The 72,089-nt window shown below is 45.8% G+C and overlaps 5 non-coding genes across 5 annotated transcripts; 2 read left to right on the top strand and 3 right to left on the bottom strand.

Annotated features, from left to right (window-relative positions):
* Positions 1–19,537: 19,537 nt before the first annotated feature.
* Positions 19,538–19,610, bottom strand: trnaf-gaa (transfer RNA phenylalanine (anticodon GAA)). The gene has a single exon. It is a non-coding gene; the product is annotated as a tRNA-Phe (tRNA).
* Positions 19,611–24,146: 4,536 nt separating this feature from the next.
* trnas-gga (transfer RNA serine (anticodon GGA)) lies at positions 24,147–24,219 on the bottom strand. Its single transcript has one exon. It is a non-coding gene; the product is annotated as a tRNA-Ser (tRNA).
* A 4,535-nt stretch (positions 24,220–28,754) lies between these two features.
* Positions 28,755–28,827, bottom strand: trnas-gga (transfer RNA serine (anticodon GGA)). Its single transcript has one exon. It is a non-coding gene; the product is annotated as a tRNA-Ser (tRNA).
* A 29,839-nt stretch (positions 28,828–58,666) lies between these two features.
* On the top strand, positions 58,667–58,749 carry trnal-uaa (transfer RNA leucine (anticodon UAA)). Its single transcript has one exon. It is a non-coding gene; the product is annotated as a tRNA-Leu (tRNA).
* Positions 58,750–62,608: 3,859 nt separating this feature from the next.
* On the top strand, positions 62,609–62,691 carry trnal-uag (transfer RNA leucine (anticodon UAG)). Its single transcript has one exon. It is a non-coding gene; the product is annotated as a tRNA-Leu (tRNA).
* The last annotated feature ends 9,398 nt before the right edge of the window (positions 62,692–72,089 follow it).

A 72,089-nucleotide genomic window follows, 5' to 3' on the forward strand; every position in this document is an offset into this window, starting at 1 on the left:
GATGCGTTTGGTGGTGGCATCACGCTGGCGGTGGTGGAAATGGTGGAGGATGATCCTTTGGATGTGGAGGCAGGTGGGGTGGTAAGTGAGGACTAGGGGAACCCTGTCGCAGTTCTGGGAGGGAGGGGAAGGGGGAAGGGGGAAGGCAGAGGTTGAGAGTCCTGTCAACCACACTGGGAGTGGGTGGGGGCGGAGTAGTCAATTATATCTGAGGGAAGAAATGAACAGAACTGGCAGCTCAAAACTGGACATCCATGAGGCACTGTGGGCCATCAGCCGCAGCAGAATTGTATTTAAACACAATATGTTACCTCATGGCCTGACATATCCCTGACTCTGCCATTACCATCAAGCCAAGGGAGCAATGGTGCTTCAATGAAGTGTGCAGGAGGGCATGTCAGGAGCAGCACCAAGCAGACCTAAAAATGAGTGAAGCTACAACACAGGATTACTTGCATGTCATATAGCGGAAGCAGCATGCAATAGACAGAGCTGAGTGATCTCACAACCAACAGATCAGATCAAAGCTCTGCAGTCCTGCCACATCCAGTCCTGAATGGTGATGGATAATTAAACAATTAACAGGAGGACGAGGCTCCACAAATATCCCCATCCTTAATGACAGGGGAGACCAGTATATCAGTGCAAAATACAAGGTTGAATCATTTGCAAACATCTTCAGCCAGAAGTGCCAAGTAGATGATCCATCTCGGCCTCCTCCTGAGATCCCCAGCATCACAGGTGCCAACCTTCAGCTAAATCCACTTCACTCCACATGATATCAAGAAATGGCTGAAGGCTCTGGATACTGAAAACATCCTGGCTGCAGTGCTGAAGACTTGTGCTCCAGAACTAGCCATGCCGCCTGCCAAGCTACACCACTGGCATCTACCCGGCAATGTGGAAAATTGCCCAGGTATGTCCTGTACACAAAAAGCAGGACAAATCCAACCCGGTCAATTACTGCCCCGTCAGCCTCCTCTTGATCATCAGTAAAGTGATGGAAGGTGTCGTTGACAGTGCTATCAAGCAGCACTTACACAGCAATAACCTGCTCACCGATGCTCATTTTGGTTTCCGCCAAGGCCACTCGGTTCCTGACCTCATTATGGCCTTGGTTCAAATATGGACAGAAGAGCTGAATTCAGGAGGTGAGGTGAGGTGACAGTGACTGCTCTTGCCAAGGGCATCAAGGAGCCCTTTCAAAATTGAAGTAAATGGCAATCAAGGAGAAAAACCTCCACTGGTTGGAGGCATACCTCTCGCAAAGGAATATGGTGCTGGTTGTTGGTGGCCAATCATCTCAGTACCAGTCATCGCTCAGGAGTTCCTCAGGGTAGTGTCCTAGGCCCCAACCGTCTTCAGTTGCTTCATCAATAAACTTCCTTCCATCATAAGGTCAGAAGTGGAAATGTTCACTGATGATTGCAAAATGTTCAGTTGCATTAGTAACTCCTCAGATACTGAAGCAGTCCGTGTCCAAATGTAGAGAGACCTGGGCAAGATTGGGCTTGGACTGATAAGTGGCAAGTAACATGCACGCCACAAAAATGCCAGGCAATGACCATTTCCAACAAGAGTGAATCTAACCATCTCCCCTTGACAGTCAATGACATTACCATTGCTGAATCCTTCACAATCAACATCCGGGGGGTTACCAATGAGCAGAAACTGAATTGGATCAGTCATATAAATACCGTAGCTACAAGAGCAGGTCAGAGGCTGGGAATTCCGCTGCAAGGAACTCACCTCCTGTCCACCATCTACAAGGCACAAGTCAGGAGTGTGATGTAATACTCCCCACTTGCCTGGATGAGTGGAGCTCCAACAACACCAAAGAAACTCAACACCATCCAGGACAAAGCAGATCACTTGATCAGCACTCCATCCACTACTTTAAATATTCACTTCCTGCACCACCAGTGAACAGTGGCGGCAGTGTGTACCATCTACAAGATGCACTGCAGCAACTCACCAAGCCTCCTTCGACAGCACCTTCCAAACCCCCAACCTCGACCACCTAGAAGGATATTGGATGAATGGGAACACCACCATCTGCAAGCTCCCCTCCAAGTTACACACTGTCCTGACTGGGAACTATATCACCATTCCTTCACTGTCACTGGATCAAAATCTTGGAACTCCCTTCCTAACAGCACTGTGGGTTTACATACAACACATGGACTGCAGCAACTCCAAAAAGGCAGCTCACCACCACCTTCTCAAGGGCAATTAAGGATGGACAATAAAGGCTGCGTTTGCTGACAACGCAACCACTAGGTGGCACAACACGCTTTCTCCCCCTGCTTTGCACCGGCCGCTTCCACCCTCCACTGTCGCTCGCTCCAGACCTCACTGCTCACCCCCCCGCTACTTCCCTGGCCGATTGTCTCCCGATCATGTCACCCCATTCTCCAGTCGTTCGCTCACTCCCCACCCCCCTCCCCTCCAGCCGCTAGCTCTAGGCTGCGCTGCTTCCCTTCTCTCGGCCACTTGCTCCCACGTTTGTCCAGTCTCCACGCGCCGCCCGAAGAAGCAAGGTGGGCTGCAAAGTGTGACGTAGGAGTGAGTAGTGAGTGGCCTAGAGGAGGGAGGTGCACGGCCTAGAGCTAGCGGCTGGAGCGGGGGTTGGGAGGCAGAGAGCAAGTGGCCAGAGAGCTGGATGACGCGAGTGGGGAACAATTGTCAAGGGGAGCATCGAGGTGTCGAGCGAGTAGCTGAGGGGAGGAAGCGTCGAGGCCTGGAGCGAGTTGCCGAGGGGGGAGAGCTCCAGCCTCAAAGTCTCCTATTCAGCCGCTTCCTCCAGCTGAGTGAGGGGCTGGATACCCGATGATGCTTTCGCGCCCGTGTGTGAAGATGGACCAGGCGCGGATATGCGATGATGTTGGCGCTGTGCAATGACATCATGCTACGCATGTGCCACTTAATCCTGGCAAGATGTAGCTGTGCCGATGCACAGCTTGGCACAGTCCGATGATGTCAGCGGGCCGCTGCGTTGACAGGAATCACATTGTATCAGCAGTGCCCACATCCCATGAAAGAATAAAAAAGAGATTTGCCACAATGGTAGCAGGGTGAGGGATTTCAGTGAGAGATTGGAGAAGCTGGGGTTGTTCTCCTTGCAGCAGAGAAAATTCAGAAGAGATTTGACACATTTGTTCAAAATCATGAAGTTCTTCAATAGTTTAAATAAGGAGAAACTGTTTCCAGTGGCAAAAGGGTCAGTAAGCAGAGGACACGGATATCAGGTGATTGGCAGAAGAACCATTTTTTACACAGCAATGTGTTGTGATAAAGAAAGAAAAGACTTGCATTTATATAGCACCTTTCAAGACCACTGGACATATCAAAGCACTTTGTAGACAATGAAATACTTTTGAAGTGTAATCACTGTTGTAATGTCAGAAATGCAGCAGCTAATACCCACAAACAGCAATGTGATAATGACCAACTGATCTGAATGAGAGGCAAATATTGATCACAACACCAGGGAGAATTGCTCTTCACTTGTTTGAAATTGCAGCATGGGATCTTTTACATTCACCCAAACATGCAGACCAGGTCTTGGTTTAACATCACACCTGAAAGGCAGCACCTTCAACACCCTCAGTGCTGTACTGGAGTGTCAGCTGTGAAATCTGAACCCAGAAGCTTGTGATTTCGAGGTGAGTGTGACCAACTGAGCCACAGATTTTACCTGAGTCTCAATCCTTCTACCAACAGTTTCTATCGGGTCTGTCACGACCCCTCATGATTGTGAACACCTCTATCAAATCTCCTCTCCAAGGAGAACAACCCCAGCTTCTCCAATCTATCCACATAACTGAAATGCTAACCACACGTTGCAGAAAGGAATTTTTCCTCAAGTTCCTTCTGGTTTTGTGAGTCACCTTAAATCTATAACCTTCGGTTATTGACCCTTCAGCAGTTAGAAACAGTTCCTCAGTATTTACTCTACCTCAAACCTTCAAGGAAGCTCTGCAAAGTAACTGAAAATCAAGTTGTCAGAAGTGGGATTTTAGCACATGCCTCCAGTGAAAGCTGCAACCTGAACAGAGAAGCTGAAACCGCTCAGTCACCTTAACTGTTCAGACCTTTTTGACCTCGTCATCACTTCTGTACTTTGAAAGGTTCACTCAGTTCAGGAACTTGTTCAATGTGACTGGAATGCTCAGTGACTGGGATATTAACTCCCCCGGGTTTTCCTGAGCTTGTTCTAGGTGTATGGGGATGTTTGATGTTTGTCCTGGGCTGTGGAATCTTGCATCACTGTAATGGACATTAACCCACTGATTGAATCTGTGTTCACTGCTTTCCACTGGTGCTGGGTAATTGCAGAGTGTGGGGCCGGAATGTTGCTGCTTGTCCCGGCCTCACTCACTCTGGGAAAGAGTGAATAATTGATGCGTCTGTTTCTGTATCTGAAATGTGACTTCGATCTGCTGTTATTAACCGAGGCAGCGCTGCAGAAGGATACGTTAATAATCTCTCACTAATCAACTGCAAACAGTCAGAATGTGTAACTTTGAGCAGCGCTTTCTGCACCGTCAGGGCTGTAAAGTTGAGGGAGGGAGAGACAGTGTCAGTATCTGAGTGTGTACAGCACTGTACAGAGAAAGAGCCAATATACCGGGGCTGAGAAACAGTGCATCTTTTCACATTTAATCACAAAAATATCCACAGTCAGGAGCTGAAAATGATGAAAAACCAAATAGCAAGAGCAAAAATAAGAAAAGTAAGTAATTATAAATTAGCTGATCAGCTTTCACTGTGTTACCTGGTAGTCTACAGTTTTATATTCAATGCTCTCTCCACTGTGGCCAGGGAATGATTTCTTCTCAAAGGCTGAATATTAACAAAACTGCTTGTAATTTAAAATCTTTTAAAAGTAATTCCATGGAGCGAATGGGGCAAAGTCAAATAACTGCACCAATTATAGGAGAGCTGGTTGGTGATGACGTGGATGTGTCTGCAGTGTGCAGGACCAGACTGTTTCTGTAGATTCACAATGAATCTTCCACCCTTTATTTATGACAGTAAAACTGATCGTGGACAATGGCTATTCTGGTTGCAGCAACCTGAAGCTTTAACTCATTAACACTCTCCTTTAGGGTAATTTAGAAAGCACAACATGCAGCTCTGTCAGTTAGTGTGTTTGTTTGTTAACCCACAATTTGATGGTTCAAGCACATAAATGGATGAGGCTTTATTAACTAAAACTCTTCTACATCTGCTATATTACTCTTGCTGTTGATTTTTCAATGATAAGGTTAATCAAGTCTTTCTTTGTGAAATCCATGCTGACTGTGTTTTATTATTTTTCATTTCCATCTGTATTTTCTACTTTGGAGGATTACAGGATATTATCATTTTTTTTATTCATTCATGGGAGGTGGGTGTCGCTGGCTCGGCCAGCATTTATTATCCATCCCTAATTGCCTTGAGAAGGTGGTGCTGTGCTGCCTTCTTGAACCACTGCAGTCCATGTGCTGCTGTAATGAAGAGAGTTCCAGGATTTTGACCCAGCAACAGTGAAGGAACGGTGATACAGTTACAATTCAGGATGGTGTGTGGCTTGGAGGGGAACTTGCAGGTTGTGGTGTTCCCATGCATCTGCTGCCCTTGTCCTTCTCGGTGATAAAGGTCGCGGGTTTGGAAGGTGCTGTCTCAGGAGCCTTGGCGCATTGCTGCAGTGCATCTTGTGGATGGTACACACTGCTGCCACTGTGTGCCAGTGATGGAGGGCATGAATGTTGTAAATGGGGTGCCAATCAAGCGGGCTGCTTTGTCCTGTTGAGTTTCTTGAGTATTGTTGGAGTTGCACCCAGCCAGACAAGTGGAGAGTATTCCATCACACTCCTAACTTGTGGACAGGCTTTGGGGAGTCAGGAGGTGAGTTACGTGCCGCAGGATTCCTAGTCTCTGACCTGCTCTTGTAGCCATAATATTTATATGGCTACTGCAGTTCAGTTTCTGCTCAGTGGTAACCCCCAGGTTGTTGAGAGTGGGGGATTCAGCGATGGTAATGCCATTGAATGTCAAAGGGAGATGGTTAGATTCTCTCTTGTTTGGGATGGTCATAATCTGGCAGTTGTGTGGTGAGAATCTTATACATCTTTATTGTAGGGTACTCGATTGTACTGTTGAGTGACTACACTTGAAAAGTCCTTCCTTCATTGGCTGGAAAAGGCTTTGCAATGTCCTGTGGTCGTGAAATGCAAGTCTTGCTTTTTCCATTGCTTGCAGTGTCATTGTGATCAAAAGATAGGATTCATGAGCACAAAGTTTAAATCAATTTTGATTAAAATAATGTCAAAGCATCTATATTTTAGCACTATACTTAATAATCTCCATCTTCCTATCCTTACCAAGTACAATGTCTTTGACCCTGAAATTGATTCCACAATCGCAGTCCCTCAGACAATTTCAGCTCAGTTCTGATGAAAGGTCACAGATCTGAAACGTTAACTTTGTTTCTCTCTCCACAGATGCTGCCAGACCTGCTGAGTATTTCCAGCATTTTCTGTTTTTATTTCAGATTTCCAGTATCAGCATTATTTTGCTTCTGTGTTACTTTGAAAGTTAAAACTGACCCACCTGTCTACAATTCACACTGGGGTCTCCCATGAAATGATTCTGTATCATGTTGATGTAATGAATACAGACTCCGAGCACAGAGCTTCCTGTGGGGAATTGGCGATATGAAAACCAGCAGACTCTGCAGGAATTTCCACTGGGAGCACAAATTCACAAAATCTACCTTTTATATATCGATTCATTTTGATTGTCCTTCTGGAAAATTATTTTGAAACAATTTAAACATCAACCCACAGCTCCATGACTGGGTCAATTATGAGGTCATCCTCTGACAGGTCATGTGACAGCTGGAGCCACAAGACGTCAGAACCAGATTTGTGACTGGATTAAAACCCGGAATCCTGTCCCAATGGCTTTTCAAATAAAGCTGTTGCTGTTTGAAAACACAGCAGTTAAACTTTCTGCCTGACCATGAGGGGAGCTAGGGAGAAATTTACAAAACTAAATCCTTTTACAAAATAGTTCAAAAACCATTCACTGAGAAATCATGTGAGGACTCATGTGCAGTAGAGAAACAAGCAGAATACAGAAAGTGCAGAGGAGAGCTGAAAAAGGAAAAGAGATCAGCAAGCTGTATGAGAAAAGATTGGCAGGTCACATAACTGGGAACACTGAAGTCTTTTCCCAACATATGGACAGTCAATGAAAGGGTGGGTCAATTAGGAGATCCTGTGGAGGCAGAGGGTGTGGCTGAGGCACTAATTAAGTACATTTCATCTGTCACAAAACAAACGGGTGCTGCAAATGTCACAGTAAAGGAGGAGGAAGTGGAGAATTTGGAGGGGATGAAAATAGATAAAGAGGAGACAATTACAAGGTGAGCAATGCTCACAGTAGAAAGGTCACCCGGTCTGGATGGGCTGCATCCTGGGTTGCTGAGGGAAGTCAGGGTGGAAATAGCAGAGACTCGAACCACAATCTTTCAATCCTCCTTGAATATGGGAATGACGCCAGAGGACTGGAGGATGGAGGTAAGCTTGGGTAGTTCGATCTCAGTTTAACTTGACCATTTTTATCATGTATCCATTGTCATAACTAACAACGTTAAGAAAGCCATTTTATAATGAACACATGACCAAAGGAACCATTTTGTGTTCAGTACTAACGTTTATATCCTGTATAATTAATGAGTAGCTACCCATCCTGAAACAGATGATTGTAAAAGTAATGAACCTTGATTGAGTTATAATTAATGAATCAATAAACATTTTAGAGAGAATGGGTTTTCATTTCAAGGTAGTTCAATCTAATTACTGTGAGTTTCTGTGTCTGTGTGGGAAAGGACAGTTTCAGCTAAATGTATTCAAACAATGGATCTTTCTCGGACCCCTGATAAAACCCATGGTATGGTACATCGTGACCTTCAAGAGTCTTGATTTAATGAACAGGAAACTTGTTTCAGATCAGATTGGGAGACAGTGTGAAACCACTCCATTGTACTCATGTCTGAGATTCTGAGGACAGGTGACTGTTAGTGGAAGACATTATTAAGAACTAATTAAATGTACCTAGCAACAGCTAGGACCAATTATTATTTTACATGGTGGTGTGATGGCCATCCAGGGGTTAAAAGTAGGGAGCTTGTAAGGTTTCAGTGTGCAGGAACACTAGAAGATCTCAGGGGTAAAGGCTCAGATCATCAACCAAGTTCTCCACCTATGAGGGATCTCGACTGGACAAAGAGGACCGTGACACTCTGAGACCAAGCTCGACCAGTCCCCAGAGCTGTAAAGTTATATTCCCCAAGTTTGTTAAGTATAATTTTACTTTCAATTATTAAGTACTATTTTACTCTCAATAAAAGTTCTGGACTTATTAATCAAGTATCCTGTTGCTTTAATTGGTTAAAGTCATTCCCAAAGTGATTGTCTACAATAGACTTTCCAGAATTAAAAGATAAGCCTGCAAGGATTGTGAATATTACAGCCCTGTTTAAAAAGAGAGATAAACCCAGGAACTACAGACCAATTAGTCTAATGTCGGTGGTGGGGAAACTTTTAGAGACAATTATCCAAGAGGAAATTAACTGTCACTTGGTAGAACATGGGCTGATAAATGACAGCCAGTACAGATTGGTTAACAGAAGATTGTGTCTGAAATAATTAATGAATTAATTTATTTGATGAAGTTTCAGAGAGAGTTGACCAGGGTGGTGAGGTTAATGGTGCTTGTCTGGACATCAAAATTGTGTTTGAAAAGGTACCATAAACTAGACTTGGGGCAGCACAATGGCACAGTGGTTGGCACTGCAACCTCACAGCTCTCGCAACCCAGGTTCTGTTCTGGGTACTGCCTGTGCAGAGTTTGCAAGTTCTCCCTGTGACTGTGTGTGTTTCTGCTGGGTGCTCCGGTTTCCTCCCACAAGCAAAGACTGCAGGTTAATAGGTAAATTGGCTGTTGTAAATTGTCCCTAGTGTAGGTAAGAGAATGGTGGGGATGTGGTAGGGAATATGGGATTATGGTGTAGGATTACTATAAATGGGTGGTGGTTGGTCAGCACAGACTCAGTGGGCCGGATGGCCTGTTTCAGTTTTGCATCTCTCTATGACTTGTTAACAAAATACAAGCAGATGGGATTAAAGGGGAAGTGGCAGTGTGGATCCAAAATTGGCTGCAGGGTAAAAAGTAGGGTGAATGCTTGTTTTTCAGAATGGATGGAGTTATACAGTAATGTCCTTGTTGTTGCAATATGTTCAATGTCAGACCCCGAGCTGTCCGAGGGATGGGGCAATTTGTGATGTTCCTGTGGTTGCAATATTTGCAGTGTCTGAACTTGATCTGTCACAGGGACGTGGCATTTATGAGGTCCCTGTGGGGTGCTGTTTGTTTGGTGTGTCACACTGACCTGTCCCAGAGAGCGGGAAGGTTGTGATGTCCTTGTGGGTTGCAATCTGTTCAGTGTCTGACTCTGATCTGCACCAGGGATGGGGCAGTGTGTGATATCCTTGTGCATGTCATACAGGCCCACTGGTGTGTGGTTCCATCCTGATGCCAAGAAACAGAGCCCCATCTCTGGGCAAAAAGTCTCACTTCTCGATGGGTGTCTCGAGAAGACACAGTGGCGCAGTGGTTAGCACCGCAGCCTCACACCTCCAGTGATCCGCGTTCGATTCTGGGTACTGCCTGTGCAGAGTTTACAAGTTCTCCCTGTGACCACTTGGGTTTCTGCCGGGTGCTCCGGTTTCCACCCACAGCCAAAGACTTGCAGGTTGATAGGTAAATTGGCCATTGTAAATTGCCCCTAGTGTAGGTAGGTGGTAGGGGAATTGAGGGGATGTGGTAGGAATACGGGATTAATGCAGGATTAGTATAAATGGGTGGTTGATGGTCGGCACAGACTCGGTGGGCTGGAAGGGCCTGTTTCAGTACTGTATCTCGAAATAAATGAATAAGAAGGCTGAGGGAGTAAACCTGGAGAGTAAATCCGGAGTGGAGTCCTGGAGGCAGTTACCTGTTACTTATCAGGCAGTTTTCCAGCAACTCCAACAGCAGAGCTGTTAACAAACAGTACTGGCATTTCCTTTCCTTTGGACAATACTACCAATGCTGAGAGGGGGTCCTGATTCTCAGGGTCACCATACTATTTGCCCAGGCCTGTGCCCTGGAGAGGACACTCCAGCTTCTTGGTTAAACATTAGCACAACCCGGGAATAAACAGTTACTGATTATAAGCTCTCATTGAATTGGTGCAGAGTATGAGCGCCAGGGGTTACTTCGGACAGTGGGAGAGCTCTTAGTGTCTCATTGGATAGCTACCATTCACTCCAAGCTGGGCAGCCCCCAGTCAGTTAGGTGCTGTCCTGCCACGACCTGCTTGCTTCAATGAGTGCTTGGAGCTTGGAGAGTCATCTCTCAACAGGCGGATCGATAATCTATGCACCAAGAAAAACAAACTCAACAAAGAAGACACCAGTCCTTCGCATCACAAGCTGGAATGTGAGGACCATGTGTCCTGGCCTTACCGACAACCTTCTGCAGGTTGATGACACACACAAGACAGCTGTGATCGACAAGAAACTCACAAGGCTCAATGTGGACATTGCTGAGCTGCAAGAAACTAGACTCGTTCAAAGTGGATCCCTCAAAGAGAAACACTACACCTTCTTCTGGCAGGGGAAAGCCCAAGAGGCAACTCGTGAGCATGGAGTGGGTTTCACAGTAAAAAACACGCTACTTGAGATGAGTGAACCACCCACAGTAGGCTCAGAGAGACTTCTTACTCTTCACTTGTCAACAAGCGTGGGCCCAGTTAATCTCATGTGCATCTATGTCCCGACACTCACCTCCACCCCAGATGTCAAGGATCAATTCTATGTGACACTTGACACTGCCATCAGTAGAATTCCCAGCACTGAGGGACTGTACCTTCTAGGAGACTTCAACACAAGCTTGGATACTGACTACACAGCTTTGCCAATGTGCATAGAGCACCAGGGGATTTGCAAGATGAACGAAAATGTACAGAGGTTGCTGGAGCTATGCTGTCAAGATGGATTCTGTGTGATGAACAGCTACTTCCAGGTCAAGCTGTGCCACAAGGTGTCCTGGAGACATCCGAGATCACGCCACTGGCACCAGCTAGACCTTATCATCACCAGACATACCACCCTCAGCAGTGTCCTCATCACTCACAGCTATCACAGCGCTGACTGTGACACTGACCACTCCCTGGTGTGTAACAAGGTCAGGCTTCAGCCAAGGAAGCTTCATCCATCCATGAAGAAAGGTCGTCCTCTGATCAACACTTGCCGAACCAATGACCCAGGAGTTCCTCAACATCCTCGATCAGGCTCTTTAAGACAACAATGCTCAAGGCCTCAGTGCAGTGTCAAAGTGGAATCATCCGCACGCCACCATCAATAACTCTGCACTCACTGTGTATAGGAAAAGAGATGGGAGGAATGCTGACTGGTTTGAGGCTTATTGGACTGAAATGGAGTCAGTTACTGCAACTAAGAGGAGAGCCCACATGAACTACAAACAAGTCCCCAGCAAACAACATCGAGATGCTCTCAGAGCTGCCAGAAACAAGTCTCTGCAGACTGCTCAGCACTGCACCAATCAATACTGGTTAAAACTCTGCTGCTGAATCCGGGGATGCTCGAGGGATGTATGAAGGAATTAAGAAAGCAATGGGCCCAGTAGTAACTAAATCAGCACCTTTTGAAGACAAAGACAGGGGTGATCATCACTGAACCTAACAAGCAGATGGAAAGGTGAGTGGAGCATTACCTTGAACTCTACATAACGGAGAACATTGTCATTCAAGTAGCTCTCAGTGCCATTCCAGACTTCCCTGTCATGGAGGAACTGGACAGTGAGCCCACCATAGTCCAGCTCAACAAGGGCTCAAAACATGCGTGATACAAACATTGTCACCTTGTACAAAATTAAGGGGGATCGAAGTGACTGCAGCAATTATCGGAGCCAGCTACTCAGTTCCACTCACCTGCTCGATCCCTTTCCTCCTGCAAGTTCCTTTGCTTCAAGTATCCATCCAATTTCCATTTCAAATCATTGATTGTCTCTACTTCCACCACACTCGTGGGTCAGGTCATTACCACTCACGGCATAAAAAAATTCCACCTCACCCAAGGATGGGAAATATTTATATCTTCTATATTTAGCTTATTCTCTATCTCTACGAGAATAGAATGGCAGTCAACATGAAAGGGAACCCAAAAATCTTTGAGCAGTCTTTAAATAATAAGCAGGTAGTAAGCGGTGAAGTGGGCCCCATTAGGGACAGAGGGTAATATATACTTAGAGCTGCAGGGCAATGTTAATCTAGTTAATGAGTACCTTGTATCAATGATCACTAAGGAAGTGGAATTTCACAAAATATCAGTAGAAGTGGAGAGTGTAGAGGCAATGGAGAGGGTACAAATTGAGAGAGGGAGGTACTGAAAAGGCTGGTTATGCTTCAGGAAGATAAATTACCTGGTCCGTATGGCTTTCATCCCAGATTGCGAAAGGAAATGTGGATGCAGATAACAGAAAGGCTTTCTATAATCTTCCAATCTTCCCTGGATACGGGGAAGGTGTCAGAGGATTAAACAGTGGCAAATGTGACACCCTTATTCAAGAAAGGGTGTAATCACAGTCCGGCTAACTACAGGCCAGTTAGATTAACAGCAGTGGTGGGTAAGGTTTTAGAAAGAACAATCAGGGAAAAAATCAACAGTCACTTGGAGAGGTTCGAGTTAATTAAGGAGAGTGAGCATGGATTTATAAATGGGAGTTCATGCTTGACTAATCTAACTGCATTTTTTGATGAACGAACAGAGAAGGTTTATGAAGGGCATGCAGTGGATGTTGTTTATGTGGATTTTAAGAAGCGACACATAAAAGGGTGATTAACAACATTGAGGTTCATGGAATAGGAGGGTCAGTGTCCAATTGGATAGAAAATTGGCTTAAGGACAGAAAACAGCAAGTCGCAATAAATGGTTCATTCTCAGACTGGAAGGTTGTCGACAGTGCTGTTCCCCAAGGGTCACTGCTGGAACCACTGCTTTTTACTTGCGACAGATAAATGACTTGGATCTTGGAATATAGAGTAGAATCTCAAAATATGCCGATAACACCAAACTTGGAGAAGTGGCAAACAGTGAGGATGAAATGAACCACCTGCAACAAGACAGTGATAGGCTAGCAGAATGGGCAGACAGGTGCAGATGGATTTTAATAGTGACTAGTGTGAGGTGATGCATTTTAGCAGAAGGAATAGGGAGAGGCAATATATACTTAATGGCACAGTTCGAAAGAGTGTGCAGGAATAGAGGGACCTGTTCACTGTCACGTGAACAATTACTTCTTGTGTGCTCTCAGATTTGTAACCTTCACTGTACTGGAGTGAGGTGACATCTACTGGCAGGAAGCAAGAACTGCAATCAAGCAGCAGAAATTCCATCGTCTGTCAGGGTGAAAGAAACATTGCAATGTGAGGAAATAGTGAATGGGTTTGATTGGGTTGATGGAGACATGATTCCACTTGTGGTGGAGTCCAAAGCAAAGGCCAGAAATATAAAATTGTCATTATTAAAAGATATGAGGAATTCATGATAAATGTATTTAGGTAGTGAGTGGGTGGAACCTAGACAGAATAGAAAGTGAGATTGGGTGGACAGAAGCAGTGTGAAAGGATGGCTCAAACAAAAGGTAAACGCCCTGAAAGGTTAACTCTGTTTCTCTCTCCACAGATGCTGCCAGAGTTTCTGAACATTTCCAACACTTTCTGTTTTTATTTCAGAATTTGCAAGATGTTGCTTTGCTCTGAAAAAAAAATGGATGATCGGCTTTGGCTGCCAGTGAAATTCCACAGGAGCTAAAAGGAAGTTCTGATATCAGTGGCATGTTGATTCTTGCTTAGGGTGAGTGATTAATTAATGTGTGAGAGATCCTGGGTTCAAATCCTAGACAAGCCCTTCTTCTTTGGCATTTTTAGTTTAAGGTCATTGATTGGTTTCAGCCTTGCAGAAGGCGGAATTGATTTCCATATGGAGCCTGCTTGAGGACCAGAGAGCTGGATTCAAAGAGCTTGATTAACTAAATGTACAGATAGCCAAGTGGGAATATAAAGTTGTTGCAGTAATTGTGACCTGACTCCAAAAACAACAGGACTGGGTTCTGGACTGGAATGGAATGGAATTCTTCAGTGTTTCTGTTGTTTGGTTTGCATTGACTCATCGATTTTCTTGTTTTTCACTTTGTCGATGCCTTTGAATAATTGTGGATCCTTCTTCAGAGTGTCTTCTTTCACCAGGTAGTTCTGACCTCTGATGATGATGATCGTAATGAGCTTCAATTCGCTGATAGTTTTGGAACTGAACAGATTTCCTTTGCTTGAGTCTACAACATGGAACTCAGTCTGACATGTGGACCCATGGGAGGATTTGAATGCCACCCCTGCATTGAAGAATACAGTTGCATCCATCCAATAAGAGAGCGAGTAGAAGTGACAGTTCAGTCAGTCAAACATTAAACTTTTATTTTCAGGGTGGTGAGTTTGAGTGCCATTTTGTTTTTCCCTTTTTTAAGGCTTCATTAGCAGAGAGTACAAGGAGTGTTTGAAATGAAATTCAGCAAAAGTATGAGAAAGTCTCACTTTGATTCAGGACTCATCTCTCTGCAGCATCTCGCTGTGAAAGATTGAACTTCATCTCATTTCATTCCCAGCTCGGGGTCAGTGCGGCTCAGTGGGACTTCTGGCTGTCTCCTGCTTCACAATCCATCAGTGCTGAGAAAGCAATGGGGAATATTATTCACGGCTCTGTAACCAGAGGACACCGATTTAAGGTGAATGGCAAAAGAACCAAAGGCAACATGAGGAAAAACTTATTTTGCACAGCGAGTGGTTAAGATCTGATATGCACTGTTTGAGAGTGTGATGGAGGCTGATTCAACCATGGTTTTCAAAATGGTATAAAATAATTATCTGAAGTGAAAAAAATTGCATGTTTTCATGGAATACATGAGTCTGTGGCATGAGCTGAGTTGCTCGTGCAGAGAAGCAGCACAAGTACAATGAGCTGAATGGCTTCCTTTTGTTCTGTAACTATTCTATGCTCTATGATTCTTTTCAGAGTGAAATCAACACTCACATACAAGAAACTGACAGGTACAATGTAAACCCCACACTAACATACCAGCGAATGCTAGGGACAGAGTAAAACCAATCAGTCCTGGACTAGAAAGTGACAGGTACACTGTAAACTTCGCATTACCAGACAAGAAATTGACAGATACAGTGTGAAACCCACAGTCACGTTGCAGCAGTTGGCAGGTAACGTGTAAAATTCTTTCTTTCATATCCCAACTGCTAGGTACAAAGGAAATTAGGTACAAACCCAGGCTCACACTTCAAAGACTGAGAGATACAAAGCAAAACACATACTCACCTACAAGTACAGAGACGAAGACACACTCAGAGGAGGTGCAGATTCAAGACACATGCATGTAACAGAAACTGATAGGGATAGAATCAAACCCTTTCTCACTTCTCAGAAACTGATAGATCTCGACAAAAGCTGATGCTCACATACAAGTTGTTGAAAGATATGTGGTGAAACTCACAGAGCAATAGCAGAAACAAACAGGTACTGAATAATACCCACAGTCACAGACCAAAAACTGAAATATACTGAGTTAAACATCACTTTCTCACACCAGAAACTCATGGCTACAAAGTGAAGCTGACTCTATCCTCCCAGGCATTGACAGGTGCAAAAGAAAACACTCACGACGATTCCAGGTCATGAAATGTACGTAATAAAATCTTTCAGCTGAAAGAATAGCATTAATGACAGGTGTGGTACCCAGAATGCTCAGCGGCCTAGAATCCGCCCGATCTGTGACAGGAGCGGGGCGCGCAGGTGCAGTAGAGACAGCTCTGTCAGCAGCTGGAGCTGCGGGTTCGGAGTTGGAGCGGAATATTCACAAAGTGCCAGAAGACTTTGTTGGCTCACACAGCTGGAGCAGGGCCTCAGGGCCACAATAACATGAACAATCCCATCTGTATCCCTGCAGATGGCGGTGGTGAGGCTTTTCCCAGTGAGGCTTCCCGAAACGGCGTCGAGAAATGGATAAGAATTGGGGACTGGGCAGGGAGCGTCTCTAAATGAATAAAATTTGGGTACTGGTCAGGGAGCGTCTCTAAATGAATAAGATTTGGGTACTGGTCAGGGAGCGTCTGTAGATGGGTAAGAATTAGGGACTGGGCAGGGAGTTTCTCGAAATGAATAAAATTTGGGTACTGGTCAGGGAGCGTCTGTAAATGGATAAGAATTGGGGACTGGTCAGGAAGCGTCTGTAAATGGATAAGAACTGGGGACTGTGCAGGGAGTTTGTAAAATTGAATACGAGTTGGAGACTGGGCAGGGAGCGTTTCTAAATGAATAAGATTTGGGGACTGGGCAGGGAGCGTCGATAAATGCTTAAGAATTGGGGACTGGTTAGGGAGTGTTTTATTATTCGTTCGTGGGATGTGGGCGTCGCTGGCTCGATCTCAGCTCGAGTAATGTGTCCAGTTCTGGGCACCAGGCTTTAGAAAGGACATCAAAGCTTCTGAGACAGTTCAGAGGAGATTTACTAGAATGATACCAGAGATGAGGGGTGTCAGTTCTCTGGACAGGCTGGTGAAGCTGGGATTGTTCTCCTCAGAGTAGAGAAGGTTAAGGGAAGATTTAATAGAGATGTTCAGAATCATGAAGGATTTTCATCGGGTAGAGAGGGAGAAACTGTTTCCACTGTCCTGGGGGTCAGTAACCAGAGGACACAGATTTAAAATAATCGGCCAAAAATGTCAAGGGGAGGTGAGGAGAGATCTTTTTACCCAGTAACTGATTCGGATTTGGAATGAATTGTCTGACAGGGTGGTGGAAACAGATTCAATTATAACTTTCATAAAGGAATTGGACAAATATTTCAAAGTGAAATTCTCCAGGATTATGGGGAAATAGGCAGGGGGTTGGACTAATTGCATATTTTTGTTAGAGAGTCAGCAGAGGCACAATGGGGCCGAATGGCCTCCTTCTGTGCTGTATGATTCGATGAACATAAGAACGAGGAGCCGGAGTTGGCAAGTCAGCCACTCGAGCCTGCTCAGCCATTCAATACAATCATGGCTGATCTCATCACGGCAGTTCTTGTTTCTTGCCAGTAGATGTCACTTCACTCCAATGCAGTGAAGTTTACAAATCTGAGAGAGAAACAACAGGAAAGAATTGTTCCCATGATAGTGAATGTGTTGGATTTAGAAATACCAGGAGTGGAGACGAGTTATTACTTGTCTGCTCGATCCCCATAGCCCTGTAAAATTATTTCCTTCAAGTGCCCATTCAAATTCCTTTTGTAATCCTCGATTGTCTCCATTTCCAACGCCCTCGTGGGCAGCGAGTTACAGATCATCACCAATCAGTGTAAAAAAGTTATTGCGCACATTCCCCCTGTACCTCCTGTCCAAAACCTTTAATCTGTGTCCCCTAGTCCTTGTACCAATAGTTAACGGGAACAATGTTTCCTTGCCAACTTATTTAAAACTGTCACAGCCGAAAACACATCCATCAATTCTCCCCTCACTCTCCTTTGACACAGGCAGAACAGCCCTAGCTTTTCCAACCTAACCTTGTAACTAAAATCCTCCATCCCTGGATCCATTCTGGTGAATTACCTCTGCATCCTCTCAAGGACGCTCACATTCTTTCTTAAGTGTGGTAAGCAAAACTGGAAGCAACACTCCAACTGGGGCCTAACCAGAGCTTTATAATGGTTCAGCATAACTTCCCTGCTTTGTACTCAATGCCTCTATTTATAAAGCCCAAGATCCCATATGCTTTGCTAACCACTCTCGCCATATGTCTTGCCACCTTCAAAGATTGATGCACATGAACTCCAAGTCCCTCTATTCCAGCACACTCTTTAGAACTGTGCCATTAAGTAAATATTGCCTCTCCCTATTCCTTTTGCCAAAATACATCACCTCACACTTGTCACTATTAAATTCCATCTGCCACCTGTCTGCCCATTCTGCTAGCCTATCATTGTCCTGTTGAAGGCAGTTCATATCATCCTCACTGTTTGCCACTCCTCCAAGTTTGTTGTCATCGGGATATTTTGAGATTCTACTCAATATTCCAAGATCCAAGTCATTTAGCTTTAGCAAAAAAAGCAGTGGTTCTAGCACTGACCCTTGGGGAACACCACTGTCGACTATCCTCCAGTCTGACAAAGAATCATTTCATAAGACTCGCTGTTTTCTGTCCTTCAACCAATTTTCTATCCAATTGGACACTGACCCTCCTATACCACGAACCTCAATTTTGTAAACCCCCTTTTTATGTGGTACCTTGTCAAACGCTTCCTTAAAATCCATATAAACAACATCCACTGCATTCCCTTCATCAACCTGCTCTGTTAGTTCATCAAAAAATGCAGTTAGATTAGTCAAGCATGAACTCCCATTTATAAATCCATGCTCACGCTACTCAATTAACTCGAACCTATCCAAGTGACTGTTGATTTTTTACCCTGATTATTCTTTCTAAAACCTTACCCACCGCTGCTGTTAATCTAACTAGCCTGTAGTTAGCCGGACTGTCCTTACACCCTTTCTTGAATAAGGGCGTCGCATTTGCCACTGTTTAATCCTCTGGCACCTCCCCCGTATCCAGGGAAGATTGGAAGATTATGGCAAACTCTTCCATTATCTGCATCCGCATTTCCTTTCGCAACCTGGGATGCCAGCCATCTAGACCAGGTGATTTAGCTACCCTAAGCACAGCCAGCCTTTTTAGTACCTCCCTCTCTCAATTTGTACCCTCTCCATTGACTCTACTCTCTTCACTTCGACTGATATTTTGTCAAATTCCACTTCCTTAGTGATCACTGATACAAAGTACTCATTAAGTAGATTAACATTGCCCTGCACCTCTAAGCTTATATTATCCTTTTTGTCCCTAATATGCCCGACTCAACCTCTTACTACCCACTTATCATTTACATGCTGATCGAAGATTTTTGGGTTTCCTTTCATGTTGACTGTCAGTCTATTCTCATAGAAATAGAGAATAAGCAAATATAGAAGATGTAAGTATTTCCCATCCTTGATGAGGTGGAATTTTTTATGTTGTGGGTGATAATGTCTTGGCCCACGAGTGTGGTGGAAGCAGAGACAATCAATTATTTGAAAAGGAAATTAGATGGATACTTGAAGGAAAGAAACTTGCAGGAGGAAAGGGATCGAGGTGGTGAGTGGAACTGACTAGATTGCTCCGGGGAGAGCCAGCATGGACGTGATCGGCCAAATGACCACCTTCTGTGCTGTAAATGACTCTGTGTTGTTTCTCAAATTCAATCCACTGGTGCTTGGTAAATAATTTCAAAGTAAATTGTGCAACCGGAAAATCAGAACCAAGGCAATGGACGCATAAGGAAGCGAAATTGCTGAAACCCGGGATTGAACCAGGGACCTTTAAATCTTCAGTCTAACGCTCTCCCAGCTGAGCTATTTCAACCCTACATTAACAGTGGCTTGGTGTCCTTGTTTTGGAAGAAAATACATACATTCAAGTTTTCCAAAAAATTAAAGAACACAACATGTGAGTAATATTCCCCATTGCTTTCTCAGTACTGATGGATTGTGAAGCGGGAGACAGCCAGAAGTGCCACTGAGCCGCACAGACCCCGAGCTGAGAATGAAATGAGATCAAATTCAATCTTTCATAGTGAGATGCTGCTGAGAGGTAAGAGTCCTGAATCAAAGCGAGACTTGCTCATTTCAAACACTCCCTGTACTCTCTGCTCATGAAGCCTTAAAAAAGTGAAAAACAGAATGGCACTCAAACTCACAACCCTGCCATTAAAAGTCTCATATTCGACTGACAGAACTGTCACTTCTACTCGGTCTCTTATTGGATGGATCCAACTCCAACACAGGGATGGCATTTAAATCCTCCCATGGGTCCACATGTCAGACTGAGTTCCATGTTGTAGACTCAAGCAAAGGAAATCTGCTCAGTTCCAGAACTATCAGCGAATTGAAGCTGATTACGATCAACATCATCAGAGGTCAGAACTACCTGGTGAAAGAAGACACCCTGAAGAAGGATCCACAATTATTCAAAGGCATCGACAAAGTGAAAAACAAGAAAATCGATGAGTCAATGCAAGCCAAACAACAGAAACACTGAAGAATTCCATTCCATTCCAGTCCAGAACCCAGTCCTGTTGTTTTTGGAGTCAGGTCACAATTGCAGCAACAACTTTATGTTCCCACTTGGCTATCTGTCCATTTAGTTAATTACAATTTTGTCGACAACCTCTTTGAATCCAGTTGTCTGGTCCTCAAGCCAGCTCCGTATGGAAGTCAATTCCACCTTCTGCAAGGCTGAAACCAATAGATAACCTTATTCTAAAAATGCCAGCAGACCAGGGCTCGTCCAGGACTTGAACCCGGGATCTCTCGCATGTTAATTAACCATACTCCCAAAGCGAGAATCATACCCCTAGACCAACGAGCCACTGACAGGTCAGGTTTTATTAGCTGCTGTGGAATTTCACTGGAACCCCCCAGCCAATCATCCATTTTTTTTCAGATCAAAGCAACATCCTGCAAATGCTGAAATAAAAACAGAAAGTGCTGGAAATGTCCAGCAGCTCTGGCAGCATCTGTGCTGTGAGAAACACAGTTAACGTTTCAGGGCACTCGCCTTTTGTTTCAGCCATCCTTTCAGACTGCTTCTGTCCATCCAATCTCACTTTCTATTCTATCCACATTCTAACCATTCACTACGTTGCTACATTTTTCATGAATTCCTCATTTCTTTTATTAATGACAATTTTGTATTTCTGGCCTTTGCTTCAGACACCACCACAAGTGGAATCATGTCTCCATCTACCCAATCAAACCACTTCGCTGTCTCCTCACATTGCAATGTTTCTTTAACCCTGACAGACTGTGGAGTTTCTGCTGCTTAATTGCAGTTCTTGCTTCCCGCCAGTAGATGTCACCTCACTCCAATACAGTGAAGTTTACAAATCTGAGAGAGACACAACAGGAAATAATTGTTCACATTATAGTGAATGTGTGGGATTTAGAAATACTAGGAGTGGAGACGAGTTATTATTGCACTCTGCTATTACATCTTTTATAATGGACTCCAGCATTTTCCCCACGACGGATGTCAGGGTAACCGGTATATAATTCGCTGTTTTCTTTCTGCCTCTTTTTTTAAATAGTGGAGTTACATTAACTCCCGTCCAATCCATTGGAACTGTTCCAGAGTCGATAGAATTTTGAAAAAAGACCAGAAATGCATCTGCTATTTAAGTACTCTGGGATGTAGATTATCAGGCCCTGGAGATTTATCGGCCTTCAATCCCATCAATTTCCCAAACATTCCCTACTAATACTGATTTCACACAGTTCCTCCTTCTCACTAGGCCCTATGTTCCCCAACATTTCTGGGAGATAATTTGTATCCTCCTTTGTGAAGACAGATCCAAAGTATGTATTTAATTGGTCTGCCATTTCTTTGTTCCCCATTATAAATTCCCCTGTTTCTGACTGTAAGGGGCCCACATTTGTCTTCACTAATCTTTTTCTCTACACATATCTATAGAAGCTTTTACAGTCAGTTTTTATGTTCTCTGCTAGCTTACTCTCATACTCTATTTCCCCCTTCTTAATCAATCCTTTTGTCCTCCTCTGCTAAATTCCAAACTGCTCACAATCTTCAGGTTTGCTGCTTGTTCTGGCCATTTGATATTTCTCCTCCTTGGATCTAATACTTTCCTTAATTTCTTTTGTAAGCCACAGTTGAGCCACCCTTCCTGTTTTACTTTTGCACAGACAGGAATGAACAATTGTTGTAATTCATCCATGCGCTCTTTAAATGCTAGCCATTGCCTGTCCACTGTCAACCCTATAAGTAACGTTCCCCAATCTATCATAGCCAACTCCCGCCTCATACCTTCATCGTTCTCTTTGTTTAGATTCAAGACCCGAGTCTCGGAATCAACTCTCTCACTCTCCATCTTAATGAAGAATTTTATCATATTATGGGCGCACTTCCCCAAGGGCCCCCACACAACAAGATTGTTAACTAATCCTTTCTCATTACACAATACCCAGTCCAGGATGGCCTGTTCTCTAGAGGTGTTATACACCTCTATCAATTCTCCACTCAATCTCCTTTGAGAAAGGCAGAATAATCCTAGCTTTTCCAACCTAACCTTGTAACTAAAATCCCCCATCCCTGGATCCATTCTGGTAAATCGCCTCTGCGTCCTCTCAAGGACCCTCACATTCTTTCTAAAGTCTGCTGAGCAGAACTGGAAGCCACACTCCAATTGGGGCCTAACCAGAGTTTTATAATGGTTCAGCATAACTTCCCTGCTTTTGTACTCAATGCCTCTATTTATAAAGCCCAAGATCCCATATGCTTTGCGAACCACTCTCGCAATATGACTTGCCTCCTTCAAAGATTGATGCACATGAACCCCAAGTCCCTCTATTCCAGAACACTCTTTAGAACTGTGCCATTAAGTATATATTGCCTCTCCCTATTCCTTATGCCAAAATACATCACCTCACACTTGTCACTATTAAATTCCATCTGCCACCTGTCTGCCCATTCTGCTAGCCTATCACTGTCCTGTTGCAGGCAGTTCATATCATCTTCACTGTTTGCCGCTCCTCCAGGTTTGGTGTCATCGGCATATTTTGAGATTCTACTCTGTATTCCAAGATCCAAGTCACTTACCTTGAGCAAAAAAAACAGTGGTTCCAGCACTGACCCTTGGGGAACACCACTGTCAACTATCCTCCAGTCTGACAAAGAACCATTTAATAAGACTCGCTGTTTTCTGTCCTTAAACCAATTTTCTATCCAATTGGACACTGACCCTCCTGTCCCACGAACCTCAATTTTGTTAACCGCCCTTTTATGTGGTACCTTGTCAAACGCTTCCTTAAAATCCATACAAACAACATCCACTGCATTCCCTTCATCAAGCTGCTCTGTTAGTTCATCAAAAAATGCAGTTAGATTAGTCAAGCATGAACTCCCATTTATAAATCCATGCTCACTCTCCTTAATTAACTCGAACCTCTCCAAGTGACTGTTGATTTTATACCCTGATTATTCTTTCTAAAACCTTACTCACCGCTGCTGTTAATCTAACTAGCCTGTAGTTACCCGGACTGTCCTTACACCCTTTCTTGAATAAGGGTGTCGCATTTGCCACTGTTTAATCCTCTGGCACCTCCCCTGTATCCAGGGAAGATTGGAAGATTATAGCAAGCCCTTCCGTTATCTGCATCCGCATTTCCTTTCGCAACCTGGGATGTGAGCCATCCGGACCATGTGATTTATCTTCCCTAAGCACAGCCAGCCTTTTTAGTACCTCCCTCTCTCAATTTGTACCCTCTCCATTGACTCTACTTTCTTCACTTCAACTGATATTTTGTCAAAATCCACTTCCTTAGTGATCACTGATGCAAAGTACTCATTAAGTAGATTAACATTGCCCTGCACCTCTAAGCTTATATTATCCTTTTTGTCCCTAATAGGCGCGACTCAACCTCTTACTACCCACTTATCATTTACATGCTGCACGAATATTTTTGGGTTTCCTTTCATGTTGACTGCCAGTCTATTCTCATAGAAATAGAGAATAAGCAAATATAGAACATGTAAGTATTTCCCATCCTTGATGAGGTGGAATTTTTTATGTTGTGTGTGGTAATGTCTTGGCCCACGAGTGTGGTGGAAGCAGAGACAATCAATGATTTGAAAAGGAAATTGGATGGATACTTGAAGGAAAGAAACTTGCAGGAGGAAAGGGATCGAGCTGGTGAGTGGAACTGACTAGATTGCTCCGGGAAGAGCCAGCATGGACGTGATAGGCCAAATGACCACCTTCTGTGTTGTAAATGACTCTGTGTTGTTTCTCAAATTCAATCCAATGGGGCTTGGGAAATAATCTCAAAGTAAATTGTGCAACTGGAAAATCAGAACCAAGGCAAGGGACGCATAAGGAAGCAAAATTGCTAAAACCCGGGAGTGAACCAGGGACCTTTAGATCTCCGATCTAACACTCTCCCAACTGAGCTTTTTCAGCCCTGCATTAACAGCGGCTTGGTGTCCTTGTTTTGGAAGAAAATACATACATTGAAGTTTTCCAAAAAATTAAAGAACACAACATGTGAGTAATATTCCCCATTGCTTTCTCAGTAGTGATGGATTGTGAAGCGGGAGACAGCCAGAAGTGCCACTGAGCCGCACAGACCCCGAGCTGAGAATGAAATGAGATCAAATTCAATCTTTCATAGTGAGATGCTGCTGAGAGGTAAGAGTCCTGAATCAAAGCGAGACTTGCTCATTTCAAACACTCCCTGTACTCTCTGCTCATGAAGCCTTACAAAAGGGAAAAACAGAATGGCACTCAAACTCACAACCCTGCCATTAAAAGTCTCATATTCGACTGACAGAACTGTCACTTCTACTCGGTCTCTTATTGGATGGATGCAACTCCAACGCAGGGGTGGCATTCAAATCCTCCCATGGGTCCACATGTCAGACTGAGTTCCATGTTGTCGACTCAAGCAAAGGAAATCTGCTCACTTCCAAAACTATCAGCGAATTGAAGCTGATTACAATCAACATCATCAGAGGTCAGAACTACCTGGTGAAAGAAGACACCCTGAAGAAGGATCCACAATTATTCAAAGGCATCGACAAAGTGAAAAACAAGAAAATCGATGAGTCAATGCAAGCCAAACAACAGAAACACTGAAGAATTCCATTCCATTCCAGTCCAGAACCCAGTCCTGTTGTTTTTGGAGTCAGGTCACAATTGCAGCAACAACTTGATGTTCCCACTTGGCTATCTGTCCATTTAGTTAATTACAATTTTGTCGACAACCTCTTTGAATCCAGTTGTCTGGTCCTCAAGCCAGCTCCGTGTGGAAGTCAATTCCACCTTCTGCAAGGCTGAAACCAATAGATAACCTTATTCTAAAAATGCCAGCAGACCAGGGCTCGTCCGGGACTTGAACCTGGGATCTCTCGCATGTTAATTAACCATACTCCCAAAGCGAGAATCATACCCCTAGACCAACGAGCCACTGACAGGTCAGGCTTTATTAGCTGCTGTGGAATTTCACTGGAACCCCCCAGCCAATCATCCATTTTTTTCAGATCAAAGCAACATCCTGCAAATGCTGAAATAAAAACAGAAAGTGCTGGAAATGTTCAGCAGCTCTGGCAGCATCTGTGCTGTGAGAAACACAGTTAACGTTTCAGGGCACTCGCTTTTTGTTTCAGCCATCCTTTCAGACTGCTTCTGTCCATCCAATCTCACTTTCTATTCTATCCACATTCTAACCATTCACTACGTTGCTACATTTTTCATGAATTCCTCATTTCTTTTATTAATGACAATTTTGTATTTCTGGCCTTTGCTTCAGACACCACCACAAGTGGAATCATGTCTCCATCTACCCAATCAAACCACTTCGCTGTCTCCTCACATTGCAATGTTTCTTTAACCCTGACAGACTGTGGAGTTTCTGCTGCTTGATTGCAGTTCTTGCTTCCCGCCAGTAGATGTCACCTCACTCCAATACAGTGAAGTTTACAAATCTGAGAGAGACACAACAGGAAATAATTGTTCACATTATAGTGAATGTGTGGGATTTAGAAATACTAGGAGTGGAGACGAGTTATTATTGCACTCTGCTATTACATCTTTTATAATGGACTCCAGCATTTTCCCCACGACGGATGTCAGGGTAACCGGTATATAATTCGCTGTTTTCTTTCTGCCTCTTTTTTTAAATAGTGGAGTTACATTAACTCCCGTCCAATCCATTGGAACTGTTCCAGAGTCGATAGAATTTTGAAAAAAGACCAGAAATGCATCTGCTATTTAAGTACTCTGGGATGTAGATTATCAGGCCCTGGAGATTTATCGGCCTTCAATCCCATCAATTTCCCAAACATTCCCTACTAATACTGATTTCACACAGTTCCTCCTTCTCACTAGGCCCTATGTTCCCCAACATTTCTGGGAGATAATTTGTATCCTCCTTTGTGAAGACAGATCCAAAGTATGTATTTAATTGGTCTGCCATTTCTTTGTTCCCCATTATAAATTCCCCCGTTTCTGACTGTAAGGGGCCCACATTTGTCTTCACTAATCTTTTTCTCTACACATATCTATAGAAGCTTTTACAGTCAGTTTTTATGTTCTCTGCTAGCTTACTCTCATACTCTATTTCCCCCTTCTTAATCAATCCTTTTGTCCTCCTCTGCTAAATTCCAAACTGCTCACAATCTTCAGGTTTGCTGCTTGTTCTGGCCATTTGATATTTCTCCTCCTTGGATCTAATACTTTCCTTAATTTCTTTTGTAAGCCACAGTTGAGCCACCCTTCCTGTTTTACTTTTGCACAGACAGGAATGAACAATTGTTGTAATTCATCCATGCGCTCTTTAAATGCTAGCCATTGCCTGTCCACTGTCAACCCTATAAGTAACGTTCCCCAATCTATCATAGCCAACTCCCGCCTCATACCTTCATCGTTCTCTTTGTTTAGATTCAAGACCCGAGTCTCGGAATCAACTCTCTCACTCTCCATCTTAATGAAGAATTTTATCATATTATGGGCGCACTTCCCCAAGGGCCCCCACACAACAAGATTGTTAACTAATCCTTTCTCATTACACAATACCCAGTCCAGGATGGCCTGTTCTCTAGAGGTGTTATACACCTCTATCAATTCTCCACTCAATCTCCTTTGAGAAAGGCAGAATAATCCTAGCTTTTCCAACCTAACCTTGTAACTAAAATCCCCCATCCCTGGATCCATTCTGGTAAATCGCCTCTGCGTCCTCTCAAGGACCCTCACATTCTTTCTAAAGTCTGCTGAGCAGAACTGGAAGCCACACTCCAATTGGGGCCTAACCAGAGTTTTATAATGGTTCAGCATAACTTCCCTGCTTTTGTACTCAATGCCTCTATTTATAAAGCCCAAGATCCCATATGCTTTGCGAACCACTCTCGCAATATGACTTGCCTCCTTCAAAGATTGATGCACATGAACCCCAAGTCCCTCTATTCCAGAACACTCTTTAGAACTGTGCCATTAAGTATATATTGCCTCTCCCTATTCCTTATGCCAAAATACATTACCTCACACTTGTCACTTTTAAATTCCATCTGCCACCTGTCTGCCCATTCTGCTAGCCTATCACTGTCCTGTTGCAGGCAGTTCATATCATCTTCACTGTTTGCCGCTCCTCCAGGTTTGGTGTCATCGGCATATTTTGAGATTCTACTCTGTATTCCAAGATCCAAGTCACTTACCTTGAGCAAAAAAAACAGTGGTTCTAGCACTGACCCTTGGGGAACACCACTGTCAACTATCCTCCAGTCTGACAAAGAACCATTTAATAAGACTCGCTGTTTTCTGTCCTTAAACCAATTTTCTATCCAATTGGACACTGACCCTCCTGTCCCACGAACCTCAATTTTGTTAACCGCCCTTTTATGTGGTACCTTGTCAAACGCTTCCTTAAAATCCATACAAACAACATCCACTGCATTCCCTTCATCAAGCTGCTCTGTTAGTTCATCAAAAAATGCAGTTAGATTAGTCAAGCATGAACTCCCATTTATAAATCCATGCTCACTCTCCTTAATTAACTCGAACCTCTCCAAGTGACTGTTGATTTTATACCCTGATTATTCTTTCTAAAACCTTACCCACCGCTGCTGTTAATCTAACTAGCCTGTAGTTACCCGGACTGTCCTTACACCCTTTCTTGAATAAGGGTGTCGCATTTGCCACTGTTTAATCCTCTGGCACCTCCCCTGTATCCAGGGAAGATTGGAAGATTATAGCAAGCCCTTCCGTTATCTGCATCCGCATTTCCTTTCGCAACCTGGGATGTGAGCCATCCGGACCAGGTGATTTATCTTCCCTAAGCACAGCCAGCCTTTTTAGTACCTCCCTCTCTCAATTTGTACCCTCTCCATTGACTCTACTTTCTTCACTTCAACTGATATTTTGTCAAAATCCACTTCCTTAGTGATCACTGATGCAAAGTACTCATTAAGTAGATTAACATTGCCCTGCACCTCTAAGCTTATATTATCCTTTTTGTCCCTAATAGGCGCGACTCAACCTCTTACTACCCACTTATCATTTACATGCTGCACGAAGATTTTTGGGTTTCCTTTCATGTTGACTGCCAGTCTATTCTCATAGAAATAGAGAATAAGCAAATATAGAACATGTAAGTATTTCCCATCCTTGATGAGGTGGAATTTTTTATGTTGTGTGTGGTAATGTCTTGGCCCACGAGTGTGGTGGAAGCAGAGACAATCAATGATTTGAAAAGGAAATTGGATGGATACTTGAAGGAAAGAAACTTGCAGGAGGAAAGGGATCGAGCTGGTGAGTGGAACTGACTAGATTGCTCCGGGGAGAGCCAGCATGGACGTGATAGGCCAAATGACCACCTTCTGTGTTGTAAATGACTCTGTGTTGTTTCTCAAATTCAATCCAATGGGGCTTGGGAAATAATCTCAAAGTAAATTGTGCAACTGGAAAATCAGAACCAAGGCAAGGGACGCATAAGGAAGCAAAATTGCTAAAACCCGGGAGTGAACCAGGGACCTTTAGATCTCCGATCTAACACTCTCCCAACTGAGCTATTTCAGCCCTGCATTAGCAACGGCTTGGTGTCCTTGTTTTGGAAGAAAATACATACATTGAAGTTTTCCAAAAAATTAAAGAACACAACATGTGAGTAATATTCCCCATTGCTTTCTCAGTAGTGATGGATTGTGAAGCGGGAGACAGCCAGAAGTGCCACTGAGCCGCACAGACACCGAGCTGAGAATGAAATGAGATCAAATTCAATCTTTCATAGTGAGATGCTGCTGAGAGGTAAGAGTCCTGAATCAAAGCGAGACTTGCTCATTTCAAACACTCCCTGTACTCTCTGCTCATGAAGCCTTACAAAAGGGAAAAACAGAATGGCACTCAAACTCACAACCCTGCCATTAAAAGTCTCATATTCGACTGACAGAACTGTCACTTCTACTCGGTCTCTTATTGGATGGATGCAACTCCAACGCAGGGGTGGCATTCAAATCCTCCCATGGGTCCACATGTCAGACTGAGTTCCATATTGTCGACTCAAGCAAAGGAAATCTGCTCACTTCCAAAACTATCAGCGAATTGAAGCTGATTACAATCAACATCATCAGAGGTAAGAACTACCTGGTGAAAGAAGACACCCTGAAGAAGGATCCACAATTATTCAAAGGCATCGACAAAGTGAAAAGCAAGAAAATCGATGAGTCAATGCAAGCCAAACAACAGAAACACTGAAGAATTCCATTCCATTCCAGTCCAGAACCCAGTCCTGTTGTTTTTGGAGTCAGGTCACGATTACAGCAACAACTTTATATTCCCACTTGGCTATCTGGACATTTAGTTAATTACAATTTTGTCGACAAGCTCTTTGAATCCAGTTGTCTGGTCCTCAAGCCAGCTCCGTATGGAAGTCAATTCCACCTTCTGCAAGGCTGAAACCAATAGATAACCTTAATCTAAAAATGCCAACAGACGAGGGCTCGTCCAGGACTTGAACCCGGGATCTCTCGCATGTTAATTAAACCATACTCCCAAAGCGAGAATCATACCCCTAGACCAACGAGCCACTGACAGTTCAGGCTTTATTAGCTGCTGTGGAATTTCACTCGAACCCCCCAGCCAATCATCCATTTTTTTTCAGATCAAAGCAACATCCTGCAAATGCTGAAATAAAAACAGAAAGTGCTGGAAATGTTCAGCAGCTCTGGCAGCATCTGTGCTGTGAGAAACACAGTTAACGTTTCAGGGCACTCACCTTTTGTTTCAGCCATCCTTTCAGACTGCTTCTGTCCATCCAATCTCACTTTCTATTCTATCCACATTCTAACCATGCACTACGTTGCTACATTTTTCATGAATTCCTCATTTCTTTTATTAATGACAATTTTGTATTTCTGGCCTTTGCTTCAGACACCACCACAAGTGGAATCATGTCTCCATCTACCCAATCAAACCACTTCGCTGTTTCCTCACATTGCAATGTTTCTTGAACCCTGACAGACTGTGGAGTTTCTGCAGCTTGATTGCAGTTCTTGCTTCCCGCCAGTAGATGTCACCTCACTCCAATACAGTGAAGTTTCCAAATCTGAGAGAGACACAACAGGAAATAATTGTTCACATTATAGTGAATGTGTGGGATTTAGAAATACTAGGAGTGGAGACGAGTTATTATTGCACTCTACTATTACATCTTTTATAATGGACTCCAGCATTTTCCCCACGACTGATGTCAGGCTAACCGGTATATAATTCGCTGTTTTCTTTCTGCCTCTTTTTTTAAATAGTGGAGTTGCATTAATTACCGACCAATCCATTGGAACTGTTCCAGAGTCGATAGAATTTTGAAAAAAGACCAGAAATGCATCTGCTATTTCAAGGGCCACTTCCTTAAGTACTCTGGGATGTAGATTATCAGGCCCTGGGGATTTATCGGCCTTCAATCCCATCAATTTCCCAAACATTCCCTACTAATACTGATTTCATACAGTTCCTCCTTCTCACAGGACCCTATGTTCCCCAACATTTCTGGGAGATAATTTGTATCCTCCTTTGTGAAGACAGATCCAAAGTATGTATTTAATTGGTCTGCCATTTCTTTGTTCCCCATTATAAATTCCCCCGTTTCTGACTGTAAGGGGCCCACATTTGTCTTCACTAATCCTTTTCTCTACACATATCTATAGAAGCTTTTACAGTCAGTTTTTATGTTCTCTGCTAGCTTACTCTCATACTCTATTTCCCCCTTCTTAATCAATCCTTTTGTCCTCCTCTGCTAAATTCCAAACTGCTCACAATCTTCAGGTTTGCTGCTTGTTCTGGCCATTTTATATTTCTCCTCCTTGGATCTAATACTTTCCTTAATTTCTTTTGTAAGCCACAGTTGAGCCACCCTTCCTGTTTTACTTTTGCACAGACAGGAATGAACAATTGTTGTAATTCATCCATGCACTCTTTAAATGCTAGCCATTGCCTATCCACTGTCAACCCTTTAAGTAACGTTCCCCAATCTATCATAGCCAACTCCCGCCTCATACCTTCATAGTTTTCTTTGTTTAGATTCAGGACCCGAGTCTCGGAATCAACTCTCTCACTCTCCATCTGAATGAAGAATTTTATCATATTATGGGCGCACTTCCCCAAGGGCCCCCACACAACAAGATTGTTAACTAATCCTTTCTCATTACACAATACCCAGTCTCGGATGGCCTGTTCTCTCGAGGTGTTATACAGCTCTATCAATTCTCCACTCAATCTCCTTTGAGAAAGGCAGAATAATCCTAGCTTTTCCAACCTAACCTTGTAACTAAAATCTCCCATCCCTGGATCCATTCTGGTAAATCGCCTCTGCATCCTCTCAAGGACCCTCACATTCTTTCTAATGTCTGCTGAGCAGAACTAGAAGCAACACTCCAATTGGAGCCTAACCAGAGTTTTATAATGATTCAGCATAACAACCATGCTTTTGTACTCAATGCCTCTATTTATAAAGCCCAAGATCCCATATGCTTTGCTAACCACTCTCGCAATATGTCTTGTAACCTTCAAAGATCGGTGCACATGAACCCCAAGTCCCTCTATTCCAGCACACTCTTTATAACTGTGCCATTAAGTATATATTGCCTCTCCCTATTCCTTTTGCCAAAATACATCACCTCACACTTGTCACTATTAAATTCCATCTGCCACCTGTCTGCCCATTCTGCTAGCCTATCACTGTCCTGTTGCAGGCAGTTCATATCATCCTCACTGTTTGCCACTCCTCCATGTTTGGTGTCATCGGCATATTTTGAGATTCTACTCTGTATTCCAAGATCCAAGTCACTTACCTTCAGCAAAAAAAGCAGTGGTTCTGGCACTGACCCTTGGGGAACACCACTGTCGACTATCCTCCGGTCTGACCAAGAACCATTTAATATGACTCGCTGTTTTCAGTCTTTAAAACAATTTACTATCCAACTGGACACTGACCCTCCTAATCCATGAACCCCAATTTTTTTAACCACCCTTTTATGTGGTACTTTATAAAATGCTTTCGTAATATCCATATAAACAACATCCACTGCATTCCCTTCATCAGTATTCTCAGATAGTTTATCAACAAATGCAGTTAGGATTCGTCAAGCATGAACTCCCATTGATAAATCCATGCCCACTCTCCTGAATTAACTCAAACCTCTCCAAAGGACTTGATTTTTTTCCCTGACCTGTTGACCTCATGCTGATAGCAAGCTCACCATAGAGCATGTTTTTGGCAATGTGACGGTCATCCATTTGGCCCAGTCAACAGAGTCACCGCTGACTCAAGAGGGCAAACATGCTGCGGATCCCTGCACGCTGGTGTACTTCCGCATTCGGCACTCTGTCCTGCCAGGAGATGCCCAGTATCCATCTGAGGCAGTGGAGGTGGAAGCTGTTCAGCCGCTTTTTTTGGCTTGTATAAGTTGTTGATGCTTCTCTACTATAAAGGAGGGTGCTGAGAACACAAGCCTGGTACACGTGGAGCTTTGTATTTTAGGTCAGTTTGCTGTCGGTTCACACTTGTCTTCTCAACTTTGACATGACAGCTGCAGCATTGGCAATCCTGGTGCTGATTTCAGCATCAAGGGCCAGATTGCTGGTGATTGTTGATTGAAGGTATGTGAAGCTGTTGACAACCTCCAAAGTGAGGTTGTCGATGTTGATGGAAAGTGGAGTCTCGACGTCCTGGCCCGTAACTTTCATCTTCCTGATGCAGATTGTCAGTCCAAACTCTTTGCAGGCCAGGGAGAACCGATCTACAAGCTGCTGTGACTGAACTTCATTATGGGATGTCAGCACAGCATCATCAGCAAATAGCAACTCACAGACTAGGAATTTACCCACTTTGGTCTTGGCGCACAGTCTTGCCAAGTTGAACAGCTTGTCGTCAGCTCTGATGTGCAGGTGAACACCTATATCTGAGTAATTGAAAGTGTACAATAGCAGCATGGAGAAGAATATGCCAATTATAAAGGATGTGATAACTAGACAGTTCGAAAATGATGACATGATTGGGCAGAGTCAACATAGATTTATGAAAAGGAAAACAGGTTTGAAAAACCTGTTGAGATTTTTGAGGATGTTACCTATAGAACAGATAAAGGAGAACCAGTGGATGTGTGGTATATGTATTTTCCTTTGGTAAGGTCCCACACAGGAGGTGAGTAAACAAAATTAGAGCACATAGGCTTGGGGATAATATACTGATATGGATTGAGAATTGGTTAACAGACCGAAAACAGAGAGCAGGAATAACGGGTCCTTCTCAGGATGGCAGGCTGTTACTATTGGGGTACTGCAAGGATCAGTGTTGGAGCCACAGCTGTTAACAACCTATATAAATGATTTGGATGTGGGGATTAAATGTAATATTTCCAAGTTTGCAGATGACACAAAGCTCGATGAAGTGTGAGTTGTGAGGAGGATGCAGAGAGGCTTCCAGGGGACCTGGAGAGGCTAAGTGAATGGGCAAGAACATGGAATATAATGTGAATAAGTGTGAAGTTATTCACTTTGGTAGAATAAACAGAAAGACAGAGTATTTCTTCAATGGTGAGAGGTTGGGAAGTGTCGATGTCCAAAGGGACCTGGGTGTCCTTGTTCCTGAGACACTAAAAGCTCTTGTGCAGGTGCAGCAATCAATTAGGAAGGCAAATGGTATGTTGTACCCACACGAGGGGTCATGAGTACAGGAGTAAAGATGTCTTGCTGCAATTGTCTCGAGCCTTGGTGAATCCGCACTGGAATATTGTGTACAGTTTAGCCTCCTCATCTTATGAAGGATACACTTGCCAAAGGGGGGTGTGAAACAGAGGGTCAACAGACTAATCTTTTTTTTGCATTTATTTCATTTCATCTCAGTTTGTTCAGTTTGCTTACCTACTGTTTTTTTTCAGGTTTGTACTTCCTGCTGTTCAATATTCAGTCCATTAACACCTAATCTGTACTAATGCTTTGTCTTTCAACACACCATTAACATATTGTTTGCCTTTGCTGCATGACCTTTTGGTCAGCTATGTGGCCTTGTCCGATCTACACCTTCTCCTTTGTTATCTCTTGCCCCACCCCCACCCCACTTGCTTATAACCTGTGACTTTTCTAATATATGTCAGTTCCGAAGATGGGTCACTGACCTGAAACGTTAACTCTGCTTCTCTTTTCACAGATGCTGCCAGACCTGCTGAGTGGTTCCAGCATTTCTTGTTTTTATGTCACCAGACTAATCCCTGGGATGGTGGGATTGTCTTATGAGGAAACTAGGCCTGTATTCCTTAAAGTTTCGAAGAATGAGAGGTGATCTGATTGAAACTGACAAAATTCTTACAGGGCGTGACAGTGTGGATGTAGACAGGATGTTTGCCCTGGTTGGTGAGTCTAAAACCAAAGGACATCGTCTCAGAATAAGGAGTAGGCCATTTAAAACTGAGATGGGTGGAATTTCTTCACTCAGACGGTGGTGAATCATTGGAATACTGTGCCCCAGAGGGCTGTGGCAGCTCAATCATTGAGCATGTTCAAGACAGAAATTGATAGAAATCTTGATACTCATGACATCAAGGGATATGGGGATAGCACGGGAAAAGGGCTTTGAGGTAGATGATCAGCCATGATCGAATTGAATGACAGAGCAGGCTCGACGGGCTGAAATGCTTACTCCTATGTTCCTCTGTTCCTAAGAGAGTTGGCGCCAGCGCGCAGCCCTGCTTTACCCCACTGCTGATCTTGAAAGCGTCTGATGTTGCTCCATTGTAACTGATGGAACTGTGCATGTTCTCGTTGAAAGAAGAGATAATGCCCAAGAGGTCAGGAGGGCAGCCTGTGTTCCATTGCAGTTTGAAGAGGCCGTCTCTGCTGACAAGATCAAAGGCCTTAGTGATGTTGACAAAAGTGTGTGAGGCTCTGTGGCGCAATAGATAGCGTGTTGGGCTTCTAAATAATGATTGAGACGATGTTCAAAGGTTGTGGGTTCAAGTCCCACCAGAGTCAGATTTTGGACCAGAAACAGAGGAGCACAACGGAACAACAAATGAAGAAATGCGCCAAAAGCACAGACTCGGAGCCAGAGCGAGAGAGAGAGGAGCAGAGCAGGGGAAAAAAAATCGAGGAGTGACGTCACAATGGAGAGGGAGAGCAGAGAAACAGAGAGCCGCTGGGGTGAGGATGCAGGATTTGGTTCTTTCTTTGGTGCAGTGGAAGGAGCTGTTTGGTGAGGATCTGGTAAGCTGTGACATCACAGGCAAGCAGGTAGTTGATTGGTTTGGAAGAACCGACCTGCTTGATGCGCATCTGGTAAGTGATTAAGATCCATTTTAGTCCTTACGTTTAAAATAGTAAACAAACTAGTGGTAAGTTTAATAAAATGTGCAATAAAATGAATAATTGAATAAAATATTTAAGTAGTTAATTGAAACACGTTAAGGATGACAGGACAGGTGATGTGTCACAGCTGCAGCATGTGGGAGTTCCTGGATGCCAGTGTGATCCAGGGCAAACACGTCTGCAGTAAGTGTTTGCGGCTCAAAGAGGGAGAAAAAAGGAATGTAGTGGTAGTAGGGGACAGTATAGTAAGGTGGATTGACTCTGTTCTCTGCAGCAAAAGCAAGAGTCCAGATGGCTGTGTTGCCTGCCGGTGCCAGGATTCAGGACATCTGCTCAGGGCTGGAGCGAAACATACAATGGGAGGGGGAGTATCCAGTCGTCGTGGTCTATGTCGGTACCAAAGACATAGGCAGGACAAGGATAGAGGTTCTGCAAAGTCAGTATGAGGAACTAGGCACCAAATTAAGAAGCAGAACCTCAAAGTTAATCATCTCTGGATTATTACCTGAGCCATGTGCAAATTGGCATAGGACAAATAAGATTAGAGAAAGTAATGTGCGGCTGAAAGACTGGTGTGGTAGTAGTGGGTTCTGGTTCGTGGGGCATTGGCACCAGTACTGGGGAAAGAGGTGGCTATACCGTTGGGACTGTCTACACCTGAACCGTGCTGGTGCCGGTGTTCTAGCGAGCCACATAACGAGGGAAGTAGAGACGGTTTTAAACTGAATAGTGGGGGCAAGGGATCAAATTTGGGAAGATATGGTGAATCAAGGAGGAGAGACAAGGCAAGAGAGAAAGGTATAAATATGGGAAATGATAAACAGACTGTGACAGGAAGGGACAGAATGTACAAATCTAAGAGTAAATCGACAGATGAGGCTAGAGGTGACAAAAATAATAAAAGGACAAAACTAAATGCTCTGTATCTGAATGCATGGAGCATTTGAAACAAAACAGATGAACTGGGAGCACAAATAGAATAAATAAGTACGATCTGATAGTCATTACAGAGACATGGCTGCAGGGCGACATAGATTGGGATGTGAATATTGGAGGTGACATGGCATTTTGGAAGGACAGGAAGCTAGGAAAAGGTGGCGGGGTAGCTCTGTTAATTAATGATGGTATTAGCGTAATAGAGAGGGATGACCTGAGTTCTGGAGATCAGGATGCAGAAGCAGTTTGAGTACAAATGAGAAATCATAAAGGCAAGAAGTCACTTGTGGGAGTGGTGTACAGGCCACCTAACATTAACCACACTGTCGGATGGGATATAAAGGAAGAAATAATGGCAGCTTGTCAGAAAGGTACTGTGATAATTATGGGGGATTTTAATCTGCATATAGATTGGAAAATTCAGATGGGTAGATGCAGCCTAGATGAGGAATACATAGAATGTTTTGGGGATAATTTCTTGGAACAATACATTCTGGAGCCAACCAGAGAGCAGGCTATACTAGACCTGGCATTGTGCAACGAGATAGGATTAATTAATGACCTCATAGTTAAGGTGCCCCTAGGTAGTAGCAATTACAATATGATTGAATTTTACATTAAGTTTGAGGGAGAGGAGAGTGGGTCCCAGACTAGTATTTTAAATTTAAATAAGGGCAATTATAAGGTCATGAAAGCAGAGCTAGCTAAAGTGAACTGGCAAATTAGGTTAAGGGATAAGTCAATAGAGATGCAGTGGCAGACATTTAAGGGGAAATTTCAGAATACACAGAATAGATACATTTCAACGAGAAAGAAAAGTTCCAAAGGTGGGACTCACCATCCATGGTTCACGAAAACAGTTAAAGATACTATCAAACTTAAAGAAAAAGCCTATAATTGTGCAAAGGTGGGAGGCAGGTCAGAAGATTGGACAGAATATAAAAAAACCAGCAAAGAATGACTAAAAGATTGATAAGGAAGGTAAAATTAGAGTATGAGAGAAAGCTCGCAAGAAATTTCAAGACAACTAGTAAGAGTTTCGATAGATATTTTAAAAAGAAAAGAGTTAACAAAGCGACTGTTGGTCCAATAGAAAGTGTGTCTGGGGAATTAATAATGGATAATTAAGAGATGGCAGATGAATTGAACAGATACTTTGCATCGGTCTTCACTATTGAGTATACAAATAACATCCCAGTGTTAGCCGTATATCAGGAAATTGAAGGGATGGAGGAACTCAAGAAAATTACAATCACCAGGGAAGTGGTACTAAACAAATTGTTGGAGCTGCGGGTTGACAAGTCGCCAGGTCCTGAATTGGCTAGTGAGATAGTTGATGCGCTGGTTTTAATATTCCAAAATTCCCTAGATTCGAGAAGGTTCCGTTAGATTGGAAAAGAGTGAATGTAACTCATTTATTCAAAAAGGGAGGCAGACAGAAAGCAGGAAACGACAGGCCAGTTAGCTTAACATTTGTCTGAGGGAAAATGTTTGGAGCTATTACAGAGGATGTTATAGCAGGGCATTTAGAAAAAATTAAGGTAATCAGGCAGAGTCAACATGGTTTTTTGAAAGGGAAATCATGTTTAACCAATTTATTGGAGTTCTTTGAGGGAGTTACATGTGCTGTGGATAAAGGGGAACCAGTGGATGTATTGTATTTCGATTTCCAGAAGGATAAGGTGCCATATCAAAGGTTATTGCAGAAAATAAAAGCTCATGGTGTCGGGGATAACATATTGGCATGGATAGAAGATTGGCTAGCTGACAGGAAACAGAGAGTCAGCATAAATGGGTCATTTTCTGGTTGGCAAGAAGTAACGAGTGGTGTGCCACAGGGATCTGTGCTGGGGCCTCAACTTTTTACAATTTATATAAATGACTTAGATGAAGGGACCGAAGGTATTGTTGCTAAATTTGCTGATCACAAAGATAGGTAGGAAAGTAGGTTGTGAAGAGGACATAAGGGGGCTACAAAAGGATATAGATAGGTTAAGTGATTGGGCAAAGACCTGGCAAATGGAGTATAATGTGGGAAAGTCGGAAATTGTCCACTATGGCAGGAAGAATAAAAAAGCATATTATCTAAATGGTGAGAGATTGCAGAGCTCTGAGATGCAGAGGGATCTGGGTGTCCGAGGGCATGAATTGCAAAAGGTTAGTATGTATGTCCAGCACGTAATTAGGAAAGCTAATAGAATGTTATCATTTATCACCATGGGAATTGAATACAATAGTAGGGAGGTTATGCTTCAGCTATACAGGACATTGGTGAGACCTCTTCTGCAGTACTGAGTACTGTACTGGTTTCCTTATTTGCGGAAGGATGTAAATGCATTGGAGGTAGTACAGAGAACGTTTACGAGACTAATACATGGAATGGGTGGGCTGTCTTACGAGGAAAGATTGGACAAGCTAGGCTTGTCTCCGCCAGAGTTTAGAAGAGAAAGAGGCGACATGATTTGTTATTTAATTTATTAATTAACAAATTAGCTATCCTCCAGTCTTCCGGTACCTCACCCGTGGCTAACGATGATACAAAAATCTCTGCCAGCGCCCCAGCAATCTCCTCCCTTGCTTCCCATAGCATCCTAGGATACATCTGATCAGGCCCTGGGGATTTATCCACCTTAATGCGCTTCAAAACCTCCAACACCTCCTCCTTTGTAATGTTGATATGCTGCAGGATATCGCTGTTCCCTCCCTTGAACTCACTAGCTTCCATGACCTTCTCCACGGTAAATACAGACGAGAAATATTCATTTAAGACCTCGCCCATTTCGCGTGGCTTCACACATAGATTGCCACACTGATCCTTAAGGGGACCTACTCTCTCCCTAGCTACCCTTTTACTCTTAATATACTTATAGAATCTTTTAGGATTCTCCTTTATCTTATCTGCCAGGGAAATCTCATGGCCCCTTTTCGCCCTCCTAATTTCCTTCTTAAGTATACTCCTATATCCCCTATACTTCTCGAGGGACTCGCTCGATCCCAGCTGCCTATACCTGACGTATGCCTCCTTCTTTGTCCTGACCAGACCCTCAATATCCCTCGTCAACCAAGATTCCCTAAACTTGCCAGCCTTGCCCTTCCATCTAACAGGAACATGCTGGCCCTGAACTCTTCCTATCTCACTTTTAAAAGCCTCCCACTTGCCAGAAGTCCCTTTACCTGTAAACAGCCTCTCCCATTCAACTTTTGAGAGTTCCTGTCTGATGCCATGGAAATTAGCCTTCCCCCAATTTAGGACTTCAACCTGAGGACCAGTCCTATTCTTTTTCATAACTATCTTGAAGCTAATAGAGTTATGGTCACTGGTCCCAAAGTGCTCCCCCACTGCCATATCAACCACCTGCCCATCCTCATTTCCTAAGAGGAGATCGAGTGTAGCCCCTTCTCTAGTCGGGCCATACACGTACTGCTTCAGAAATCTATCCTGGACTCACTTAACAAATTCTTCCCCATCTGATCTCTTAGCACTAAGGCAGTCCCAGTCAATATTAGGGAAGTTAAAATCACCTACTATTACAACCCTATAATTCCTATACCTATCTGTGATTTCCCTACATATATGCTCCTCCACTTCCCTCTGACTATTGGGGGGCCTATAGTATAATCCCATCAAAGGGATCACCCTTTTATTATTTCTAAGTTCTACCAGTATGGCCTCACTGGACATTCACCCCGGAATATCCTCTCTAAGTACTGCCGTGATGTCCTCCCTAATCAATAGTGCAACTCCCCCTCCTCTCTTACCTCCACCTCTGTCACGCCGGAAGGATCGGTACCGCGGAACATTGAGCTGCCAGTCCTGCCCATCCCTCAACCACGTTTCCGTAATAGCTACAATACCACATTCCCATGTACCGATCCATGCTCTGAGTTCATCTGCCTTACCTGTAAGGATACTTGCATTAAAGTAAATGCGGTTTAGCCCACCAGACCTTCCACGCTCCCTGTCCTGCCCCTGCCTGGCCTGCCTACTGGACTTGCTTGCTTTAACCTCTCCATTTGCCTCAACTATCTCATCGGAGAGCCTACTACTTTGGGTCCCACCCCCGCTGCAAGACTAGTTTAAACCCTCCAGAGTATTACTATAAAATCTCCCTACAAGGATATTGGTCCCCTTCCAGTTCAGATGCAACCCGTCCCTCTTGTACAGGTCACCTCTGCACCAGAAGAGATCCCAATGATCCAAGTACCTGAAGCCCTCCCGCCTACGCCAGTCTTCAGCAATGCATTCATTTGCCTAATCCTCCTATTCCTACCCGCACTAGCACGTGTCACAGGGAGTAATCCTGAGATTATAACCCTAGAGGTCCTGCTCTTTAACCTTCTGCCTAACTCCCTATATTCACTTTGCAGAACCTCATCTCTCTTCCTGCCTATGTCGTTCGTACCAATATGGACCATGATCTCTGGCTGCACACCCTCCCCTTTCAGAATTTCCGGCAGCTGCTCCGAAACATCCTTGACCCGAGTATTAGGGAGGCAACATACCATCCTGGAGTCTCGTTTGTGGCCACAGAAACGCCTATCTGCACCACTTATGATAGAATCCCCCATCACAACAGCTCTTCCTCCCCTTTTCCTCCCCTGCTGTGCAGCAGAGCCCACCGTGGTGCCACGGACCGCGCTGTTGCTCTTTTCCCCTGGGAGGTCTTCCCCCCAACAGGAACCAAAGCGGTGTATCTGTTTGAGAGGGGGATGGCCACAGGGGACTCCTGCACTACCTGCCTGCTCCTACTATTCCATCTGGTGGTCACCCATCCCTTTTCTGCCTGTGCATCCATTACCTGCAGTGCGACCACCTCACTAAACATGCTATCCATGACGCCCTCAGCTTCGTGGATGCTCCACAGTGAAACCACCTGCAGTTCAAGCTCCATAATGCGAGTAGCTGCAGCTGGATACACTTCCTGCACACATGGTCGTCATGGAGACTGGGAGGGTTCCTGAATCCCCACATAGCGCAGGAGGAGCATATCACGGGGCTGAGCTCTCCTGCCATGACTTACCCTTAGATTAATTAGTTACTCCCTTAATTAAAAAATACTAATGACACTAGGGGCCTTGTTCTACCCACTACAATCTATAGTCCTTCATAAGCTACACTGAATAAAAAAAAACACTTTCGCAGTACTCATCTTATCAGCAGAGGTTTTTTTTTCAAGTAAAAAAAACTTTGCCCTTTTCTTTAAGATATTTAAATACACTAACAGCAGTGACTCACCAACCAATCACCTTGCAGCCCTCCTCTGACATCACAGTTGGCTTCTTTTTTTTCAAAACTCCAGCACACTGGAAGAGCTCCACTCCACTCCTGGAAGGTAAGAGCTGGGCCTCGATCCTCGGATTGGATTTATAGGCTCCGCTCTCGGCGTTCTCCTCATATCGGTCCATTTAGGTCTGCTCCGCTCCGCTCCTCTCCGCTCCCGGAAGGTAATTCACCAGCTTTTGCAGAAAAGTAGGTCTTAAGCTGTTGCAGTACCTGTTAGAAAGATAGTCTAAGTTATTCTGAAGCCATCTTCCAATGTCATCTACATGGAAGCAGGATTTTAAAGGATAAGATGTAGTTTTTAAAAGTCACTTCAATCTTGCTCAAGATTCTTTACAAAGAAGCCAAGTAAATCTTGATAAAAAGTCATATACATTTAGAGATCTTTTAAAAGCACTTCAATCTTGTTAATAAAAAGTCAGATGTAAATTTAAGAACTCTGATCAGGCGATGCTAAAAAGTTACATGCAATTAAGAAATAAAATACAACATTTAAAATGTCTGAACTCCCTCTGAAAGTTGACAACTGCTGCTGCCGGTGTCTTCTTGGAATAGTGGAGCTGTTGTGTCAACAGAAAAGTCCTTCCCGAGCACCCCTGAGCCTGTTGGTACCGGCTTTAATCCAACCCAGGTAAAAATCAGGGTACATTGTGGGCAATGAGCCCAAATTGCTGAACTACAGGTCCCTGTCACTTTAAAGAGTGGGCTGGTGCGATTATGATCAGAGGCTCCTTCTAAGCACATTTCTCACCACCACAGCTTCCAGATGCTGGTGTTAGTGTGTGCATGTACCAGCAGTTGCAGTGCTGTTCAGACCCTCAATAGCAGTGAAAGTCTCAGAGTTCACCGCTATTGGGGCTGTAAAATCCAGGCCAATATCTCACAGTCCTGTTAGATTTGCTCTCCCTCTGTACAAAATCAAACTCCACACATTGTCTTTCACTCACTCCTGTTTCCAGCCCTGATGGTGCAGAAATCCCCTCTCAAAGGTACACAATCCAGTTGATTTCTGATCAAATCCCTCCTTCCTCATTCAATAGAGGAAACAGAGACATGAACAGGAGTCAGGTGCAAGAAAGTTTCACCAACAGAGCAAAGAAAGGCACCAACAAAAGTCACCCCTACTTTCCAAATCATTTCACTGGAATATTCTTGCACTTGTTTTGTCGGATGACTGCAATAAATCTGAAAATGAGCACCATGAGGTTTGTGTTCACTAGTCACTTGTTCTCCTGTGTTTGTCTGTCAGGTTTGTAATTCAGTTTGTATTGGATATTGAAGAGAATCTCTTTTCAAGATGATTGCACATCGCACTGTGTTTAAAGCAACCAACTTGGAAAATGGCAGAAAATGAATGTTTCAATACCTGTGTGACCAGATTCTTCCAATGCTTTTCAACAGCTAGATTGATGATGCTTGCAATCTGTATCCTGTGGAGAATGGGAGAGGAGAATAAAAACATGGTGCATGAACAGGACAGACTGTGTAAAATGGGAGCACAGAAATACTGCCACCTCATTGAAAGTTAATGAGATTTATTCCAAGTCAGACACCTGTCCACAATGAACAAGTGAATACATTAATTGTCCACTTTCAATCTAAATGGGACTGAGGTTCCAACAGAGAAGTTTTCTGGAAAATACCTGCTGCAGTTTTAAAATTGATGAACTGGAACATCTTATACTAACTTTCAAATAACTGGAGTGATTGTATAGTTCTCATACTGGAGAGTAGGAGTTGTTTATAAATATAAGCAGAGAAACACATTTGTGGATTGGTGAATGAGCTTTAACTTTCTGAAATGTATTTGTCCATTGGTTGCAGGTCACTGGAAATTCTTTTTTACATTTCAATTGTAGCAGCAGCAGTTAACAGCAAAATGTCTGATTAATCAGAGTAGTGGGTCTGGGAAACACTTAAACAGCCGAGACCCTGTAATACAGAACTCCAAGTAATAGTTTAAATAAGGCACTGAACTGACAGAGCGGTAAAGGCCTGCTCAGGTCAGGAACCTGACAGAACCACATTGGACCCGAGCCCGACCCGGCCCGAGTATCTCCATTTATTCCCACGCCCAAACTAACCCGAGCCTTACCCGACCACTGGAATGTTCACTTTATCTACCTCCCGATTCCGAATCTACAGGAAGCTGCAGCATGAGCGCAATGACGTCATAGAGATGCTCACTTGCTCACTGAGCAGACTCAGAGTTTCCCTCCTTGATGACCCGGACTCCCAGCTTAGGTTGGCTTTTCAACTTTTGACACTTATTAAACTCAACTTCCCAGCAGAGTTAAATGTAATACTTACTGTGTGTGTCCGACACGGACTCAGCCCGACCTGGACCCAGCCCGACCCGAACCTGGCCCGACCTGACCCGAGCCCGAAAGCCAGACCCGGAAGAGCGACCCAACACGACCCGGACCCGACACAGGTCGTCGGGTCCCGTCGGGTTCAGGTCGGGTGGCAGGCCTTTCCAGAGCGGAGGTCAGATGAGGATTGAATTAATTTCAATCACTGAATCTGAACAAGAAGTAAATCTGTCAGGAATGGAAGACTTTGCTTTATGTGTGAGCTTGTGGCGCAACGGGAGCGTGTCTGACTCCAGATCAGAAGGTTGTGTGTTCAAATCACGTCAGGATCAGTTATGTTTTCCAGCAGCTCATGTTCCTGGATTTTATATCAGAAGAGAGTTCGTTCTCTTGGAATGTTCGTGCATGGTCGAATTTCAAGATCAACTTTAATAGATTAAAATCCTGATTTCTGGTTCCGTTCCATGCGCAGTTCTTATTTCACACTGTTTTCTATCAGAACAATGTTTCGGGGATGTGATGTGTCCATTGTTTGCACAATCGCTCTGTCACCCAGTGTGAGAAATAAAACACAAACCGCACAGCGTGCGGCTCAAACCCATACCTGGCTCTGTCTACAGGCCGCTTAGTTCAGTTGGTTAGGACGCAGTGTTGATAACAACAAGGCTGTGGATTTGATCCCCATGTGCGCTGTCACATGGTCAGTCATTAATTTGACACATTTTTGTAACACTTAAAATCCAACTTTTAGATGCAAACAAGTTTACATAAAATGTCAAAGGGAATTTATTTTGAATAACATCCATTGCATCTTTGTCACTGGTCTGGAGTAACACAGAATTCTTTCCAATTATCTTCCGTTTGCTGATAAACATTGAACTCGTGGCCTTTCTCGTTAATGGTCACGAGCAGCAAAAACAGACAGAGCAAGTCTGACCGCCCAGAGATGTGGAAAAGGCTTCAGTTTGGGACAAATGCAGCAAATCAAATGTTCACCCGGCCCCGAAAGATTCAAAAACTGGGGAAAAGGACACAAGGAGATAGAGAATAAGCTGAAGCTGACAATGTAAATATTTCCCATCATTGATATCTCTCTATTCCAATCCAACCTTCAGAGTTGGGTAAATAATTTCAGTGTAAATTGTGCAGCTCAAGAGTCAAAACCAAAGGGCGATGCAGAATAAAGGAGAACTGCCAAAACCCCAGATTGAACCAGGGATCTTCAGTTCAACACACTCCCAACTGAGCTATTTCAGTCTCACAGGCTTGGGATGATAAGTGGCAAGTAACATTCGCACCACACAAGTGCCAGGCAATGACCATCTCCAACAAGAGAGAATCTAACTATCTCCCCTTGACAGTCAATAGCACTACAATCACTGAATCCCCCACCATCAACATCATGGAGGTTACCATGGGTAGCCATACAAATAATGTGACTACAAGAGCAGGTCAGAGGCTTGGAATCCTGAGGTGAGTAATTACAGTGCAGCTGTTGGCTCCACCCCAGGGGCTGAATTTGTTCTGTAAACCATGAAGCAGCTTCCTCTCAAATCCCAGATTTATCAATAAATCCTCTTACAAAAGCCCCAAAGTGTGATATATTCCTCTCACTCATCCATGACTCCTGACTCCCCAAAGCCTGTCCACCATCTGCAATTCACAAGTCAAGAGTGTGATGGAATACTCTCCACTTGCCTGGATGGGTGCAATTCCAACTCAAGAATCTCAACACCGTCCAGGACAAAGCAGCCCACTTGATTAGCACCCCATCTACAAACATTCACTCCCTCCATCATCGGCACACAGTGGCAGCAGTGTGTACCGTCTACAAGATGCACTGCAGCAATGCACCAAGACTCCTTAGACAGCACCTTCCAAACCCAGCGACCTTTACCACCGAGAAGGGCAAGGGCAGCAAATTCAGGGGATACCACCACCTGCAAGTTCCCCTCCAAGCCACACACCATCCTGACTTGGAACTATATCGCCGTTCCTTCACTGTCGCTGGGTCAAAATCCTGGAACTCCCTTTCTCACAGCACTGTGGGTGTACCTACCCCACATGGACTGCAGCGGTTCAAGAAGGCAGTTCACCACCACCTTCTCATGTGAAATTAGGGATGGGCAATAAATGCTGGCCTAGCCAGCGATGCCCACATCGCATGAATGAATGAATAAAAATGTGAAGTATCCCTTGTGTCATTCTTTTGGTATAAAATATAACCCTGGTGGAATTGCCCTCCCAATCACACCTCACTTCATAGAACATAGAAAATGGAGAAAATTTATGGCACAGAATGAGACCATTTAGCAATCGTGTCTGTGCCAGCTGAAAAAGAGCGATCCAGCCCAATCCCACTTTCCAGGTCTTGGGAATGGGATCTGAACAGATGTCAGAGCTCACATTATGTGAATGTTCTGTTGAAGTGTTGGTGAGCTGATATACCAGTGGAGATTCACACTGTTGGACACAGTGTGAAATACATTCAAGTATTTATAAAACATTACAACATGTGAGTAATATTCCCCATTGATTACTCAGCACTGATGGATTGTGAAGTGGGAGACAGCCAGAAGTCCCAGTGATCCACACTGACCCTGAGCTGAGAATGAAATGAGAAAAAGTTCAATCTTCAGCAGCGAGATGCTGCAGAGAGGTAAGAGTCCTGAATCAAGGAGAGACTTTCTCATACTGCTGTTGAATCTCATTTCAAACACTCCTTGAACTCTCTGCCGAGGAATTCAGAGCTGGATAACGCCTGTAAATTCAGCCTAAAAAGGAAATAGAAAATGCCCACCGTGGGCTCAAACTCAAAAACTTGAGATTCAGAGTTTCATGCTTTCATCGACTGAGCTCACTAGGCCTGAGACAGTGTCCCCGGCCTGTCTGTTATTGGACGGTGCAGCTGTTGGCTCCACCCCAGGGGCTGAATTTGTTCTGTAAACCATGAAGCAGCTTCCTCTCAAATCCCAGGTTTATCAGTAAATCCTCTTACAAAATCTCCAAAGTGTGATATATTCCTCTCATTCATCCAGAATAAAAGTTACATCTTTTGCTCTTTTTACCTTCCAAACATTGACTTCTATTTTGCTCAGCATTTATTTCTCTCTCCTTTTTATGTTGTGCATTTCCTAATAAACATTTCATTTCAATTATTTATGAGGGATGAAATGAACAGAAAAGATTTTCTGCAATGGTACCGGGGTGTGGGACAGAGTGAGTGGTTCGGATCTGGAATACACTGCCTGAGAGTGTGCTGGAGGCAGATTCAATCGTGGCTTTCAAAAGGGAATTGGATAAACACCTGAATCGAGAAAATTTGCAGGGCTACAATGAAAGGGCAGAGGAGTGGAATTAGCTGATTTGCTCTTGCAAAGAGCTGTCATGGACATGATGGACTGTATGGTCTCCTTCTGTACTGTAACCATTTGATTCCTTGATTCTAACTCTGTCAAAGTTGTTCTGAACTTGCTCTGCTCCGAAGGAGAACAACCCCAGCTTTTCCAGTGTCTGCACATAACTGAAGTTATGAGGAACCATGGGGAACCCACTGTAAACCTTCCTCCAGACAGAAATACAACTGTTCACCACCACACTGTGACCCAGCTGTTCACATGATTTGGATGCGGGGACCAAATGTAGTATTTCCAAGTTTGCAGATGACACAAAACTAGGTGGGAATGTGTGTTGTGAGGAAGTTGCAAAGCGGCTTCAAGTGAATTTGGACAGACTTAGTGAGTGGACAAGAAAGTGGCACATGAAATATAATGTGTAAAAATGTGAGGTTATCCACTTTGGTAGGAGAAACAGATGTGCAGATTATTTGTTAAATGGTAAGAGTGTGAATGTACAAAGGGGCCTGGGTGTCCTTGTCAATAAGTGACTGAAAGCTAACATGCAGGTGCAGCAAGCAATTAGGAAGGCTAATGATATGTTAGAGGATATGCAAGAGGATTTGAGGACAGGAGTAGTGAAGCCTTGCTTCAATTGTATATAACCTTGGTTGGTCTGCACTTTGGAATACTGTGTGAAGTTTTGTTCCCCTTACCTTCGGAAGGATATCATTGCCATAGAGGGAGTGCAACGAAGGTTCACCAGACTTGTTCCCGGGATGGCGGGACTGTCAAATGAAGAGAGATTGGGGAAACTGGGCCTGTATTCTCCAGAGTTTTGAAGAATGAGAGGTGATCTCATTGAAACTTACAAAATATTTAAAGGGATAGACAGGTAGATGAAGCTAAGATGTTTCCCCGGGTTGAGGAGTCTAAAACCAGGGGACACAATTTCAACGTAAGGGGAAAGCCACTTCGGACAGAGATGAGGAGAAATTTCTTTACTCAGTGGGTTGTGAATCTTTGGAATTCTCTACCTCAGAGGGCTGTGGAAGCTCAGTCATTGAGTATGTTTAAAGCAGAGATTGACAGATTTCTAAATACAAATGACATAGGGGGGATGGAGATAGTGTGGGAAAAAGGCATTGAAGTGGACAATCAGTCATCATCATATTGAATGGCAGGGTGGGCTCGACGGGCTGAATGGCCTACTCCTGCTCCTATGTTCCTATCAGTCTGCAAACTTCATATGCATGCTGTCATTGTCCCTTTTATTCCATGGGCTTCAGTTTTACTGGCAGTCTAGTATGTGACATCATCAAGAAGGTTTTCAATAAGTTAAATAAGGAGAAATTGTTTCCAGTGGCAAAAAGGTCAGTAACCAGAGGATGTATTTATCAGGTGATTGAGAAAAGAACCAGAGGCGAAATGAGGAATGATTTTTTATACAGTGATGTGTTGTGATCTGGAATGCACTGTCTGATCAGGACTTGAAAGCAGCTTCAGTAGTAACTTTGAAAAGCAATTGGGATAAATACTGGAAGGAAAAATGTACAGATTACAGGAGACAGCACTGACACAATGGACCAAATGGTCTCCTTCTTTGGGTATCATTCTCTGGTTTTATGAACATAATGTTGATACAATTCGCTGAGTTGGAAGGGAAGTGAACCCAGATTCCGGGTATTCTAAACACCAGACCCAAACCAACTGAACAAGCCTATTGTTTAATCTCTGTTTTTCACACCAGATTCTCCTCGCTCTTTCTGTGTTTCCAGCCTGGTCTGTTCCTCTGACCTTCATTCCTGACACTCTATTGAGAATGGCCAACTCACTGCACCTCTCACTTACACCGTCATTCCACCCCTTCACCCACTTCCAAACCTCTCTGTTCAACAGTACCTCACATCTGCTCCTCTGCTCCATTAATATAACAGGAAAACATTTTCAAACAGACATTTCCAGACAGTGAACGTTCCAGTCAGACAAGGTAAAGATCAGATTCATTCACTTTAAACACAGAGAGAGCAGCTCTCCCTGTTCAGTCGAAGGAGCAGATGTGGTTTCACTCCCATTAGTCTTAGAGACATGGGCCAGAATTTTAAGGGACCGTTGGAGACGGGAATGGAGGCCGGGGAGGGGGAGGGGGGGAGTATAAAATAGGGATGGAAGACGTTGGACCGGATTTTTCTGTCGGCGGCTGACATGGAGGGCAGACTTCGCACATCCACACGGCAAGAAGGCATTTAAAGTATTTATGAATCCAATTGTCAGCAATTTTATTCACTGGATCCAATTGAACTAATAGCACACGGGAACCACGAGGCTTCAGAGCCTCGCCTGGTTAAAGGAGGCAACTGGGAGGTGGGAGCTGAGTGTTGGCTTCACTGGGAAGCTATCGGGTGAGGCAGCGTCACTTGGCAGCAAGGGTGGAGGGGGAAAGGGCATCGGGAAACACTGTCAGGAGTGGGGGCCAATGTGCCAGCTCTGCAGAGGGAACAACACCAGGGTGCCATTGGGGCAGTGCCACTTCATTGAGGATGACAAATGAGGTAAATGTGGCTGGGTGTTGTTTACTGTGAAGGCCTTGCACTCAGGGAGGGGCAACCTGTCATGGGCCTCATTCGTGGCTCCCATTGAGGAGGAGGAGGAGGAGTAGAGAGGAAGGGAGGGAGGCGCAGGCACCAGCAGGGGCACCACAGCAGCTTGGGGGCCCACAGGAAGGCCAGCCTCGAACAGGAGGCTGGAGAAGGAGGCAGAGGAACACGTCAGCCGAGGTTCAACAACCTGCAGATGTCCGAGTGACAGTGTCTCCGCAGACTGCACCTCTCCACGGAGGTCGTCACTGATCTCACTGCCATGATGCAGCTGTGCCCCATGCGACTTGGTGGGCACCTGATGCCAGTGTCACTGAAGGTCACCGTGCCACTGAACTTCTTCACCACCAGATCATTGCGGGGATCCACTGGAGATATGTGTGGAATCTCACAGTCTGTAGTGAATCAGTGCATCAACGAGGTCACCAATGTCCTGTTCAGGAGGGCCGGTGACTATGTGCACATTGATCCAAACAGTCAAGCTGAGAGAGCTATAGGATTTGGGGCCATCGCTGGATTCCACCAGGTGTAGGGTGTCATTACTGCACCCATGTGACCATCAAGGCTCCTGCAGACCAGCCAGCAGCCTTCAACAGGAAGGGTTTCCACTTACTCAGTGTGCAATTGGTCTGCGACCACTGCAAATGGATCCCATAGGTGTGTGCACAAATCCCGGGAAGCAGCCACAACGCCTGCATACCAAGGCACTCCCAGGTGCCAGAACCTTTGCGCGGCCCCATCCGCTTTCAGAGATGGATCCTTGGAGACAAGGGCTACCCACTGAGGACATGACTACTGACGTCTGTGAGGAACCCACGCACGGATGCAGAGGAGAGGTACAACACCTGCTGCGGGTCAACCCGAGCGACCATCAAGGAGGCCATTGGTCTCCTGAAGATGAGATTCAGGTGCCTAGATCGATCCAGTGGAGCCCTTCAGTATGTCCCGGCGAGGGTCTCGCATATCGTGGTGGTTTTCTGTGCACAGCACAATCTGGCATTACAGAGGGGTGAGGTGTTGACTAGTGAGGATATCGTGCAGTGTGATGTCTCCTCTGATGATGAGGATGTGGAGGAGGATGCTGCCCATGCAGTGCCAGATGAAGAACCTCAGGCACAGCAGGAAAGGGGCCCACAAGGGAGACATGAGACACCCTTATACATTCAAGTTTCCTTTGAGCCTTACCACCTTCTGGAACCACAGCAATAAAGTCTTAGCTTTAAACAGCCCTGTTGTCGCCTCCTTCCTTCTGTACTGCAGCGTCCAGGTACACATCGCACAGTGACAAGGCCGAAGCTTTGTGAACTCAGGGCTTGGTCCCTCACTTCCAGCCCCTTGGGAGGAACGGTTTAAATGAAGTCCCAAAGGGCATCAACAATAGGAAGGAGACATAGTGAGAGAACATCATTTCTTTCTTCCGTGTGACAACAAACGCAACCCTATCCATCTGGAATGTACATTCACCGTGAACCCCTCAGTGAATCTAGGTGCTCTTCTGAAATCTTTTCCGCGTGCTCCTACGTGGTGCTCCCCCTGCTCTGTCAGCTGAGGTGGAGACAGGCTGCAGACCTTGCTGCCCCATGACTTGGGATGACATTGGTGGCCGTCCTCTTGCTGCCTGAGGCCTGGAGGGCCCCGGCACACTGAGGGCCTCCTGCACAGGTACAGGGACCCCCCTCTGTCATTGAGGGTGATGGAGGCAGGCACTGGCATCACTTGTGTCACTGGCAGAGGGGCTTTGGAGCTACTGTCCACACCAGGAGCACCCTGAGAGGAGACCCCAGATGTAGCAGCCAGCTGCTCCTCCCCCTTATAAGACACACTTGTAACTCGCTGCTGACCTGAGAGGGACGTGGACCTGGTGAAGAGTTCAGGTGCCTCGTTCCCCCCTCTCGCCTTGTTACCGCTGGATGGAGCTCATGGACAAAGCGATGGAGTGCAGGTCTGCACAGATCTCCGGCAGCCACTGATTGGTCGGCTGGATCTGGCTCTCCATCAGAGTCACCAATCTCTCAAGGAAGGAAGCCAGACACACCCCCATCAGAGACAGTACATCATGCAAGGCCTGGATGGACTCCTCCATCATCCGAACTTGGGTACACATAACCTCCGGCAACTCTGCCAGATGTTGCCTGACCTCTTGCTGCAGCTTCAGCATTTCCCGTGTTGCTGGTGACACCAGAGGCACGTCATCAGCCTGGGACTCAGCATGGGCCTGGCCTCCCACAGACTTCCAACTGCCAGTGGCCTCGGCTGTCACTGCCTCCGTCATCTGCCCGGGCCTGTCTGTGACGTGCTCACCAGCTTGTGTGCCCAAATCTAACAGCGAGTGGATATCCACCGAGTGAGGGTTTCTGTGCTGGTGGAGGGTGCAGGGGAATGATGTGACGGTGCACCCTCTGAGGCTCCCTCCTCCTCCTCAGAGGTGTCTGGCTGTCCCCCAGTCTCTCCAGCTCTTCGCTCTTGTCTTTCATCCTCGCCTGCATGTGAAAACAGGGACATTGAAGGGTTAGGGTCTGCCCATCGTGACATTCCAACCACCCCTACTGTGCAGCTCCATTGATGCAGTGGTGAACAGATGAGCAGTGTGGCTCCTTTGCAGCAGATGCAGCCTTGTGCCCCAGGAGATGTTCATTCACTCTCTTAGGTAGGTGTCCCTGTCTCTCCATCAGCTATGGAGCAGCTGCTTTGCTGCCCGGCCTGTTCCATGGCCTCCTCCTCCATCGGGATGAGGACATGGAGATAAGGCATCCACTGCCAGTCTTGACATGATCTTTCCGATTGTGGGCTGTCTTCTCCTGCAGCCACTATGATCAACAAAGTTAGTCTCCCAGAGGGGACAAACCCAATATCTCTGATGGTGATAGTCCAGCAGTCCATGATGTGGACACACATATTCCTCCTGCATGTGGCCCCTCTCGAGGGACTGTGTGAGTTTATACAATGACTGACGTGCACCTCCCACCGAGATGCAGCCAAGCCTCAGGCAGCATGTCCTGCTGCCATTCCCCAATACACATGACTGGGTGGTCACTCCCTTTCCACCAAACACTCCCTCTCACTCTGCCATGCGCAATGTCCAAAGGGTCCAAAGTGTTTTGAGTTTGCGCCTGAGCAGCCCGGATCCGGTCATTGACCCACTTCTTGCACTGGATCCATGTCTTGGGGGTGACCCCACGGCTGCTGACTTCACCTACTATCTCAAAGCAGCTTTGCTTGGTCAGGTGGACAGGTCTCCACCTCCCATCCCTGGGGAAGAGGATCTTCCACCTATCTGTTGTCACCTGGAGGCGAACCTGCAGGAAGGCATCGCTAAAGTATTGGACCATGGTCACTGCAGGCTCGCATTCAGCTCCTTACCTATCAGGCAGCAGAGACAGCAGAACGGGTCCTGGGGCATCAGTGACAGCAGAACGGGTCCTGGGGCATCAGTGACACAGAACGGGTCCTGGGACAGCAGAATGGCTCCTGGGCAGCAGAGGCAGCAGAACAGGTCCTGGGGCAGCAGATGCAGCAGAACAGGTCCTGGGGCAGCGGAGGCAGCAGAACAGGTCCTGGGGCAGCAGATGCAGCAGAACAGGTCCTGGGGTAGCGGAGGCAGCAGAACAGGTCCTGGGGCAGCAGATGCAGCAGAACGGGTCCTGGAGCAGCAGAGGCAGCAGAACGGGTCCTGGGGCAGCGGAGGCAGCAGAACAGGTCCTGGGGCAGCAGATGCAGCAGAACAGGTCCTGGGGTAGCGGAGGCAGCAGAACAGGTCCTGGGGCAGCACATGCAGCAGAACGGGTCCTGTAGCAGCAGAGGCAGCAGAACGGGTCCTGGGGCAGCAGAACGGGCCCTGGGGCAGCACATGCAGCAGAACGGGTCCTGTAGCAGCAGAGGCAACAGAACGGGTTCTGGGGCAGCAGAGGCAGCAGAACGGGTCCTGGGGCAGCAGAGGCAGCAGACCGGGTCCTGGGGCCGCAGAACGGGTTCTGGAGCAGCAGAGGCAGCAGAACGGGTCCTGGGGCAGCAGAACGGGTCCTGGGGCATCAGAGGCAGCAGAACGGGTCTTGGGGCAGCAGAACGGGTCCTGGGGCAGCAGATGCAGCAGAACGGGTCCTGGGACAGCAGAGGCAGCAGAACGGGTCCTGGAGCAGCAGAGGCAGCAGAATGGGTCTTGGGGCAGCAGAACGGGTCCTGGGACAGCAGAACGGGACCTGGGGTAGCAGAGGCAGCAGAACGGGTTCTGGGACAGCAGATGCAGCAGAACGGGTCCTGGGGCATCAGAGGCAGCAGAATGGGTCTTGGGGCAGCAGAACGGGTCCTGGGACAGCAGAACGGGACATGGGGCAGCAGAGGCAGCAGAACGGGTTCTGGGACAGCAGAGGCTGCAGAACGGGACCTGGGGCAGCAGAGGCAGCAGAACGGGTTCTGGGACAGCAGCGGCAGCAGAACGGGTTCTGGGACAGCAGAGGGCTCTCAGGAAGACACTCCTTTAAACCAGGCAGCAGTGAATACAGGTCTGGCAGTCCTTTCAATATGGTGCCAGCACCTGCCGTTGTGTCAGATGTCGGTGCCATCGGTGCCTCGTTCCCTACCTCTGGTCCTTGTTTACATGGGCCCCACGCCTCCCCTTCATTAATTGGTCAGCTGCTCCGTGATCGGGGTCGGCCGGCCACATTTCACTCGTGTGGTGACGGCACCCACTCACGGTGTCTCTGCCGGGAGCCGCACCGTTAGTTTAAAATTCAGCCCATGGGGTCAAGAGTGGAAAATCTCCCCTCTGATTCTCTCTACTTAAACTGATGGAGACACCAAATTAAAACTGATCAAACCAGGGATTGTATCCTGGTTCTTCAATCTAGTGTTCTCCCAACTGAGCTATTCCATCCTCACTGTGAACTCATCTTCATTGGAGACAAATATAACTCCAGGTGGAATTTCCCCACCCGTTCATTCCTCACTTCAGGGGAATGGGACCCGACCAGATCGCGGAACTCAGATTATGTTAATGTTCTGCTCTTGATATCTTAATATTATCTTGCGTTTGAGCCACTTTTAATCAGGTTCACGGACAAATTCTTCCATCATCACTTCTCCCACATTCTCTCTCTCTCATTCATTCTTTATTCCTCACAGTCCAGAAAGGCTTAGGAATCAGAGCTCACCTCCAAACCCTTTGCACACAGACCTCTGTCTGTTACCCTGTTTGATCCAAGAGACCAGTCAAAAAATTACACTCTTTATAAACACAGAAAGCTGCCTCAGAGTGTGGGACAGAGATAAATACACTGAAGTCTTTTGAAAAAAGTTCATCTTACGGGTTGTTACTGAGCCCACAGAGCAGGGCGGGCCCAGGCTCCAGCCCCAGCCCCAGCCTGTGCTGTGTTAGCTGATGCCACCTGGTGTGATACTGAGCCACACGGAGCAGGAAAGGGCCTGGTTGTATTCATGGCCTGTGTTGAGTTAACTGATCCCACTCAGTGTGGTAGGAGCCACACAGAACAGAATGGGCCCAGGCTCCTTCCTCAGCCTGAGGGATGATAGTTCTTCTCACACATTGTTGTACAGAGCCCCACACAGAACAGGGAAATGTCAGGCTCCATCCCCGGCCTGTGGTATTTTACTTCAGCGCACCTGGTATGGTACGGAGCCCCCAGAGCAGGAAAGATCCAGCTTCCATCTCCGGCCTGTGCTGAATTAGCTAATCTGACCTGGTTGGCACTGAACCGCAATCAGGGAAGTATGGGCCGAGGCTCCATGGCCTGTGGTGTGTTAGTTATTCTCATTTGGTGAGGTACTGAGCACTATATAGAGCAGGATGGGCCTGTGCTCAGTGAGCTGATCTCACCTTGTGTGGTCCTGAGACCCACACACAGAGCAGGACAGGCCTAGGCCTCATCCCCAGCCTGTGTTCAATTAGCTGATCTCATCCAAAAGATTTTGATAAGGTTCCACACAAGAGGCTTCTCTATAAGATTAAAGTCCCTTGCATCAGTGGTAATATATTGATCTGGATTGGGAACTGACTGGCAGGACGTAGGCAGAAAGTAGTTGCAGATGGATCTGGATCTGTTTGGAGACCAGTTACCAGTGGTGTCCCACAGGGATCGGTGTTGGGACTGTTGCTCTTTACTATTTTTATTAATGATCTGGATGTAGGTGTAGGGGGCACCATCTGTAAATTGACAGATGATTTGAGGATCTGTGCGAGTGTTCAGACTGTAGACGATACTCGACTGTTCCAGGCTGATCTTAATGTGTTGGGAGATTGGGTTCATGACTGGTAAATGATGTTTAATTTGGGTAAGTGCAGTGTTATTCATGTGGACAGGGCGAATGCTCAACATTCATACACCCTTCAGGGAAAAACATTAAAGTAGGTGGAAAAAAGAAAATAATTTTGAGCAGAGATCTGGATGTTCTAGTGCACAGATCTCTAAAGGTACAGCAGCAATGCTGTGAAGTGATAGTTGGAGCAAATAGAGGGTTGGGCTGCATTCAGAGGACAATTGAGTATAAAATGAGGCATATTCTTTCATGGGATGTGAGCGACACTGGCAAGTCCAGAATTTGTTACCCATCCCTAATTGTCCTTGACAAGGTGGCAGTGAGCTCCCTTCTCGAATTGCTGCACTCCATGTGGTGTAGGTACACCCACAGTGCTGTTAGGAAGGGAGATCCAGGATTTTGACCCAGCATCAGTGAATGAACAGCGATATATTTGCAGATCAGATGGTGTGTGACCTGGAGGGGAGCTTGCACATGGTGGTGTTTCCATGCATCTGCAGCCCTTGTCCTTCAAGGTGGTGGAGGTCTTCGGTTTGGAAGGTGCTGTCTGCGGAGCCTTGGTGAGTTGCAGCAGTGCATCTGGTAGATGGTACACACTACTGCCACTGTGCGTCAGTGGTGAAGGGAGTGAATGTTTCAGGTGGTGAATGGGGTGACAATCAAGGTGGCTGCTTTGTCCTGAACAGTGTCGAGTTTCCAGAGTATTGTTGGTGCTGCACTCATCCTGGTTTGTGCCTTGTAGATGGTTGACAAGTTTTGGAGAGTCAAAAATCACAAAATTATTACAGTGGAGAAGGAGGCCATTGGGCTCATTGTGTCTGCATAGAATCATAGAACATAGAAAGTTTACAGCATAGGCAGGCCAAAAAACGAGCCACCCAGCTGAATCCCATTGTCCAGCATTTGGACCGTAGCCCTGCAGGTTCAGGTACTTGAGGTGCACATCCAGACTCCTTTTAAATGAGTTGAGGGTTTCTGCCTCAGCTACCCTTACAGGCAGTGAGTTCCAGACTCCCACAGCCCTCTGGGTGAAAAAACCTTTTCTCATCTCCCCTCTAATTGTTCAACACATCACTTTAAATCTATGCCCCCTAGTCACTGACCTCCCTACTAAGGTAAATAGACCCTTCCCATCCATTCTATCCAGACCCCTCACAATTTTGTACATTTCAATCAAATCTCCCCTCAGCCTCTTCTATTCCAAGGAGAACAACCCCAGTCTATCCAATCTTTCCTCATAGCTGCATTTTTCCAGTCCTGGCAACATCCTCATAAATCTCCTCTGTAACCTCTCTAGTGCAATTACATCCTTTCTGGAATCAGGTGACCAGAACTGCACACAGAACTCAAGTTGTGGCCTAACTTATGATTTATACAGTTCCAGCATAACCTCCCTGCTCTTATATTCTATACATTGGCTAATAAAGGAAAGGATTCCATAAGCCTTCTCAACCAACTTATCAACCTATCCTGCTACTTTCAGGGATTTGTGGACATTCACTTCAAGGTCCCTCACTTCCTCTACACCTCTCAGCATTCACCCATTAATTGTGTCTTCCTTTGCTGTGTTTGACCTCACCAAAGGCATCACCTCACACTTCTCCAAGTTGAATTCCATTTGCAACTTTTCTGCCCACCTGACCAGTCCATTTCTCCAGCTCTCCTAATGAGCATTTCACCATGTGCCTTGAGCTGAGTTACTCATCACAGAATTCCCACTATCTGATTTACTCTTGTAGCCAGAGTATGTATATGAAAGGTCCAGTTAAGCTTTTGTCAATGGTAACCCCCAGGATGTTGATGGTGGGGGGATTCAGCGATGGTAATGCTGTTGAACGTCAAAGGGAGATGGTTACATTCTCTCTTGTTGGAGATGATCATTGCCTGGTACTTATGTGGTGTGAATCTTACTTGCCACTTAGCAGCCCAAGTCTGAATGTTGTCCAGGTCTTGCTGCTTCTGGACATGGACTCCTTCAGTATCTGAGATGTCCCGAATTTGTCCTTTTATGAAACCTTGGTCAGGACTCACTTGGAATATTGTATCCAGTCTTGGTCTCCTCACATGATGGGTGATATTGAGGCTTTGGAAAGGGTACAGAGGAGAGACATTCGACGAATTCACAGTATAAGACATCTTGGTTATCAAGTTAGACTAAAAGAGTTGGGACCCTACACCTTAGAGAAACCTAGACTGAGGGGTGATCCGATTGAGGTTCATAAATAATGAAGGGTCCAATTCAGCATGGGAGAGGAGTCATAACTTTACATTGTGAAAGGTCAGATAGCACCCGTATCACATTAAATTTCATTTTCAGTTGTTGGCTAAGGTATCAGGATGGCCGAGTGGTTAAGGCGTTGGACTTAAGATCCAATAGACATGTGTCTGCGTGGGTTCAAACCCCACTCCTGGGATCTGTGCTTACAAAATGTTACTTTTTCTTTCCCTGACTTTTGCCTTGCATCATCATCTCTTCTGTCATTTAATCACTCTTGCCTTCCAACTGATCACAGCTTCCTATTATTTGATCTGCCCCAGCACCGTTCCTTGGCTCTGCGCTTGCTTATAAACTGGTAAATCTTTAACTTAATCTCCTCTGTCCCCTGACAATGACCTTCTCATCCTTCCTGGATCGTGGTTCCTCACAGGATCCGCTGCCTCTCCGACTCCCCTCCAGGTAACTGAAGGCCCTGAGCCTTGGTCTCTCTTTATACGCTAGCTGGTAGTTGATTCCTTGCAGGTCTGCCACCGCTCAGGAGAAGCTCAAAACCCAGATCAAGCAAAGTATCAAGAGGAATGTGAACAAAGGCTCCCTGGTGCAGAGCAAGGGACAGGGAGCCTCCGCCTCCTTCAAAATCAGCAAGAAGGAAAACCTAGGGAAAAGTGGGAAAGAAGGTGAAGAAACCAGCACACAAGAAATCTTCAGTGAAGAAACCAGCAGACAAAAAATCTTTAGTGAAGAAACCAGCAGACGTGAAAGTGACAACAAAGAAAGTAACAGCCAAGAAAACGAGCAGCAAGGCGGTGGCAACGCCAAATAAGGTGGTGAAGAAAGCAGCGCTTCAGAAAAAGTCTCCTGCGAAGAAGGTCAAAAAAGGCAAGAGTGCGGCGGGCGGAAAGGCGCTGAAGAAAGTGCAGACATGGAAGAGCAAGGTCAAGCCGAAAGCAGCGAAGGCTCAGAAAGCAGGGTCTGGAAAGAAGTGAAAGAGCGCGGGAAACTTGGAAACATCTGAACACAAAGGCTCTTCTCAGAGCCACCCACATCTCTCAGGAAAGAGCTGATCCCCTGATCAAATGATCCCTGTCCCGGCCCCGCCTGCAGATTCCACATGGAAATGATTTGGAGTAAATCCAGGATCCCTGGTGACTCCCCTCCACCCAGCCCTTTCCCCACTCTCTGTAATAAAACAGAGGGATATCCGGCCCTCACTCTAACTGGAGATGTGTTCGGTACAGTCTCAGTTCACAAATTCAGAGGGAGAGTCTGTAAGACAGGAACACTGGCGTAGAAACCCCACCTCACAACTCAAACCCCAACACATGAGTTTCTCCAATTCAGCTGGAGTCGGGTGACAACAGGAGCTGGGATAGGCTGTGATCGGGAATGTGAGGAATGGATTTGTTCAGGGAGGAATGAACCTGGAATCTCCGAAAATAATAGTTCCTTATTTCCCCAGATGACACATTCTGCAGTGAGAGTGAAAAGTCTCTTCACTGCTTCACGTTTACTAATTGTTTGGTTCTAGATGAATAATGAGTCAGAGAGTAATGACAGGATCTGAAGCTTCTCTCACACCAGCCCTTGAATGACTCAGTGTGAAGTGTCCTATGTGTGAAGCTACTGCCAGGGTTTGTCAATCTGAACAGTTTCAGCTCAGTTACTGGGGGCCTGGAATCCCCGCAGTTTGACTCTGTCTCTGATTGGTCACCCGCTTCTCAATCCAATTCTTAACCAATAGGAGAATCACATATAAGTAAATAGAAGTTCTCATTGGCTTAGATTTTCCAATTGGAAAAAGCCCGGCAATTCCAGAGCAGGAAGGAATTGAAGTGATGGAAAATTTCAATTTTCAGGCAACAATTTTAAAACCTCTCATTTTATGTTCTGTTTTACTGTATTTACCGTCACAAAATCCTGACGCGATTTTAGGAATCGTTTTAATTTGTCAATCTGTTAACTGTAAGCGGCGGGAGGAAGGTCCGGTTCAGCAATTTAAAACGGGACAAATATCAGCTTCCTCTCTGTAAAAGGAACAAATTAGCGACTAACCGCTTCTCACAGGCTTCTCGGGGACTGACAGAAACGAGCGGTTTCTGATCCTTTCTCCTGAAAGAGGCGGATAATGCTGCAGGGAGCAATGAACTGCCCTTCACTTTCTGGCTGCTAATACACCCCTGACTTTAAACAGTTCAAACAGCGACTGATGCTTCTGTCGGAAAATGAGCAGATTCACCAGAATGATCCCGGTCCATCATGGCCAAAGACATCCAGCTGGCCCGCCGCATCCGCGGGGAACGCACCTTAAACCCAGCTTCAGTAACAAGTGTAAAAAGGGCTCTTTTCAGAGCCACCAAATCAGCAAAGGAAAGAGCTGCCATCTCTGTTCATCATCAAACCCATTAGATTGAAGGGGCGGTCACATGGTTTCTGTTTTGTCACATCACTTTCCCGAAAGGCCTGTCGGACTGAGAGCTGGTCTGGAATTTAGAAAGCAGCATTACCAGAGACTCATTGCTGCTCAGCACAATCTCAACCCCGCTCCTGGGATCCGTTAGCTGGCATTTGGGGAAAAGAAATGGATCCCAGTTTTATTTGGAAGGCATAAATGGAGTCGTGTCTGTTCACATGAGGGTTATTTACAAACATTACCCAATGAGTTCACTAATATTTGAATCCATTGGAGATCAGTACACAGGATATGTAAGTTAGCTCGGTCACTCTGACTGAAACCGCCAGTTCCCCGGGGCTGCAGACCCTGACACTGCGGGGAGAGAATCACCGACCCTATCCCGCCGCCGGGGGGAACAGACAGCTCTGTGTCCGGAGAATAGGGAGGGCCGGGGGGAAGGCACATATTAAAGCGCTGCAATGGACTCAGCTCCTGTGTGTGAACAACTCTCACTGATACCGTCCTCTGGGAACAGTGCGGTCTAAACAGATCAGGTTAGGAGAGAGACACACAGCCCGAGAATGGCCTCTTCCTTCCTGCATTTACTCTGTTCCGGGAGCAGATTCTCATTGCGAAGCGGCGCTCAGATCACCGGAGAGAAATAAAAACACAATTCAAACTGTCCAAATGAAAAACAGAGAATTAACCCGGACACATCCATTATTAAATTAATTCATCAGCTCCGAACCAGTTCCCGTTAATGTACCGGGATAATCTCGGGATTTATCAAATCGAAGGCAGCGGGATTTATTAAATTGTTGATTCTGACACCCTGTAGTTCACTTCTTCACTTAACTAGAGGGGGAGATGTGTGAGCAGAGAAACAGAGCGAAATCCAGAGAGGGAACTGAAAACACACCTGGACAGATGTGAAACAGGTCAATCCACTGTTCCAATAACTCCATCTCTGATTCCCTCCTGACAGTAACCAGCCCTTTCACAGAGACTGTGGGTGGCTCTGAAAAGAGCCTTTGGTTGATTAGATGACATTTTGGCCGCTTTACTTTTTCTGGGAGCTCTGAGCGCTGGTTTTCTTGGGCAGCAGCACGGCCTGGATATTAGGCAGCACCCCGCCCTGAGCGATGGTCTCCCCTCCCAGCAGCTTGTTGAGCTCCTCGTCGTTGCGGACGGCCAGCTGCAGGTGTCTGGAGATGATGCGGTTCTTAAGAAGGGTCACTGACCCGAAACGTTAACTCTGCTTCTCTTTCTACAGATGCTGCCGGACCTGCTGAGTGAATCCAGCATTTCTTGTTTTTGTTTCAGATTTCCAGCATCTGCAGTATTTTGCTTTTATTTTAAGCGGTTCTTCTTGTTGTCCCGGGCCGCGTTGCCGGCCAGCTCGAGGATTTCAGCGATCAGATACTCGAGCACAGCAGCCAGAAAGACCGGGGCTCCGGCACCCACACGCTCAGCATAGTTACCCTTTCTCAGGAGCCTGTGAACACGGCCCACCGGGAACTGCAGTCTAGCCCGGGAGGAGCGAGACTTGGCCTTGGCCCGAGCTTTCCCGCCGGTCTTTCCTCTTCCAGACATTTCCACAATCTCACAAATACTTTCACAAAGAATGAATAATTTCCTTAGCATTGATAGCATATCGTCGGCAGTCAGGATGGCCGAGCGGTCCAAGGCGCTGCGTTTAGGTTGCAGTCTCCATTGGAGGCGTGGGTTCGAATCCCACTTCTGACAAGTTGCGTTTTGACTGCACTGGAGGCGTTTGGGAGCAGCGGTGAAGAGCAAAGAGAAAGCAGGAAAGAACATGGACAAACAAAGTAACAATGGACCCAAAGATGTTGCAACAAAACATGAGAGTCAGAGGCAACTGAGCAAACAGCAGGGCACATAAAAGATCAAAAATGTAACCTTTGTATCGGGGTGGAAGATGTTGCCAATATCCTGAATGAATACTTTACTGTTTTCCCGAATGAGAGGGTGATGCAGATATTGTTATTAAGGAGGAGGAGTGTGAAGTATTGGACGTGATAACTTAAGGAGAGAGGAAGTCTGAATGGGATGAGCATCGTTGAATGTGGATAAATCATCAGGACCAGTTGAAATGTACCCCAGGCTGTTGAAAGAAGCCAGGGAAGAAATAGTGGAAGGTCTGACCATCATTTTCCAATCCCTCACTGGATACAGGTGTGGTGCCAGAGGATTGCAGGTCTTGTAACGTTGCAATAAAAGCAAAATACGAGGCAGATCAAGCATGGCTGATCCTTTCGAGTAGAGAAACAGGGCTGAATTCCCTGAACCAGTGCTACAGCTTTCAGAATAGAAGGAGCCTATACACACCTGATGGGTTCCACTTAAACAAAAGAGCTGGAGGTGTTGACGGTCAGAACAGATAAAATGTGGAGGAGTGTTTGAAGCAGATGCTGTGTGGTTACTGCAGTTGTACTATGGAGTTATTTCAAGGAGGTGATTCTGAATGTAATGGATCAACGTGGACCCATCCAAGGCAAAGGTTCTAAGCTTCCCTGTGGTCCAGCCTGGTTGAATGGAACTGAAGCAAACAAATCATCCAGAAGTGGAAAAGAAATATAAGGCCATGAAAGCACAGAATTCAGATGGATGCAATACCAGATGGTATGGCAAGAGTGTAAAACAGCAACAGACTGGTGAATAAAACTTTCCCATTGAATGAGACAAGAGAAAAGAAGGGTAATAATAGTGTCAGGTGAGTTGTGACACGATTCACATTCCACCTTGATCTGAATAGGACTGTTGAAGGGAGTGATTGAGAAGAATAGAGGAGAAATGAAAAGAAAGGAGAAATAAACAAAAGGTCTTTTGATTTCAGAATGCTTGTTTTTGGAAATGACAGACTATAAAGTGTGTGTGTCAGAAGATATAGAGCGAAGTTGGGTATGACAAGATCACAGGAAAGTTGTGCCCTGAGACAAGGTGTGTGTTGACAGGAAAGCTGCTTTCTTTTGCACAATATGTATTTTATTCATATAATTTGTGCAATTACATTGCAAAGCAGTTCAAATTTAATATTACATAAGGTACAATACAGATCAGTTTCCTTCAATAATGTACATGATGTATCTCACTATCCCTGCCTGCACAGGTTATATTTACAGTATTTACATTACAAATCAAACATTCTCTGGTGCAAACAGTCCGAGGGGTTTTTCACGGGTTCCAGCCCCTCACTGTACTATGGCCTACTGGGGCCTCAGACTGCAGCCTTTCCCCATTGAGTCTCCATGGTGGCTTCCCCAAGCTTTAATGCCGTCCCACAGCACATAGTCTTGGACGTTGCAATGTGCCAGTCTGCAACACTCGGTCATGGACAGCTCTTTGCACTGGAATACCTGTCCCACGGCCGGGCTCGTTCTCAATAGAGATCATTTCAAATGAACATTTCCTAAATCCGTGCTTTCTCTCTCGCAATAAAGAGAACAGGATGTCTGGCAGATTCAGTGTGAGACAATAACACTGCCGGGTATAGGCCGCTTTCCAACTCCAATCTTAACACAGGAGATTCCCCAAACAGCTGCAGTAAGGTGCTGTGAACTGCTGGAAGCGGATGTGTGAGGAAATGGTGATGTTACTGAGGAGGTTTCTTAGTATAGAATGGACTGTGTTTAGGTGGGAATATTACTGAGTGTTAATTGCATCGGGACCATATTTAAAAGCTCCGGCTTTCTGGAAAGCCTTGACTATGAAGGCCGAGTCTGGAAGGGTTTGTGTGGAGAGCTGGGTTTCGGTTCTACTGTTAATAAAGGGTTTGAAATTGGCAGCCCGGAGGAAACTGGAGGTGGAGCTGAAAGATGAGGGGCCGTTCTCTCTCTGTCTGTCACTCTGGGTGTCTCCTCCATCTAGCTCTCTGTTTAATCTTCACTCTTGTCTCCTCCCCTCCCTGCTCTCACTCTGCCTTTCTCAGCCAGGTCCAGGTGGCCTGTATAAAAAGGAGCCTGACAGAATCAGTCTCTTTTATTGTGCACTGATTTGAGGAAAGAATCAACATGTCTGCCAGTAAACAAGAGTATGCTCCAGGCTGGCAGCATGTTAGAATCCATGAGGAAAGGCATCATCACCCTCATCGACAAGCAGAAGGGGGAGAGGACAGAAATCAGAAATTGGTGGCCCAATTTCTGCTTCATGCTGACCACAAGATTCTGTCAAAAGACATAGCCAGTCGATTCAAGTCTCCTCTGGAGTTGGTGATTCACCCTGATCAGACCTATACTATACCAGGCAGAACAATCTCTGATAGCTTTGTGCTACTCAGGGATATGATCACCTATGTACGGGACAGGAGGGTGGACACCTGCCTCATCAGCCTGGACCAGGAGAAGGCTTTTGACAGGATATCGCACACTTACATGATGGATGTGCATTCCAAAATGGGGTTTGGGGAGGGAATCTGCAATTGGATCAAACTACTCTACACAAACATCAGTAGTGCAGTCTCAATCAATGGGTGGGAATCAGAAAGTTTCCCGATCCAATCTGGAGTCAGACAGGGCTGTCCTCTCTTCCCTGTCTTGTTTGTTTGCAGTATTGAACCCTTTGCTGAGTCTATTAGGAAGAATGCGAGCATCAGAGGGGTGACAATCCCAGGCAGCGGAGGCACTCAGGTTAAAACCTCCCTGTACATGGATGACGTCGCCGTTTTATGCTCGGATCCACTGTCTGTGCGCAGAGTGATGAGCATCTACGACCAGCTCGAACTGGCCTTGGGAGCCAATGTTAAACACGGCAAGAGCGAGGCCATGTTATTTGGGAACTCGGCTGACCGATCCTTTATCCCCTTCACCGTTAGGTCAGATTACCTGAAGGTGCTGGGGATATGGTTTGGAAGGGCTGAGACGTGCACCAAAACCTGGAAGTAGCGAGTAGCCAGGGTACAACATAAGCTGAGCATGTGGGAGCAGCGATCTCTCTCCATTATGGGTAAGAACCTGGTCATCAAGGGCGAGGTGCTCACATTGCTGTACGTGGTGCAGGTCTGGCCCATACCGCATTCCTGCGCTGTGGTGATCACCTGAGCCATTTTCCGCTTCATCTGGGGATCCAAAATGATCCGAGTCCGGAGGGACACGATGTTCAAACCTCTGGATAAGGGCGGGAAAAATGTACCCAACGTCGCCTTCATCCTTATGGCTACCTTTGTGTGCGGCTGCATCAAGCTGTGTGTAGATCCCCAGTTTGCAAACTTCAAGTGTCACTACGTGCTGTGGTTCCATCTGTCCCCAGTGTTGCAAAGGATGGGCCTGGTCATATTGCCGCGGAATGCTCCATCCAGTTGGACTGTGCCGTACTGCCTATCCTTCATGGAAAAGTTTCTGTGGAAAAACACCTTTGACCACCAATCCATCAGGCAGTGGTCTGCACGGAATATCCTCAAGGCCCTACGGGAAAAGGAGATGGTGGATCCTGTCGGATGGTCCCCTGAGCAGAAGTGCAAAGTCATTTGGCAGAATGCCTCATCACCAGAACTTTCAAACAAGCACCAAGATGTAGCCTGGCTGATGGTGAGAAGAGCCCTCCCTGTCAGATCCTTCCTGCACACCCGAAGTCTCACCCCATCCACACGCGGCCCTCGAGGTGGCTGTGGTGGAAAAGAGACGTTGCCCACCTCTTTCTGGAATGTGTCTTTGCAAAGCAGGTGTGGAAGAGATGCAGTGGTTTTTGTCGAGGTTCATCGAAAGCAGCTCTGTAGCACAGGAGTCTGTGCTCTATGGGCTGTTCCCAGGGACGCACACCGAGATAAACATCAACTGTTGCTGGAGGACTATCAATTCGTTGAAGGACGCTCTTTGGTCTGCCCGAAACCTGCTGGTCTTCCAGCGCAAAGAGATGTCCACGACCGAATGTTGCAGACTGACACATTCCAAGGTCGAGGACTACATGCTGAGGGACGCACTAAAACTTGGGGCAGCTGCAGCAAAGGCTCAATGTGGAAATACCACTGTGTAAGGTCCCCTCACCAAGCTGAACTGAGGGGCTGGATCCATGGGAAACCACTCGAACTGTAGCCAGAAAATATTGGTTTGCTGTAAAATGTACATGGCATGACAATGAAATTGAAGGGTTGTGAGGCAACTCACTCCTGCATTGAAGGAAACTGATCTCCTTTGCACTCTTTGTACTGTTTGACTTGGTGCTTTTTGGAACTGTTTTGTAATGTATTTTTTTTTACAGATTTTTATGAATAAAGTATATTTTGGAAATTAATAAAAGAAAGTCTGGCAGATGTAAAGGAGGGAAAGGACTGGGCAAAGGCGGAGCAAAGCGGCACCGCAAAGTGCTTCGTGATAATATCCAGGGCATCACCAAACCAACAATCCGCCGCCTGGCTCGCCGTGGCGGGGTCAAGCGAATCTCGGGTTTGATCTATGAGGAGACTCGCGGGGTGTTGAAGGTTTTCCTAGAGAATGTGATCAGGGATGCGGTCACCTACACTGAACACGCCAAGCGCAAGACGGTCACTGCCATGGATGTGGTGTGCGCTCTGAAACGGCAGGGCCGCACTCTCTGCGGATTCAGCGGCTGAACACTCGACCCTTTCCAGCAAACACAACAAAGGCTCTTCTAAGAGCCACCCACCGCCTCACAGAGAGAGCAGTGACCTGGAAACGGGAGCTGGGATAGGCTGTTTCGAACTGTCTGGAATAAATCTGTGCTGTGTTCGAGATACAAAACTAGAATCCCCAAATTTGACATTTCATTTGTAGCAAGGATGTGCAGTGGATTTGATTTTCTCAACGGGCTGTGTAAACAGTGCCCGAGGCTCCACACTTAATTATTTCCCCCGTCCACACATGCCCTCAATGAAAAGCCACATCACTCCTCCAGAATCACTCATTGTTTTCATAGCATTTCAAAATGATTTCGATGCAATGAGGGAATCCGGGAGTTTTGCAGCAGCCGTTGAATCGGTCACGGGAACCAGACCCACTTGTGATGTTATTTCCCCCGAGACGGTGTTTCCTGCACTGAATCTGACAGGGTTTGTGAAACTGATCAGTTTCAGCTCAATCATTCAGGGACCTGGAATTCCCGCAGTTTGAGCCCGCGCTATCCAGAGCCCACTAAAATTGAAGCAAAATACTGCGGATGCTGGAAATCTGAAACAAAAACAAGAAATGCCGGATTCACTCAGCATCTGTGGAAAGAGAAGCAGAGTTAACGTTTCGGGTCAGTTCCGAAGAAGGGTCACTGACCCGAAACGTTAACTCTGCTTCTCTATCCGGAGCCCACTTCTGATTGGTCACCCTCTTCCCATTCGCATGTCTTAACCAATTGCCGATCCTCGAATTAGAAAATACAGCAAATCATTGGCTTAAATTGTCGTCCTGGCAGAAAGGTTGAATTCAAAAAAGCCGCCAATTTCAGTGTTGGGCAGAATCGAATTACTCAACGCATCTCAATAACGAATTGGCAGCACATTTTATACTTTCCCCGATTTTCGTTTCCATCGATTGGGGTGCTAATTCACTCTGGTGCGTTTCCTAATACTAACTGTAATCCTCAGATCCATTTAACATTTCAGTAATCCTATTAAATACAAAAGGAATTTTATGATTGAATTTCCATTGGAAGATAGTGAATTAGCACCCCGATCGATGGAAAGGAAAATCGGGCAGAGGATAAAATGTGCTGCCAATTCGTTATTGTGATTTGTTTATATAACTGACCAGGATTGACTTCACCCGAACGCAGCTACTAGCTCCCACCTCACTGACCGCTCTCCCCCCCTCTGCAACTCGCTTTCTCCCCCTCCTCCCTACTGGCGAAATTCCACACTCTGGCTGTTCGCTCTCCGCACCCCCACCCCCCACCCTGTCCCAGCCCAGCCCACAGCTGCTAGCTCTGGCCGTGACACTCGCTCCCACATTTCTTCACCAGGCGCCACCTGTAGAAGCAGGAGGGCCTCAAGGGGTGACGGGGCGACGTAGGAGTGAGTGGCTGAGAGGAGGGAAGCGGCGCGGCCTGGAGCGAGTGGCCAGAGAGTGGGGTGGTGCGAAGCGAGGAACAACTGGCCAGGGGAGTGGGGGGGTGGGGGAGCAGCGAGGTCTGGAGCGAGCGGCTGAGGGGGGGAATCGTCGAGGCCTGGAGTGAGTTGCCGAGGGGGGAGAGCTGCAGCTTCAAAATCTCCCATTCAGCCACTTCCTCCAGCCAAGTGGTGGGGGGATGGGGTGGCTAGATACCCAATGACGCTTTATCACGCATGCACGAAGATGGATTTGTTGCGGAAATGTGTTGACGTTGGCGCTGCAAAATGACATCATCCCGTGCACGCGCCACTCAATCCTGGCAAGATGTCAAAAATCACTGTGATTTTTTGGTCTTTTCAGTGCACTCCTCTTTCTTTAGTTGCCTCTTACTCTAATGTATTGAAGAAACATCTTTGGGTCCATTTTCATTTTACTTGTCAATATTCTTCCATGTTCTCCCTTCACCGCTGCTCCCAAATCCCTCCAGTTCAGTCAAAACACAACTTGGCAGAAGTGGGATTTGAACACACGCCTCCAGAAAACACTACGACCTGAACACAGCCCCTTAGACCACTCGGCCATCCTAACTGCTTCATGTTTATGATAAAAGCTGAGAAATTATCCATTCTTTGTGAAAGTATTTGTGAGATTGTGGAAATGTCTGGAAGAGGAAAGACCGGCAATAAAGCTCGGTCCAAGGCCAAGTCTCGCTCCTCACGGGCTGGACTGCAGTTCCTGGTGGGCCATGATCACAGGCTCCTGAGAAAGGGTCACTATGCTGAGCGTGTGGGTGCCGGAGCCCCGGTCTATCTGGCTGCTGTGCTCGAGTATCTGACCGCTGAAATCCTCGAGCTGGCCGGTAACGTGGCCCGGGACAACAAGAAGTTTTTAGTTTTCCAGATACAGCACTGAAACAGGCCCTTCGGGCCACCGAGTCTGTGCCGAACATCAACAACCCATTTATACTAATCCTACACTAATCCCATATTCCCACCAAACATCCCCACCTGTCCCTACATTCCCTACCACCTACCTATGCGAGTGACAATTTATAATGGCCAATTTACCTACCAACCTGCAAGTCTTTTGGCTTGTGGGAGGAAACCAGAGCACCCGGAGAAAACTCATGCAGACACAGGGAGAACTTGCAAACTCCACACAGGCAGTTGCAGGATTGAACCCGGGCCGCTGGAGCTGTGAGGCTGCAGTGCTAACCACTGCGCCACTGTGCCGCCCCTCGAACGTTGAAGAAGACCCGCATCATCCCCAGATACCTGCAGCTGGCCGTCCGCAACAACGAGGAGCTCATCAAGCTGCTGGGAGACGTGACCATCGCTCAGGGCGGGGTGCTGCCTGATATCCAGGCCTTGCTGCTGCCCAAGAAAACGAGCGCTCAGAGCTCCCAGAAAAAGGAAAGCGGCCGAAATGACATCTAATAAACCAAAGGCTCTTTTCAGAGCCACCCACAGTCTCTGTGAAAGGGCTGCTTACTGTCAGGAGGGAGTCAGTGATGGAGTTATTGTAACAGTAGATTGACCTGTTGCACATCTGTCCAGCTGTGTTTTTTAATTTGCTCTGTTTTTCTGCTCACACATCTCCCCCTCTAGTTAAGTGAAGAACTGAACTACAGGATGTAGAATCAACAATTCCCAGGAGCGGGGGGTGAGATTGTGCTGAGCAGCAATGAGCCTCCAGTAATGCTGCTTTCTAAATTCCAGATCAGCTCTCAGTCCGACAGGCCTTTCGTATTTTAAATATCACAACAGAGCTGAGCGGGGGTGAGCGCAGCCTCAGCTGCACCGAGTCTCAGGGGCTCTCAGGACCCCAATCAGAGCCACTGGGCCTGGCGGACGTGCAGCAAGGACCCGGGGGAGGGAGGGTGCACCATTAAAGTGATGGTGCAGCACCTCCCCCATCCTCACCGCCACTTCCAGGTTTCTTCTCCCGTTTATCTCAACATTAAGAAGACGCTTTTGCTCTGGACTACACTGGTTATAAAGTAAGACTCAACTTTGTCTCTGAAAGTGATGAATAGCAGCAACAACAGCAGAATCCAACCCCTGCAGTTCCATGTGAACGTGCTGATGTTGCAGCAGATTGAATGACTGAGTGAATCCCTTCCCACACACATGGCAGGGGAACGGCCTCTCCCCAGAGTGAATGTGTTGGTGTTTCAGCAGATCATTACTGCTTTTCAAGCTCTTCTCACAGTCAGGACATTGAAAAGGTCTCTGATCAGTGTGAACAAGTTGATGTTCAGTGAGGTTGGATGACTGAGTGAACCCCTGCCCACACACGGAGCAGGTGAATGATCTCTCCCCAGTGTGAACTCACTGGTGTTTCAGCAGGTTGACTCTGGCTGGGTTCAGTTCTACACTCACTGGTTCCTCTCTCTCTCCTCCCCTGAAGGTGCTGATTCTGACTGTATGTACGTGCTCTCTCCCCCTCCGACCCTCCCTGTCCAATGTAGTATCTCCCAGTTTTGGTGATGTGCTCTCCCTGACCTGTCTCCATTTCTCCTTCTTATACAGACTTGCCCTGACTGTCACTATTTCATAGAATCATACAGCACAGAAGGAGGCCAATCGGTCTTTTGTGCCTGTGCTGAATCTGTGAAAAAAATGATGCAATTAGTCCAACCCCCTGCCTATTTCCCCATAGTCCTGGAGAAATTCACTTTTAAATATTTGTCCAATTTCTTTATGAAAGTTATAATTGAATCTGTTTCCAGCACCCTGTCAGACAATTCATTCCAAATCCGAATCAGTTACTGGGTAAAAAGATCTCTCCTCACCTCCCCTTGACATTTTTGGCCAACAATCCCAGCTTCACCACCCTGTCCAGAGAACTGAAACCCCTCATCTCTGGTATCATTCTCGTAAATCTCCTCCGAACTGTCTCAAAAGCTTTGATGTCCTTTCTGAAACCTGGTGCCCAGAACTGGACACATTACTGCAGCTGAGATCGAGCCAGCGACGCCCACATCCCACGAACGGATAAAAAAACGCTCCCTGCCAAATCCCCAATTCTTATCCATTTACAGACGCTCCTTGCCCAGTCCCCAAATCTTATTCATTTAGAGACGCTCCCTGCCCAATCCCCAATTCCTATCCATTTACAGACGCTCTCTGACCA

Source organism: Heterodontus francisci, unplaced genomic scaffold, assembly GCF_036365525.1.
Source record: "Heterodontus francisci isolate sHetFra1 unplaced genomic scaffold, sHetFra1.hap1 HAP1_SCAFFOLD_59, whole genome shotgun sequence".
Taxonomy (NCBI): Eukaryota; Metazoa; Chordata; class Chondrichthyes; order Heterodontiformes; family Heterodontidae; genus Heterodontus; species Heterodontus francisci.